This window comes from Mya arenaria, chromosome 1 (genome assembly GCF_026914265.1).
Source record: "Mya arenaria isolate MELC-2E11 chromosome 1, ASM2691426v1".
In the NCBI taxonomy this organism is placed as follows: Eukaryota; Metazoa; Mollusca; class Bivalvia; order Myida; family Myidae; genus Mya; species Mya arenaria.
In genome coordinates this window covers 34,278,781-34,342,890 of record NC_069122.1, presented here as the reverse complement: position 1 = coordinate 34,342,890, position 64,110 = coordinate 34,278,781, and the positions used below count along the sequence as shown (strand labels likewise).

General features: G+C 35.0%; 4 protein-coding genes and 1 pseudogene across 4 annotated transcripts; all 5 read left to right on the top strand.

Moving 5' to 3' along the window:
* Window positions 1-652: 652 nt before the first annotated feature.
* Window positions 653-4,793, top strand: LOC128226696 (uncharacterized). Its single transcript, XM_052936679.1, has 5 exons — window positions 653-687; window positions 1,542-2,450; window positions 3,548-3,628; window positions 3,982-4,229; window positions 4,461-4,793. The coding sequence occupies exons 2-5, from the start codon at window positions 1,553-1,555 to the stop codon at window positions 4,791-4,793; spliced, it is 1,560 nt and encodes a 519-aa protein (XP_052792639.1). The 5' UTR covers window positions 653-687; window positions 1,542-1,552.
* Window positions 4,794-14,239: 9,446 nt separating this feature from the next.
* LOC128238862 (uncharacterized) lies at window positions 14,240-17,699 on the top strand. Its single transcript, XM_052955158.1, has 3 exons — window positions 14,240-15,137; window positions 16,047-16,127; window positions 16,459-17,699. The coding sequence occupies exons 1-3, from the start codon at window positions 14,240-14,242 to the stop codon at window positions 16,956-16,958; spliced, it is 1,479 nt and encodes a 492-aa protein (XP_052811118.1). The 3' UTR covers window positions 16,959-17,699.
* A 7,188-nt stretch (window positions 17,700-24,887) lies between these two features.
* LOC128240142 (uncharacterized) lies at window positions 24,888-30,357 on the top strand. The gene is made up of 2 exons (XM_052956689.1): window positions 24,888-25,013; window positions 29,060-30,357. Exons 1-2 carry the CDS (start codon window positions 24,980-24,982, stop codon window positions 29,692-29,694), a joined length of 669 nt encoding a protein of 222 aa, XP_052812649.1. The 5' UTR covers window positions 24,888-24,979; the 3' UTR covers window positions 29,695-30,357.
* A 10,968-nt stretch (window positions 30,358-41,325) lies between these two features.
* LOC128234672 (phospholipid scramblase 2-like) lies at window positions 41,326-50,536 on the top strand (annotated as a pseudogene).
* Window positions 50,537-53,480: 2,944 nt separating this feature from the next.
* On the top strand, window positions 53,481-62,453 carry LOC128240840 (uncharacterized). The gene is made up of 7 exons (XM_052957772.1): window positions 53,481-53,770; window positions 56,312-56,399; window positions 58,243-58,373; window positions 59,585-59,669; window positions 60,314-60,438; window positions 60,796-60,922; window positions 62,168-62,453. Exons 1-7 carry the CDS (start codon window positions 53,601-53,603, stop codon window positions 62,231-62,233), a joined length of 792 nt encoding a protein of 263 aa, XP_052813732.1. The 5' UTR covers window positions 53,481-53,600; the 3' UTR covers window positions 62,234-62,453.
* Window positions 62,454-64,110: the final 1,657 nt, after the last annotated feature.

The window sequence follows — 64,110 nt, the reverse complement described above, 5'->3', positions numbered from 1 at the left end:
CTTATGTATTGTATGGGAAGTTGTTAAGTTCATTGTGTAATGAAACGTCCAGATCATTCCATGACTTTTATCTTGTTTTTTTTTATATTTTGACGTCGATGTGATAGCATTACACCTGACACGAGGATATTGCTCACGAGCAACGTATATAGATCCTACGTACTCTTTATGCGGAGTTAGGCTAACGCGATCTTACGGAGCCCAAGTTCTCATTATAATTATTTATTGTTTTATCTATCGATAATTTGTTTGCTTCTATAAGTTATAAAATCTCACTGAAGAAAACTATATAAACACTCCCGTAAATTGCAAATCAGGCATTTAGCAAGCATTCACGTGAACAAATATACGTAAAGATATGTGGCTGCTTGTTTCGGAGGGTTACAAACACAAACTCAAGAAATATACCTCTTTAAAACCAAACATGGAATGTGTCCAAGTGATAACAATAAATTGTTTATTTCCAAATGTTTCTGAGCATATTTCACTATTTGCATTAGCATCAATGAACGAGGTTGATAAAATGGTGTTTTTTTTGTATTAAAAAGTGTTCTACATTACCTTTTAACGCAGGTACTATCCGTATGGGTAAATATATCAGTCAAGTGTAACCTTACCAAGACTGATAATATTAATCACCCTTTGTGATATTTATTATTTACTTCCTCCTCACATCTTGGAGTAAAGGTTCGAATTTATGTTTAAACATAACTTCATTTTTATATTCGTCACATTAATTCAAAGTATAATAATGCTTTCTGAGGGTTGTTGTAGCATGTACATCTCAGTTTTTAAAAGCAGAGATATTATTTATATACTTATATAGGTTTTAAAGAATGATTTCATCTAGTTTCGATTTTGAATTCATTCGGTAATGCATCTGAAAACACTTATTGTATTGAGTGACATTAAAAAAAACGTATATATCCTTAAACAAAATGTTAGTTTATTTAACTGATTGAACTAAAATAGTCGTGCAATCAAAAACTCGAAGATTATAATCTTTAAAACGATAACTACATGGTTCAATAACTTGCATGATAATTACTAAGTAAGGCTGTAGTTTATACCAACGATACCTAAAGCACAGTCAATATTTAAATGAAACAACTACAGATGCAAACTCAGTAGCCGAAAATTAAAACAAGCCTCCGCCTTCATGTTTATATTGTTATTTAGGAGGTAAAGTGCATGTGTATACGAAAACAAAAACAAACACACATAATTGCAATGGTTTTAATGTTGGCAACGCACTGCTATATGTTAGGAAATATTGTGTATCTGGCGCGCAATCCTAACGTATCCTAATATAAACTTGAAATATACCATACTGATAAGGGCTTTAAATCCATCTTTTTTTAGCCATGAGTTAATTTTCGTGCGATTTGGAATTAGCGGAAATTGTAACATGACATCAATAATATTCGCGCTCAATTAACGCCAACAATGTAATGTTACATCCATTTAATTGTTAAATTTGATATTGTACAGGAGTTTCACGTTTGAAAATGCATTCACTATATTCTATGACTATACGATAGATAACCGGACAATGGAGGTTCCGGGGAAGAAACTGCGAGCAGGGCCAAATGACGAGAACGCAACCTACTGCCAGCCTTGTGAACAAGATGACGAAATCCTCCCTGCTGAGGCATACTGTACCGTCTGCAAAGAGTTCTTCTGTTCTAATTGCGCAAGTGTCCATAGGAAACAGAAAATGTCTAGATCTCATACTCTTCTTGACAAATCCAATATGCCTACATCTATCAGTAGCCAAGAAGTAACGTATGAATGTACAGTGTCTTGTGAAATCCATCCTGAAGAGTCTATCAAATACTTTTGCAGCACCCATCAGACCCTGATTTGTGGACACTGTTCAGTACAAAACCATCGATCGTGTCATGCTGATGTCATATCAGATATATACAAGGCCTTCAAAGATGACCAAGAGTATGGGGATATCATAGAAACAATTGCCAGATTATTTGAAGACATTGATTTATGTGCGTCGGATGTGAAGAAAAACGTTGACGTTGTAGCAAAGTTAGCTGAAAATGAAGTTGAAAAGTTGAGAAGATATCGAGAGGAAGTTTACAAGTATTTTGAAGAAAGAGAACAGGTACTTTTGAAGTTTATAGAGAAGACGAAAATCTTGGATGAAGAATTGCTTGGGTCTCTGAAACTGAAATATAAAAGCCTTAGGTCCAAGCTGGAAGAAATAAATGTCACACTCGAAGCACAAGGAAACAACATGATACAGTTGTTCATTAAGACCAAGAGAGCCAAGAAGCAATTAGAGGGTCTGCAGATTGAACTTGCTCACATTAACAAAGAAAATGTAATTCACCACTACGAATTCCGAAAGTACCCAGCCACTGAGCGTCTAATTGCATCTGACACTGGCATTGGGACATTAGCAAACACTATGATTGAAAAACCAACCGCACTAGGTATATATGAATATTTATGTATTAACGATATTGTAAACACCTTTTGTGAAACAAAACATAAAAGTCAGTTCATAAAGATTTGTCCAACAATACATCGTCTAAATACTTTTAATTGATTATATGCATTCATAGCGCGTGTCTAAACATATCAAATAATTGTGAAGTGATTTATATAGAATAAAAAGCATGTCCTTATACTATTAACTATAGATGTGTTATAGTATTTTATAAGCAAAATCAACATAACTTCACATAAAACTACGCTGATTTTTATAATTAGATAACATTATTAATTAATTAAAGTTATTTTTAAAACATTAATAATATTCATAATCTCGTTTCTATCCGATGACAGCGGTTTACCTAACCTATCAACAGATTGCAATAACGTTTAATACACATTTTTCTTAGTTGAATATAATGTCGACAACTTCATATGAAATAGTTTTCTTATTCTATTACCCTGTCCTTACAACATAAACAATAACGTTCATTACGAGATGTTCAAAAGCCCTTATCTTAAGAAACATAACACTAACAAGTGCATGCATTATGTTAGCACAGTCATATGTATAGCAATATCTGTTAAGGTAGCCAATGTACAATAGCATGGAATTCTAATGATCAGTGACCCTATATTTTGGTATCAATTACTTAATTGCTTAATGAGAGGAGAAAGAATATGTCAGTTGTTTAAGTCACACATTAATTACAAATAAATTCTTTGACTTTGAAAATTGCCACATAGGTCAATTCAAGCTTGATTTTAATTAAGAAAATTAACACAACTACAATCTGCAAAATCTTCATTGAAATTCGCTGATTCATTTCATATATAAGTAATACACTAGCAATGCCCGTTCAAACTGTACCAAAATTGCATGGGGCAGCAGGCAAAACAAAAATAACTTTAGTAACAATGACTTGTGAAAGTTTTTTTTGTACATCGGCTATTTAAACAACTTTATTCATTCGTCAATGCTTTTTTCGCTGAACTTATAAACTTAATTTATGGAAAACAAGAAGTACAATTCCTACAAACTGTAAACAACGCCCCTAATACCAAAAAGGTATGACAGCTATGTTTTTAATTACAGCAGACAGTAACCATGGCATATTAGGACTAACAGTTCAAGGAGATGTCCCAAGGAATACCATGGCAACTGTCGAGCCTACAGGTACTTATAGTCATAAACCATCTGACTAAATGAACATCCTTGTATTATAATTTACGTATTCCTATTATGTGTAATATATATTGTGTCTTATGAGATATGTTTACTTTAAATTTTTGCATTACTTAGCGCTGTATTTTTTCAATAAGCATATATTAAAACAAAATTTAGTTGAAATATTTTTAAAATTGTAACGAAATATGCAAATTGTATGACATGATGTTTATTAGTATATGGCATAGTGAGTAAAAGCCATAATGCTATATGCTTACGTTGAAATGTATACTTTGATACGTTGCCCTATATTAAGTTATTGTATCACAGACATTCAATTTACTTTAACCAATTATTTTCAGTGGGTAACGCCACTGTGGACTTGACTATTTTACGGTTTACACCAGCATTGGACATGACAATGAAATCTCCAACTGATAATAGGGACTGCTACCTGTCTAGCATGCTCCACCTAGCCGGGTCCAGATTGATAATGGCTGACTGGCACAACTGCACAGTTAAGTTGGTGGACCTGCAGACCAACAACCTGCTTTCCCAGATCAGTGTACCAGGTCACCCGTGGGACATGTGTCATCTTCCCGGGGACAGAGTAGCTGTTTCTATAGCCAATAAGGGCATTCATCTTCTTGAGACTCGAGGACAACTCGCTATAAGTGACCATATTAAAGTGGATGGTAACAGCCGAGGTATTGCTTACCATGAAGATAGGTTGATAGTGTCCGATTTCTATGGAAAGGTAGCGGTACTGAATATGTACGGGTATGTTATAAGAGAAATAGAAAGGGGTTACAACTGTTTGAAGGTCCTTTATACTTAACAGTGGTATGTGAAGGTTGGACTGCTTTCATCAGACATGAGCAGGAACACTATCACAAAACTTGACATGAACCTAAACATCATCAAGACGTTCCAGGACCCTGCATTAAAACGCCCAACAAGCATCACTGCATTTGGGGACCATCTGTTAATCTGTTGTAATGGAAGCAACACCAATATGATACTTGACTTGTCCACTGGTCAGATGACACAACTAATGGGGAAGAAGGAAGGGATACGAAATCCACTATGTGCCTTCTACTGTCCACAACAGAACAAACTTCTTGTCACGGAGGAAGGGAACAATGTTTTGAAGGTGTACAATACAATCGAATAATGCCAGCAAATGGGATGAAATGGTTCGAAACATCAACATAACGTTCATTTACCGTTCGCCATTCAGTTGTTTCATTCTAATGAGAATGTTACGTGAACCATTTCATGAAACCATTTTGATTTAATGATGTTATTTTTGTATTGAATACCGGACCGTAATAATTCTTAGCAAAGAAGACGCACTATGATTTGATGAGTTTTTATATTTGCATTTGAAGTGCGTACAAATCCAAATTTTATTTGAAATGTCATCGAAAATAAATCATAAACATTTTACCGAAAATGAATGCATTATTATTTCTTTAAGCTGCAATTAACTATCTGAAATTGTAATTATCTATATATTTGTTTTTATTATTAATTGGTTTGTAAGTCATTGCGTTGTGTTTTAGCAATGATCGCAAAATGAACAATTCACATTCAATATATGATATTGTATCATGTTTTCGCTGTCTTTTTTGTATGTTCTTGGTTTTAACTGTAAATATCTTAAAACAGTGTAAACTCTGATACTTACTTGATTTATTTTTTTGAGTTAAAATGAACATTATATTATAAATAAAACTTAAAAGAACAAGGGCACAGGACCGGGTATTGTTTTATTATTTATGGATGTATGGCATCTACCTGCCTTAAAATAGAACTGCGATAGTTTGGCACGCTATTGCTTGTTCTAAATCTAGTGTATGTATCATTAGAGAAACTAGGTCGTGACATAGATATTCAAGAGTAAGTTTAAAAACAATTTTAGTGTTTCTTTTGTATTTCCTAGGCTGTTTTGTTTAAATACTGGCTACAGTTGAACGCAAACAGATATGTTGCAAAATAAATATAAGACCATTTCGGTTTACGACTCAGATAAACTAAGATCTACTGAACCGTTGTTACATTTGTCTGATGCCATACAACTCAGGTGAGCGTTCTGTGACCGTCATGACCCGTTTTGTTTAATAGGTTTTAACGGCATGACGGAGTTAAATAATTATGTTGTCAATTTGTTTGACCACGTCTCCGCCTAACTGAGTTGACTGTATTCATGTTTTAATTATTTGCAATACGCTACGTTTCCAAGTTACTAGCTGAAATCGAAGTTCAGTTGTAATAGAAAATAGCATGGTAATGACTAAAATAATGACTAAGTAAGCACCTTCATCTGCTGCAATGCAATTGTTCGCCGGAGGAATTATTAATTACCAGTGTACATTATGGTTAATTTAAATAGTTTAATACACATTAAGTAATAATAGAGAAATGGCGCCAAAAATAAATTTATTAGTTATGGATTTCAAAATACATGTTGAGTCATAAATTTAACGGCGAATGTTATTGGCGGGCGGGCGGGTATTGGCGTCCAATACCATGTCCCATCAATAACTTCCGAAGCCATTGTCCAAGCATTACCGAATTTGGTCAAAATTGGCATAATATCTCGGACAAGTTGGATTACCAGCCATATCGTTTAAGTCACTCAACAGTTATATATTGCCTTTAAATTAATGAAATCGCCTTAAAGCGGCCTTTACTTATCAATAACTTTCAAAGTCTTTGTCTAATCATTACCATTTTTATTCAGAAAGTGCATGGGGACGACAACATGGACAATAGCGATACACAGCCATATTGCTTGGGACACTCAAGAGTTATCGCCCCTTTATTAAAGATATTACCTAAAGTCTGTATTGCCCGACCAATGTCATCATTATTCTTAGTCCAATCATAACCACATTTGGTCAAAATATGTATTGGCATTATACCTTTGGACAAATTTGATAATCAGTAATATCGCTTTGTCACTTGAGTGTTATCACCCTTTAATTAACAAAGTAACCTGAACTTTTTATTGTCCGGTCAATAACTTTAGATGCCTTTGTCTAATCATCACCAAATTTGGTCATAGAATGTATTGACAAATTTTCTCGATGAGGTTCGATAACAAGCTGTCTTGCCTCTGTTACTGTTGAGAAATGTCCATTGAATTATCAAAACCTGTATAAGCAGTTAACATATATATGGCTTAACATACAACCACTTATCAACAAACTATGTGTCTTAAAAAGATGAAGGCTGTCTTTTCGCGATAGTTGGCTCTCTCAATTATTATGGCAATAGTTTTTAATGTCAGTTGAAATGTATTTTTGCCGGTTCTGTTCCCGGCTTTAAAAGCGCATGTGTCTTTGAATGCACGTATAAGGTAGTGGTTTATTCGTTCCCACACACAGCGCCAGCGCAACATCGTGCAAACGAGAGTGACCTTGCATAACAAAGTACGCAATTGCTGTAAAATAAATGATGGACTTAAATATTGTTGTTAAAAGCGAACAGTTCACGGCGTGGTAATCGTCGGCTAAAATTCTACAATTGCGGTTTTATATTTTTTTTCATTATCATCTAATATGCTTGAATGAGAACTCAATCGTAGGAAATTTACGCAAATTTACTATGACCTTTATGCCACTATATGAACGAAGGGCACTGAAATAAATGTTATATTTGTGATTGAATCATCGACCAATACAGGCCGACAAAGCAGATCATAGAAACTCCATTTTAAAAACACAACTCGCACTTTCACCACAAATAACTGTGTTACCATGTTATCCTTATATTATTTCAAAGAGGTATGCCGAAAATGAGTATGGAGTTGTTTCTGACGCTTTTGTCACGAGCAATAACACTATGACCTTATGACTAGGGATGCAAACGAATGGCAAAAGTGATATTCGAATATTATATAAGTTATAACATATCTTGTAAAAGTTGACGACCTGAGTGGTAGTGCTGAGGAAAAATATGACCAGACAATTTAACGTCTGAATATTAAGTACTCGGCATGTATCATACAGACTGAGTGTATAAAGGCCATGGTAAACATGGCTAAATTCTAAATAGTAATAATAAAACTGAAGGGGTTAACACGATTATTTGACGGGAAGAAATAAAACAATTAAACCAGATTAGTTGTTTTATCTCACCTCAGGCCCAATAATTACATTATATGTAATCAAATGTGCACACGTTGCCAACTTGTTATCCAAAACATAAGTATGATGCTCATGTAGGCAAATAATTAAGGTTTTTTTAGAATGCTAAAAGTAAATTTATCTATATACATAAGTAGAAAGGTTTAAGTGATCGTTAAATCTGCATAATGAGGTAAGACAAGACAAATATCTGTTAACATCATATTGTTCGTTTTTGCAGTATGATACACAGACACCAAAGTAATTTAATGTAAACATTAAAATAGGCAATTGTACAACACATTTGGCATTTTACATAATAATAGTCAAAACATTAACATAGCAAGACTGTTTCCCCCATTTTTAAATAGTACCTTTATTTCATGAAACTTTTGATGTAAAATTGTGTTCAAATATTTTATATGGAGTCATTTGAACTTTATCCAACTAATAAATAGATCTTGGTTTCCATTGTATTTTTCATTTATATGTCTAACGTTCTATCGACCTATAAGAAAACAATAAAACGTTTCTATTAAAATGTGTTCTACTTTCGTTTTAGGTCGCTTAATTCTATACCAATTTCCTTTATATTCTATTGACCACTTTACATGCAAAATAGCACTCCTTTACGACATCACCATAATTTTTGAGAAAGTTCCCATGTGTACTAAACAATTAACTAAGTTAGAAAAAAGTAACATTTCTTATCAGAAAAAAAAGAAAAATGGTTGAACGTAGCCATTATGTATTTGATAAAGCGACCAAATCCTCTGTAGGAGTACAAACAATGCGATGCTAATGTAAACAAAACAGTAGATCGAGTAAATCCTGTTGTTTTTAAAGAAAGAACCATTCAGCTTAAAAACCTATTTCTATTGAAGGTAGCCACTGGTGTGAAAATTTAAAACCATGCCTTGAATCATTGGCTTGTGTTCATTAAAAGAAATAAGGCATATAACAATGAAAAGGCTCTTACAGATCGGTGTAGTTTGCCCTTTTTACACAGGTTATATCATAACAGTTATATATCTGGTCTATATAAGTTTAGAATAACCTTAACTACCTGCGATAATTTCTGATAATGTTTATCTCCCTGCGTGATATTGTTCGTTCACTTCCTCTTAACCCTTAAACTTGGAGGAAAGGTAAGAATTCATTTTTAATCAAACGTTCAATTCTATATTTTTTTATTCATATTGTTCTAAAGTATGTTCGTGTTGTATCTTGTACATATCCGTGTTTAAAGGTGAACTGAACCATACTTTCTAGTTCTTAATTTTATTTCTTGTTTCTACTTATAGTGGGTCATTATCTATCTCGCTATATATATTTTCCTGAAAATGAGTTGATATACTTTCGATTTTGAATTCATTTACTAAATATTGATTGAACTAGCATATAAGTGCTTTACTAGATTTAAATATCAAAATTGTGTTCATGAATGATAAATTATTTCAACATAAACTAAATATTGTAATGACTGAAAGAAACCACAACTGTATTTTTTTGTTCAATGTTGTCAAGAACAATATTCAAAAACTAGCGTGCGTATAAGTTAAGCATCTAACTTCTTCTTACCGTGTATATATATATGAGCTAATTTATAGATAAAAACAAAGAAAACACTTTCCGATATGATACATATCTTGTTAATCAACGGCTTGTGATAATAAATGTAACGTTTTAAATTTTGGGGAAGGTCGTTGGATATCTTAGTTGTTACCGAGTTTCTGGTGCACATTTTTTAACGTATCCTTATATTAATTCATCAACAACGGTACACTGAAGGCATATCGTACGTTACAGCGGCGGGGTAAGGATTCAAGGTTAGAGGGGACGTAACTTAGAAACGTAACCCTTTGACTTGCGCCCCTCTCAGAACCAAATTTTATTTGGTTTAAACTGTTAACAGTGTTTTGGGGTTTTCCCCAAAGAAACTTTTAACAATTTCTATTTCAAAATGGTGCATTTCAGGCGTTCTAATTACTTTTCCTCTCTTACATTGAAATTAAAAGTAAACTTTGACGATTTAGGAGGGCGCCGGATCCGCTAGTGCTTTACACAATACTATATTAGGCATTCAATCCACAATTTACGTGTTATTCTCTTAAAATGCAATAAGGATATGCACCAAATTTACGCCATTGATGCAAGGTTTCATCATTGCATCCGGTTTTTACATGAGTGAAATGTTAAGAAATAAATACAAGACATTATAATATAAGACCTTTGTTCTCATTAGATACCCGGATTATGGAGGTTCGTGGGAAGAAACTGCAAGCAGGGCCAAATGCAGAGGACACAACCTACTGCCAGCATTGTAAACAAGATGATGAATTCCTCTCTGTTGAGTTCTACTGTACAGTTTGCTCTCACTGCGCAAGTTTTCATAGGAAACAGAAGATGTCTAGATCTCATTCCTTTCTTGACAAATCAAATATGCCTACATCAATCGGTGGCCATAAAGGTGAATATGAATGCACAGTACCTTGTGATATCAATCCGAAAAGTCTATTTAATACTTTTGCAGCACCCACCAGACCCTGATTTGTGGACACTGTGCTGTGTAGAACCATAGATCGTGCCATGCAGAGGTAATATCAGATAAATCCAAGGCCTTCAAAGATGACCGAGAGAGATGTCATTAAAACAATTGCCAAGTTATTTGAAAACATTGATTTATGCGCGTTATCTGAAAATGAAATTGACAATAGGTAGAATAGCCCTAAAATATAACACTGTAACTGCTCTTCGCCAGGTTAATTTCAGGTAGAATAGCCCTTAAATATAACACTGTAATTGCTCTTCGCCAGGTTAATTTCAGGTAGAATAGCCCTAAAATATAACACTGTAACTGCTCTTCGCCAGGTTAATTTCAGGTAGAATAGCCCTAAAATATAACACTGTAATTGCTCTTCGCCAGGTTAATTTCAGGTAGAATAGCCCTAAAATATAACACTGTAATTGCTCTTCGCCGAAAACGTATTAAGTCTGTCAATCATTTTGCACATTTAAAGGGTCCAATATTGAAATACTTCTATTTGAAGGACTGACATAAGATAAAGGTACCCTATCACGTTTTAGTGGATCATACATCGATCAAATTATTGTGACAATAAACACAATAATCATCACAAGTTCAAACAAGAGCTCTGTTAGTAAAAAACATGCGCCTCAAATGATCAGCTTTGCCGAAAGCGTTTATAACGCTTTCAAAAATAAAATGGTTTTAATCTAAAAAAAACAACAGCATTCTGTTATAAGGAGTATATACAAGTAGCTTTTTGATATATATTCAAACAATAAAGTAGAGTACTTGCCTTCTCTAATACTTATTTAAGAACGTATCTATAAAATTAATGTGTGAGTCAACTTATGAAAGTGACAAATATTAAGATGTTCAGTAAGAAGTGTTGTACATAATCATAAAACTACTTACATATATTACTGTTTTATTATTTTGAAAAAAAGGTGAATGTAACCTTCGCAAATAAAACAACACTGAATTTGAGTGACTATATTAAGTTTAGTACAAATCATTTGCTAAATAAAACAAAAAAGCAATAATGAGTAAAGCATATGCAAATAATGTTGTTGTTGTTGTTATTATTATTATTGTTGTTGTTGATAATGATGATGATGATAATGATAACAACGTCATCGACGACGGTGATGATGATAATAATGATGATCCCACACAATAATTGTATCGTTTGAAAGGGGTTGGTTTCCTGAATAAGTTTGGGATAAGTACCTTTCAACTAGGTAATGCATATAGGATAATTATTTGTTTCAATATAAGATTAAAATATATTTCACCGAGTGAGCACCAAAATTTGTATTTCACGAGTGGTAAAGCTACGAGTGAAATATTCACTTTTGGTGTTCACGAGGTCAAACATATTGCTATCTTACACAGAAACAAATATTGATTTGATTTTATTATATGCCTTAGATTGAAATTATTAACACTTTTTTTAGAAAAACGCTCAAATTAACATGCGCACGTAACGTCATTTCGAATATGACGTTGTTTGATTGGAACAAGCGATACAGCAATGAAAAATATCAAATTGATTTTTTTAATGTTTGAAACAGTGAAATATTTTATTCCACTGCTTAATCTCTATAAACCACAGAAAAGAATATAATACGGCTAATATCATCATTAAGTGTGGATTTAATAGTTTTTAATACATTTTCTTCGCATATACGTTACCTTGTCACAAGCATAATGCTCACGGGTAAAGCATATAGCTCACGCGTAAGCTTCGTGCGGAATAGGCGTTATGCGGTCTAACAGAGATCATGTTCTCAGTGGTGTTTATAACGTACACATTTTTTCTCTATCGAAAGTTAGTTCGTATCTATCACTAACATTATCTAACTCTGCCATTTGCAGATATCTTATAAACACCACCGAAACATTGCGACCGCGCTTTTATTTAGCAAGCATACACTTCTACAGTCACACATCAAGTCATATGGCTGCCTTTTTTGTGTCCAAGGATGATATAAACAAAGTAAAGAAATATTCCTTTATGGACCAAACATCAAGCGTGTGTGAAAAAACATAATTTGGTTTCCAAAACTTGCTTTCGATATTTCAGCATGTGTCTAATTGATGGATCAGATATGATATGTATAAATGTTTTAAACTGTATTATGTTTAAAATATATGCCAGATTCATCAAAATGACTGTATATATAAACTTATAACATGTCATCGTTCGGTTTCTATTGAACAATGATCTACTTCCAATTTTAACACAGGTGATATCCGATATATAGATAAATATATCAGTTTAGTGTAACCTTACTGAGCCGGACCTAATTTCTGGCAATGTTTATCTCCCTTTGTGATATTTATTGTTTACCTCCTGTAGTAAATCTTGGAGTGAAGGCCAGAAATTATTTTTATCATTACATTCAAATTTGACATGATATACATTATACATTACATTAAAGTATAATAATTCTTCTTTAGTTTGGTTGTATAATTTACGTAAGTATTTCAAAGGCCTGGATATTATCGATGTAAATAAACTTACTTTTCTCAAAATGTTTTGATCTAGTTTCGATTTTAAATTTCAACGTTTCAAAACAGGTATATGTTTAGTATAAATAAATGATAGAACTAACAAATGAGTACAATTCACACTGTAAGATTATAACTTTGAAAACAATAAAACTATCATGTAATAGTTATATTATGTAATAGTATGTGAATGTTTCTTTACAAATGTTGTCTTGTACAGAATTTAATAACTAGCGTATGAATAAATGAATATTTCAACCACCACAATAGGAATAGCACGGTAAAGCTAAGCCTTCTGGTCACCGTACAATCACTACCGCATCTTTGCAATCACGAATAGCTTTAGAAAGGATACACATAAACATTTAGATGTAAAGTCATGTGGTTGCTATTATGTTTTCATAGATAATAAAAACAAAATAAAGAAAGATTCCCCTTTTTAGCAAACATCTTTCAAGTGTGTACCAGTGGTTAGAATGAATAGAATTTGGTATTCCAACCTGTCTTTGGATATTTAAATGAATGCCTAAACATCCATCAACCAAACTTATAAAATATTATCGGTTCTATTGAAAAGTGTCCTACATTCAATTTGAGCAAATGCAATATCCGTACAGTTATGTGTAACCTTTCAAAGCTTGACCTAATTTCTAATGATATTTATCTCCTTTTATGACATGTATTATCTACTTTCTGTTCACCCTTTAACTTGGATTAAAGGTTGAATTTATTTTGAATCATAACAATCATTTTTATATTTATTTTATTTTGTTGAAGTATGATTATGATTGTTTGTATCATTTACATTCTACAGTTCAAAAGCTTGGATATTTAACTATCTTTGATTACTCTAGAAAGACTTTTTTGAAAATGCGTTGATCTAGTTTCGATTTTGAATTTAGTCTTTGACATTTAAAAACAACATATATCCTGAAGTAAAATGTGAAGTTTTCTTATATGAAAGCATGTAAGTACAATCTTAAACTATAAATTTATAAATTTAAAGTTCTGAAACTATTTTACTAATAATGTCGTAATAGTTTTTACTCTCACAACCGGAGTTATGAAACAATATCTAGGGATTTAGGAGGAGTAATTGCTTTATTCCATGTTGTGTGGGACAGAATTCAAAAACAATAGCGTGAACATTTTTAAATCCTGCCATGGTTATGGCACGGGTAAGCTCAGCCTTCTTGATTCGTTCCTTTATAGTGTTTATACTGAAAAACATGATTCTACTCATATTGATAAAAAATGAATTTCGTTTAAATGTTAGTGAAGGCCGAGAGATAAGGCAGTTGTGACAGTGTTACTAGCGCACAATATTACATGTATCCTTAAATGTATTCATCAAAAAACAGAATACAACATGTATATCGTTCCTTTTATAATATGTTAAGCGTTTACAAATGCATATATTTTGATGTTTGTTCTTGTACCAGGACAATGGAGGTTCCGGGGAAGAAATTACAACCAGGACCATCTACAGCGGACACAACCTTCTGCCAGCCCTGTAAACAAGATGACGAAATCCTCCCTGCCGAGGTTTACTGTACCGCCTGCAAAGAGTTTTTCTGCTCTAACTGTGCAAGAGTCCATAGAAAACAAAAGGTTTCAAGATCTCATACCCTTCTTGACAAGTCCAATATGCCGACAGCTATCAGTGGTCCAGAAAGTAAACACGAATTCACAGAGTCTTGTTGGATCCATCCCGAGGAGTTTGTCAAGTACTTCTGCACCACCCACCAAACCCTGATATGTGGACACTGTGCTGTGCAGAACCATAGATCGTGTCATGTTAATGTCATATCAGATATATCAAAGGCCTTTAAAGATGGCAAAGAGTATGGAGATATCATGAAAGCAATTGCCAGGTTATTTGAAGATATTGATTTATGCTCGTCCAATGTGGGGAAAAACGTTGACGTTGTAGCAAAGCTAGGTAAAAATGAGGTTTCCAAGCTGAGAAAATATCAAGAGGAAGTAAACAAGTATTTTGAAGAAAGAGAACAAGCACTGTTGAAGCTTATAGAGAAGATGAAACACATGGATGAAGAACTACTTGGGTCTCTAAAACCGAAATATAAAAACCTCAAGTCCAAGCTAGAAGAAATAAATGTCACACTTGAAGCACAAGGAAACAACATGATACAGTTGTTCATTGAGACCAAAAGAGCCAAGAAGGAATTAGAGGGTCTGCAGATTGAACTTGCTGGCATTAACAAGGACAATGTAATTCACAACTACGAATTCAGAAAGGACCCAGCCACTGAGCGTCTTATTGCATCTGACACTGGCCTTGGGACATTAGAAAACATTTTGACTGAACAAACAACCGCACTAGGTATATATGAATATGTATTTAATAACGATATTGTAAACACCTTTTGTGAAACAGAACATAACAGACAGTTTATTAAGACTTGTCTAAGAGTACATCGTCTTAATACATTTAATTGTATATATACATTCATAGCGCGTGTCTAAACAGATCAAATAATTGTGAAGTGATTTATATAGAAAAAAGGCGTGACATAATACTATTTACTATAGATACGTTATATGATTATTATAAGTTTGTTAACAAAGGCGATGAGCAAAATCAACAATCCTTCACATAAAATTACGCTGAATGTTTTATAATTAAATTGCATTATAAAAATGTTTGTTTTCATAATAATCACAATTCCGATTCTATCTGAAAAACTACAAGTGCATAAATTTACAAAGTATTAAGTTTCCGTAGACATATTAAAACCTATAGCTTTCAAGGTAGCCAATGTACAATTATTATGTTGATGTTTAATGACCAGTTATCCCATATTATTTTGGTATAAATTGAAAGGCTCAATGAGAGGAGCAAGAATATGTATATTATAAATGAATCAATTATAACAAACAAGTTATTTGACCTTGTAAGATTGTCAAATAGGTCAACTCAAGCCGGACTTTTTTAAAAGATGAGAATATTCATCTTAATTTCATTTCAAGTGATTTATTTTATATATACGTATCAACTAGCAATGCCCATTCAAATTGTACCAACATTGCAGGGTCAGGAGGCAGAAAAAACTCTTTTAGTCCTAATTTCTTGGTGAAAGCTTATTTGTACAGCGGATATCTTAAACACTTTCGTCAGTGCATATTTGCTGAATTTTTAAACATTTTTTATGAAAAGTAAGAAGAACAATTCCTACAAACTGCAAACAACGCATACCACCAAAACGTTATGACAGTTTTGTTTTTATCACAGCAAAGACCGACCATCGCATAATAGGACTTACAGTTCAGGGAGATGGCAATAGGAAAACCATGGCAACTGCCGAATGTACAGGTACTGACAGTTATACACCATATGTGTAAATGAACATCCTTATTTAATGACCTACATATTCATATAATAATGGTATGTCTTATGAGATATGTTTACAACAAATTGCTGTGATACTTGATTTCTTTCAACAGGTTATAAGTATAAATTAAAACAAATATTTGTTTAAATATTTTCAATATCAAAGAGAATTATAGATAATGTATTGCATGACGTTTATTAATATTACGTTGTGATAAAAAACGTATTGCGTTATGCTTAAGATTAGACTTAAACTTTGATAGGGTGCAAGTGTAACACAAGTACTACATTTACTGCAAATAATTCAATACAGTGAGGCAGGCCAATGCAGATTTGACAAGACTACGCTTTACACCAGCTGTCGATATCCCAGTCAATTCTCCAACTGACGAGAGGAAGTGTAACCTGTCAAGCATGCTTCACATTGCCGGGTCCAGATTGCTGCTAGCTGACTTAAACAACCAAACAGTTAAGTTGGTGGACATGCAGACAAGGTATCTGGTCTCCAATATCAGTGTACAAGGTCCGCCATGGGACATGTGCCATCTTCCAGGGGAAAGGGTGGCTGTTACTATGGCCAGAAATGGTATTCAGTTCCTGGAGACTGGAGGACAACTCGCTCTTGGTGACCGTATCGAATTGGATGGTGACTGTCGCGGTATTGCTTACCATGAAGATAGGTTGATTGTGTCCTATTTCAGTGGAAAGGTAACGGTACTGAATATCAACGGGCATGTTTTAAGACAAATGCAAAAGGATGGCAATGGAAAAAAAACTGTTCGAACGTCCTTTCTCCTTAACAGTCGTGGGTGAAGGTTCGACTGCTTCCATCTACGTATCAGACATGCGCAGGAACAAAATAACAAAACTTGACATGAACCTGCACATCATCAAGACGTTCCAGGACCCTGCATTGAAAGAACCAAGAAGTATCACGGCACTCGGTGACCAACTGTTAATCTGTGGTTATGGAAGTAACACCATTATGACACTGAATTTGTCCACTGGTCAGATGACACAACTGATGGGGGAAAAAGAGGGGATACGAGATCCAATGTTTGCCTTATACTGTCCGCAACAGTGCAAACTTCTTGTCACGGAACACTTGCCAAATAAAATAAAGGTTTTCAATACAATCGAATAATGCAGCCAATGGGGTAAAATGGTCCGAAACATCAACTTACCGTTTACTAACCCTTCGTCATTCAGTTGTTACATTCTAATGAGAATGATACGTGAACTAAGTTCAGGAACTGATTTGAATAATGTTATTTGTAAAGAATATTGGATCGTAATAGTTCTTAGCAAAGAACACGCACTCCATTCAATTTGATGATTTTGCTTTTTTACATTCAAAGAGCGTACAAATCCAAAATGTTTGAATTTAAAATGTCATCGAAAATATTGCATACATATTCTGCCATAAAGAAATGTTACTTGATGTGCAATGTATGTTTATTTCTTTTAGATGTCGTTACGTATCTTAAATAATAGTTATCAGTATTTTTTTATTATTCTTAATTGGGTTGGAAGCCATTGCGTTGAATCTGTTATCAATTATCCAAAACTGAACCATTCACATTCAATATACGTTAACGTATATTGAATGTGAATGGTTCAATTTTGGACATCATTTCTTTGCTTTTTTGTATTTTCATTGTCTTATTATTATCAAGCGCCATCATATTTTTTTTATATTCGTCGTAACTTTAAATAGTTAGTAGTGACATAAATATTCTTAAGTCAGTATAAATGTGGTGATAAGTTTAGTTTTTTTTCTCGGTTATTCTCATTAAATACTGGCATTTCAACGCACACTGATATGTTGCAAACTAAAGATACGATCATTCTAGTTAACGACTAAGATCGACTTGGATCTTTACTGAATCGATGTAACATGTGTATGATGTCATGCAACTCGATCTGTGACCGCCCTGACTCGCTTATTATGGCAAAAGCTTTTGATATCAGTTGAGATGTATTTTGGCCATTGTTTTTTCCCTATTTCATCAGTTTATTTAATATCAGAACGTGTTTAATACAAACATAAGCATGTAAATCTGTGAAATTTCAGGAAGAATAGCGCAATATATTACACTGTAACTTTGTTCTTTGCCAGATACGTTTTAAGTTTTTATATCATTTTGCACATTTAAAACGTTCAAGACTGAAATACTTCAGTTTGAAGGACTGGCCTGTGATAAAGGTGACCCAATCACGTTTTCGAGGGTCATTCATGCATCAAATGCTAACAATAAACACAATCATCACCATAAGCTAAAACAAGAGCTATGTGGCACTGGGTAACATATATTAAAACATGCGCCCTAAATACTCTAATTTGTCAAAACAGCATTAATAACCCTTTCAAAAATTGAATGAGTTTAGGCTAAAATACTAACTAGAAAAGTTCTTGAGATGTTTAGTAAGTAGTGTTGTACATAATCATAAAACTGTTTAAAAAATATAGCTGTTCTATTCTTTTGGAAGAAAGGTCACTGTGACCATCGTAAATAAAACAACACTAATGTTGAGTGATATTATTCAAATTAATTCAAGTCATTTGCAACGAAAAACAAAACGGCAACAATGGGTTGAAAATAATGCAATTACCGTTTGATTATTTTATAGATAAAAAGGATTATAACAATACATACCATGACGACGAAGAGATGTTTAGAAATGAAAATGAGGACTATCATGGCCATGATGCTGTTGCTGTTGTTTTGAGCACCGAGGAGCTTGGAAAACAATAATTTCAGCGATGAATCAATGACAGAAACGAAGATGCCGACGACATTGATGATTATGTTATCGGCGATGCCGATAACCACCACACTGCGCAGTCTCATACCCAGTGATCTCCCTTTACAAGTACCGCACTGTATGGAAAAAAGTAATCATAGTCACGCTGCATGGAGTATTGACAATGGCAACTTTAACTACAGTTATAGCTACAACAACGACAAGGATGAATACGCATATGTATAGTTATAAATAGGGGATTTGTCCATCCCCCACTTAAAAGTGTTCAAGCATTTTTTAAATGTCAATATCCGAGATAAACAAATACTCCAAAATACACCATTTAAGACTTGAAATAGGCAGACATTTATTGGCAGGACTTCCAAACCCACCATATTATACTTTAACCAAAAACAGTTCGGGAGGGCGCAGTTCGTCTTCTAACACTCAGGACGGGTTCTAGCGCACATGTCGGCTTCCAATACACATGACGGTTTCTTACACTCAGGGCGGCTTCTAGCAAACAGGTCGGCTTCTAGCTCTCAGGACGGCTTCTATCACTCAGGTCCGCTTCAAGACCACAGGTCGGTTTCTCCAACACAGGTCGGCTTCTAGCACACATGACGGCTTCAAACACACTCGGCGGTTTCTAACACTAAGGACGGCTTCGAGCACACAAGTCGACGTCGAGCACACAGGTCGGCTTCTAGCACACAGGTCGGCTACAAGCACTCAAGATAGCTTCTAGCACTCAGAATGGCTTCTAGCACACAGGTCGGCTCCTAGCACACGGGACGGCTGCTAGTTCACATGACGGCTTCAAACACACATTACGGTTTCTACACTCAGGGCGGCTTCAAGCACTCAGGACGGCTTCTCGCACACTTCTAGAGGTTATTATGGGCAAAGTGACAATTTGTTATACATGTACAACAAATGTGAATAGAGTATGGGCAACAATAGTATTGTAAAGTAAGGACAAATGCATCATACATAAGTGTCAAATTCCTAGTTTTCTTGTGTTGTTATCTTAAACTTTAATGCGTTAGATGCTTGCTTACAATTTGCATCTCAGTCACAAATCCGCTTCTTGTGTTGTTATCTGAAACTTTATTGTGTTAGATGCTTGCTTACAATGTGCATCTCAGTCACAAATCCGCTTCTTGTGTTGTTATCTTAAACATTAATGCGTTAGATGCTGCTTACAGTCACAAATCCGCACAATTTTGACATAATCATAACGATTTTGAAATTGGTCGAGACATTCGAAATATGACACTTACTGTTGGAACACATTGAAAACTTATAACAAAAGCCAGCTATGGTGTGCACTTATCAAAAAGGATTGAATTATTCCATTAAATCAAATAATTATCCTTCTGCAACGTGCTTTTAGATTTTACCGAGAACGCACATTTACATGCTACCCTCTTAATGGCAGAATTAACATTTGAATATAGACTTCGCGGAGTAACACTCACTGTTTGCATGCTAGGAAAACAATATAATTATAGTATAATGTAACTAAAATGACAAACTTGTGAGTCCTTATACTTAATAAAACAATCCTTTGCTCATTATGAATTGCTGCAGAAAAGTATTATGCTGTTGTAAAGCGCGAAATACAAGTCGGGTCATAATTGACAACAAAGAATATTCAAAGCAAGAAATATTCTATATTGATACTTTGCAAAAATATCGTGATTAAAGCACCATGTATCAAGGTCACACAAACACCAAACAAGAGACACAACACTTCAAGACAACAGTTCGTTAAACGCCTCCATCACACGTTTCTGTTTCAAAAATCATATTCTCGACAGTATGCGTATTGGTATTTGAAAAGGGATAATTTTATTATTTCCCGGAAAACACTAATTCTTTAGGATTGTGGTACCTACAACCTTCCATAGTGTTGCTAGCCCGATATCCTTTCGATACTCAATGACCGTTTGCGTTGTTCTTAATAAAGCAAACTTCTTCTGAATGAAGTTATTTAGTTTTTATGAATTTACTTATGAAACACAAGGTATAACAATACACACGTTTATTCCTGGAACTTGCAAGACGTGCAAACCATCCAAATGGGAAAATTATTATAGCAGTATTTAAGAAAAGAAAATGGAAGTATTGATTTGTGTCCTTCATTCATGTCGTCTTTTAATGCAGATATATATGTATGCATATATGCCAAAGTATATTTTTCATCATCCAAAAGTATTTAAATTCCCAATTTGTGATTTTTTTATTAGTCGTTGAAAAAAGTTTAACATAAATGAATATAATTATAATATGTCCGAGGTATAATCCAGAATTTATTTTGTGGAGTTTAAAAATTCGTGACTATCCTATCAAAACTGTTCAGCATAGACGGTATAAGTATAAGGTCTTTAATTGAAAGTACGTTCGGCGCACTGTCTAAAATGTACGTTTACAAACTGTTTGTGTATCTTTCACAACGTGCTTTTCTTCCAATTTTATCTAAGAAATCGGCTAAATTATGTAACATATTATTTTCGTTACCGTCATATCAATAAACTGTTAATAATTAAAAGGACATCATTATTTTCTGACTTGATTACCAGCGCAGCCTTGGATATAAGATGGCGTCATCGGACGTTGAAGAGCGCGCGAGAGATTTTGGGAAAACACCAAAATAAATTATGAAAATGATGTCCGAGGCGAAAATGAAGCAACTTGTGCGCCGTACATTCTAATTCAACTTGTCTCAACATTTTAGAAAAAAATGCGATATTCAAAAGCAGACGCTAAGGTAAGAGGACGTAATACGACGAGAGGCACGACGTTGGGGGATCACCGTTTAACCATCCATGATGTTGACAGCGTCGTTGAGACGGGATAAAAAAGTGTGCGAAGGATTTAAAACGTCGTTATAAGCATGCAAAAAAATGCAAGATCTATCTCTCGATTACCAAGCGAGGAAAAGCGTGTACTTGTTTCAAAAACATTATTATTATTATTATTATTATTATTATTATTATTATTATTATTATTATTATTATTATTATTATGTAGTAGTAGTAGTAGTAGTAGTAGTAGTAGTAGTAGTAGTAGTAGTAGTAGTAGAAGCAGCAGCAGCAGCAGCAGCAGTAGCAGTAGCAGTAGCTGTAGTAGTAGTAGTAGTAGCAGTAGCAGTAGCAGTAGCAGTAGCAGTAGCAGTAGTAGTAGTAGTAGTAGTAGTAGTAGTAGCCATTATTATTATTACAACGCCCCCAACAGACACTGCTGCATCGACCTGGCTTGTTAGACACGAAAAACGGTCACATACTCGCCAGATCTCGCGCTTATAAATTTGCGGTTTTCCAAGAAAGCGAAAGGCAGTTAAGTTAAAATCCTTTTCATTCCCTTCCTTGAACTGCAAGTTAATGTGTACCATGCGATATCCACGTTGGGAGTGGTATTCGGACGTTTATACGCAGTGGATTTAGCGCCATAAAAGGTATGTTAGTGTTGATGATAACTACTTTGTGCGCAACGTCTGGTTCAACCATATGTGTATAATAAAATGCAATTTTTTTATTTGTTATTGTTTAAGTTGATGTGATGACATTAGCTATATGCAGTTATGAGCATGCCTTTTCGCCGTATTTAACTCACCTGGTTCGTGGATATTGCTCACGAGCAACACATATAGCTCACATGTAAGCTTTTTGCGGAATTAGATGTATGCTGTCTTACAGAGCACAAGTTCTCAGTGGTGTTTTTAACGTCTAACTTCTTCATTGTTTTCTCTATCGATAGTTTCTTTGTTTCTATGGCTAATATGGCCTTTGAAGAAAAAAGATAAACACTCCCATAAATTTACAATTATGCATTTAGCAAGCTTTCACTTGAACGAAAAGTTAAGACATGTAATTGCTTCTTTGTTTCCGAGGATAACAAACACAAACTAAAGCAATATATATCTTTAATCCCAAACATGAAATGTGTCCCAGTGAAGAAAAAACATTATGATTTGTTTCCACATTATTCTGATATATTCAGTAATGTGCATGCCAAAATATTTATTTACGTTGTCATTTAGTATAAGTATCATTCCCTAATTATTTGTTAAACATGTGAAATTTGGGTTGTAACGATGACATATATATGCACGAATAAATATATCTATCAAAATCTTCCTTTCCATCTTTCTTCATATGCATAAACATCAATCAACGAGGCTTATTAAATAGTTTAGTTTGTATTGAAAAGTGTTCTACTTTACCTTAACACAGGTAATATCAGTATGGGTAAATATATCAGTTAAGTGTAACTTTACCAGAACTGGTTATGTTTATCTCCCTTTGTGGTATTGATTATTTACTTTCTCCTCACATCTTGGATTAAAGGTTATAATTTATGTCATTCTTATATTCGTAACATTATTTCAAAGTATTATAATGTTTTCTGAGGGTTGTTGTAGCATGTACATTTCATTTTTTTAAAACCTGGGATATTATTTGTTTTATTATATATACTTTTTTAAAAATGATTTTATCTAGTTTCGATTTAGTGACATTTAAAAAACCGCATGTATTCTAAAGTAGACTATTAGTTTATTTAACTGATTTAACTTACATATCCGCGCAATAATAAACTTTAAGATTATAATCTTGAAAACTATAGGCTTTCATTTGTTATAAGGTCTGCACTTGTGTTATTCAAACAATTACGAGAGTATTAGACGAATTGATTGGTCATTTTTCATGTTATAAAGGACTGATTCAATAACTAGCCTGATTATATTTAAGTTATGCTGTAATTTATCGCCTCGATACTTATAGCACGGTTAAGCCTTCGCCTTCTTCTTTATGTTCTGATATAGGAGATTATGTATATGTATAAAGGAACACAAAAACAAACTCTCACACATAATTGCAATGCTTTCAGTGTTGGCAAAGAACTGCTATATGCTAGTAGTTACTGTGTATCTGGCACGAAATCCTAACGTATCCTAATATATACTTATATCGTACAATATACCATACTGATAAGGGCTTTAGATCCATTATATTTTAGTGATGAGGTTCTTTTCGTGTGATTTTGAATGAACGGAAGTTATAACATTTTAACACTGACATTCGCACTTAATTAACGCCAATAATGCAATGTAACATCCATTCAAATGAAAGAAATGAAATTATTATAGAGGAATTATGTTCGGAAATGCATACACTATATTCTATAACTATACGTTTGATCGCGTTAGATACCCGGGCAATGGAGGTTCAAGGAATGAAACTGCAGGCACGGCCATATGTAGAGGACACAACATACTGCCAGCCTTGTGAACAAGGTGACGAATTCCTCCCTGCTGAGGCTTACTGTACCGTCTGCAAAGAGTTCTTCTGCTATAACTGCGCAAGTCTCCATAGAAAACAGAAAATGTCCAGATCTCATACCTTCTTAACAAGTCCAATTTGCCTACATCTATCAGTGGAAGTTTAATATGAATGCACAGAGCCGTGTGAGGTCGATCCGAGTGAGTTTATCAAATAATTTTGCTTCAGCCACCAAGCCCTGAATTGGGAAACTGTTTAGTGAAGAATCATCGCTCGTGTCATGTTCATATTATATCAGATATATCGAAGGCCTTCAAAGAAGGCCAAGAGTATGAACATATGATAAAAACAATAGTCAGTTTATTTGAAGACATTGATTCAGGCAAGATTTATGCGGAGAAAAACGTTAAAGTTGTAGCAGAACTAGTTCAAAATGAGATACACAAGCTGAGAACATATCGAGAGGGAGTTAACAAGTATTTTGAAGAAAGAGAACAAGCACTGGTAAAGCTAATAGAAAAGATGAGAGACATCGATGAAAAACTTCTAGGGTCACTGAAACCGAAATATACAAACATTAGGGCCAAGCTAAAAGAAATAAATGTTACACTTAAAGCACAAGAAAACAACATGATACAGTTGTTCATTGAGACCAAAAAAGCTAAGAAGCTATTAGAGGGTCTCCAGAATGACCTTGCTGACATGCAAAAGGCAAACGTTATTCATCACTACGAATTCAGAAAGGATCCAGCCACAGAGCGGCGTATTGCATCTGACACTGGCCCTGGGACTTTAGAACACATAATGACTGAACCACACAAGATCGCATCCGCATCAGGTATATATTTATATCTGATTTTTTATTAAATTAAAATTATATTTATATATATATATATTACATTGATTGCGCATTGAACATTTAAACATTATGAATGGATAACAAGAAGTACGATTCCTACAAACTGCAAACAACGGCCCTACCAAAAGGTTATGACAGCTATGTTTAATCACTGCAGAGAGTCACCATGGCACAGTAGGACTTACAGTTCAGGGAGATGGCCCAAGGCAAACCCCGGCGTCTTCCAAACCTACATGTACTGACAATTCAATTCAATTCAATTCAAATATTATTTGTAACGAAAGGCCTCCGGCCCATAATACAACACATACAATACAAAGCCTAAAATCTTTAGAGTTGTGATTCTTAATGACATTCATTTTTCCTTATCTTTTTGTTTCATTATTACATTTACAAAGAATGCTATATTTATTATTCGGTCCTCGTTTAGAATTTGCATAAGATTTATGAAGTTTTAAAAGTCTTGCCTACCCGTGTAGCATTTATAGATATAAAATTGCCTTTCTTGTCTGAATTTGTTAAATTGAAAGAATACATGAAATTCATCTTCTACACATCTGATATCAAAATTAATTAAGCAATATCTACACAGTCTTTTTTCCCTTTCGATACCCAAATGTCGACCAGTCTCAATAAACAATTTAGGGCTAGAACATCGGAATCTCGCTAACGATTTCCTCACATAAAATGGTAGATTAATACATAAATATTTTTTCTGGATTTAACAAAGTTTTAAAATGCTTCACATAGTGTTGAGTCTCCCACATTTTCGAACCAGTTTTGTCGTTTACAATCAACTAACCTTTGCTTAAATGATATTAAAAAATCGCCAACATTTCCAACTTCCTGACTTAGCCAAACAAAACCAAAACCATATTTGAATAATAAATTCTTTACAGATATAACCCAATGTCGTTTATATAGCAGTTTCTTGGATAACGTTCATTAGACCTGTATAGCAGTTTGCACCAGTACTTTTACATTTTACATGATGATCAATACATAGAGGAAACCTCCCGCATTCCCCCAATGCAACACAATCGTTAACATAATTATTTACCCAAGGAATTCCTTACAATATTGCATTTGTACCTGTTCAAGAATATCAGATATTTCCGTACCATATATTTCAACACCGTAAATGATTATAGGCTTAACCATTGAATCAAATATTTTAAAATATTCAGTGTGAGAAAAGTTTCCAAAAGCCCTCTGGTAGGCCTTTATAGCTTAAATTGACTTCCGGGCTTGCGCAGCTAATTTTGATTTTGCCTTTGTCCAGGATAATTTTGGCGTGAATATTTGTTCCATGTACTTGTATACCGATGTAACATTTACCGGGGTGCCATTTAAATACCAATGCTCGTATGACCGCAGATGCCCGCCATTTCTAAACACGATTATTTCTGTTTTCCTCTGATTAATAGTCATACCAGTATTTTCGCAGAATTCCGAAATAAAATTTAGTTGTAATTGTAATTCAATAGCAGTGTCAGCGCAGTTCGCAACGTCATCTGCAAAAAGTATGCATATTATATCCGCGATTTGCTCAGTTATGAAAAATACCCGTATGTCCCTTTCATTGTAGGAAGGAAGATAACTCATTAATATATAGATTAAAAATTATTGTACTGGTTACGTCCCCTTGTCGCGTGCCAACGTTACAAATAAAGGGTGCGTAACTGTGCCGCCGCCAACTCGGACACACCCGCTCAGATTTGAATACATAGACGTTAATATACGGAGGAGCTTTCCCTGAACTCCTATTTTATGCAAACTGGTGAACAAGTTACGGTGTATCAATCCATCAAACGCCTTTTTACAATCGACGTTTAATACATACAATCTCCCCCCGGGCTTACTGGTATATTTCTGAACCATACTTTGCAAAGTAAATATATTATCTGTTGTCGAATAACCAGTCCGAAATCCAGCTTGTGCCTCATCAATTTTTGTTAAACTGTTCCGACCATGCACATAAACTGTCATGTATTATATTTGAAAATATTTTATACATAAAGTTTATAAGAATAATACCCCTGTAATTTGACGGGTCTTCTTTAGAGCCCGACTTGTGCACTGGGACAATAATACTATCTCTCCAAATATCCGGAAATACACCCGTATTTAAAACCCTATTAAATAATTGACGCAACACTGGAGTTATGGTTTGTTTTGTACTTTGGTAAAATTCAGCCCCAAATCCATCAGGTCCCTGAGATGTTTTCTTTTTCAATTTTGAAATGCTTGCAATAACCTCCCCGTCAGTGATATCACAATTAAATGGAATCATATTCTTCATTAAATCTATTCGTGTCAAAAGCTATATCGTTCAGGTTTGGTTGATCTTCATGAAACAATAATCCTCGAAAATAGTTCCGCCATGTAGCAGGGCCTACGCGCAGAAGCTCTTGTTTTCTATTACGTTGGGACATTTTTAACAATTTCCAAAAGGATTTTGGATTACAACTAGATAATACTAGCTCATTCCTTTTAGCTGGTACAATTGCCTCTTAGTGAAACACGTAATTTTGAAATGTCTACTTTAATTGTTTAGCTAAAGCACAATCTCTATCCCACCAGGGTTGATTGTTTAAAATTACATCGCGATTTGTTGGATCACGGTTATTTACGCGCATCATATAAGCAGAATCCCGATAAAGTCCAAGTATTTTCTCAACCGCGTCATTTATATATTTTTTAATTTCAAGTGCGATTTGAGCGACGAGCGTATTACATTTATTTGCAAATAACGTTAAAAATTCATCTTAACATGCGAATTCCATTTAAACTTTTCTACACGTACAAAACCATCGTCGTTTGGTGGTCCCGCTAAGTTTTCATCAGTATGCTCTATTCTATCTAGGAAGAATGACAATTTAGAACAAACTGGTAAATGATCCGACTCATCGCGCATTGTGACACTGAAAGAACTTATAGGAGAAAAAAGCTCAGTAGACATATATGATAATCAACAACACTTGCACCATTATATGTTATACATGTAAAATTGCCAACAATGTCGTCATAAATACGTCAATTTAAAATATGTATGTTATGAGTACAACATAGCTCAATAAGAGATTTCCCAAAGTTATTATATCCTATTTTATCTTTGTTATTGCGAGGTAACTCAAAATTGTCTGAATTATATCCAACATCAGTATTAAAAATGTTTTGCAGATTATCATCTGGAATGTAACATTTCTTTCGTAAGGGCATTAAAATCCCCAGCTAGATAAAAATATGAACCGGGATACTTATTTCGTAAAATTGAAATATTATTATCAATAGATTTAATTCCATTTTTGTCATCTCTATTGTTATAAATGTTCGAGCCCTCGAGTGAGACATAAGCAACATATAATATTATATCGTGCATAGAACAATATATAGTACTGTTGATATAGAATACTACGCAATCTGTATATTCATGGCATATTCTAGTAATAAAATCATTTTTCAACAAATTATTCTTAATGTAAACAGCTATTCCACTACTATTACGCAAGGCATTTAAGGATTTTGATCTAACACAATCAAAATATGTAAAATTAGCAAGCAAATTCTCAAATTCATTACTAAAATCACTCCACGTTTCAAAGAGACCAATAATGTCAAACGATTGCAAATAGCTTGTAAAATGTTTATTATCAGTTAATTTTCTTAAACCGCACACATTCCACGTGATAGTGTTTATGTTAACGGGTCCTTGACCTGCATCCTAGTCAGTCCCGCCTACTGCCTCGCGTTCATATCCGCCCTCCGATCCGGATTGTTTAATGACCTTTATATTCCTATTATGTGCTTTGTATAATTTGTCTTATGATATATGTTAATTTCAAATTGCTATAATACGTAGCGTTGTGTTGATAAGCCTAAATTAAAACATGTATTGCATGACGTTTCCTAATATGGCAATGGGATAAAGAAACGTACTGCTTTATGCTGAAGTTTAAACTTATACTTTGATAGGGTGCAATTATAACACAAATATTTCATTCACTACAAATCAATCAATACAGTGAGGCAGGGCATTGCTGATTTGACCAAAAGACGCTTTACACCAGCTATTGACATCACGATGACGACGTCAACTGACAACCGGGACTCCTACCTGTCTCGCATGCTCCACCTTGCTGGGTCAAGACTACTGATAGCTGACTTTACCAACAACAATGTCAAAGTGATGGACATGCAGACTAACAGCCTGGTCTCCCAGATCAGTGTACCGGGTCGGCCATGGGACATATGTCATTTACCTGTGGACCAGGTGGCTGTTACTATGGCCAATAAAGGTATTCAGTTCCTAAAGACTCGAGGACAACTCGCTATTGGTGACCCTATCAAAGTAGATGGTGACTGTCGAGGTATTGCTTATCATGAAGATACGCTGATAGTGTCCTTCTATAATGGAAAGTTAGCGGTACTGAATATGAACGGGCATGTTATAAGGCAAATAGAAAGGGATGGCAGTGGAAAGGAACTGTTCAATTGGCCTGCCTATTTAGTAGTGGTGGGTGAAGGTTCGACTGCTTTCATCTACGTATCAGACAGGAGGAGGTACACAATCTCAAAACTTGACATCGCCCTGAACATCATTAAGACGTTCCAGGACCCTGCATCGAAAGTATTATGGCACTTGGGGACCATCTTTTAACCTGTAGTTATGAAAGTAACACCATTATGATTCTTGATTCGTCCACTGGTCAGATGACACAACTGATGGGGGAGAAGGAGGGGATACAACATCCAATGTATGCCTACTACTGTCCGCAACAGAGAAAGATTCTTGTCACGGAATATGCGAAGAGTTCAGTCAAAGTGTTCAATACAATCGGATAATGCCAGCCATTGGGATGAAATGGTTCAAAACATCAACTTTACGATCACTTACCAATCGCCATTCAGTTGTAGCATTCTTATGAGAATGTTACGTGGACCACTTCAGGAAAAGTGCGTGCAAGCCAAAATAACTATTAAAATGTTATCGAGAAAATAGCATAAATTTTCTGCCAGAAAGATGTTACTTTGTGGACAGTGTATGTTTTTTTATTTTATCTGCAATTACCTATCTGAAATAATAATTATAAGTATAATTGTTTTATTCTTAATTAAGTTGGAATGCATTGTGTTTTGAACCATGTTTTCGCTGTCGTTTTTGTATTTTCCTTGTCTTATTATTACCAATTGGCATTATCATCCCTTTTGATATTGGTCGTAATTTTAAATATCTTTAATCTGTAGCAAAAAATCTGATACTTACATATTGATTGTCTTTTTGGAGTTTAAATGTACATTATTTTAAAATTAAGAGTTAAAATAAAATGGGCACAGGGCCGGGTATTGTGTTTTATTTCTGGATACATGGCATTTACCTGCCCTAAAATAGAACTACGATAGTTTGGCACGATATTGCTTGTTCTAAATCTAGTGTATGTTTCAATATCGTAGCGAAATATAAAACATGTATTGCATGATGTTTATTAATATGACAATGGGATAAAGAAACGTATTGCTTTATGCTGAAGTTTAAACTTATACTTTGATAGGGTACAATTATAATATTGACAATATGTCCGAAAGACAACGTTCTTTGAACAATGTGTCACTTTAACATCAAAACATCCGAAATAAATGCTATCCGAAACAGTTTCTTTTTGTGATGACCTCATCGTGTGATCTATGGCAGTAAACACATTTGTGTCGTCGCGGCAGAATTGAGATTTCGTTCTCCTGTGACACTTGGAGGCTATCTCGGGCAAGTCCTGAAAAGAGTACACTACTATGAATGGTTTCTTAGTTTAATTGTGTAATATAAACCTTTTCTCAAAAATGACATTACGTTGGCATACAAGTTGACGCACTTGACTGAAATGAAACTATTAACTATCATTCTATATCGTATTTAGGCATATGATACAAGAAGAACAAATGTTTAGTTCAGTGTAAGATCGCAATGTGCCACTCGTGAAAATTGACTTTGGTGCTCACTTGGTTAAAATATATTACAATCTTACATTGAAACAAACAGTTATCTCCTGTGTATAAATTAACGTATAAGTGTTAAGGATTGTTTTTAACTGTTTTTTTTCCACTCAATCCAACTTTTTGTATTCCGGCAGTCATATTTTTTATTGTAAATATTTTTTTCTTTTGTTACAGCTTTCGATAGTTTTTGCATGGTAAGCCTAAACAAAATGGCGACGGTTTTAGTGTTAACATGATATTTAAACACAACTTCACTAAAAGAAGAAAATAAGAAAAGAAATACGACCCGTTTTTCTCAATATAATTACGCTGATAAACAGGTTTATGTTAAACTTACAATGTATCATCGCAAGATATTAATGAGGTATTAGATGCTAATATTGAGTGGCACGTACAGACAGACGCTGATGATGTATTAGATGGTGATGTTGTGTGGCACGTACATACATACGCTGATGATGCATAAGATGATTATGTTGTGTGGAACGTACAGACAGACGCTGATGATGTATCAAGTGATTATGTTGAGTGGCACGTACAGACAGACGCTGATGATGTATTAGGTGATAATGGTGTGTGGCACGTATAGACATATGCTGATGATGTATAAGATGATTATGTTGTGTGGCACGTGCAAACAGACGCTGATGATGTATAAGGTGATAACGTTGTGTGGCAAGTACAGACTGTCGCTGATGATGTATAAGGTGATAACGTTGTGTGGCACTTACAAACAGACGCTGATGATGTAATAGATGATAATGTTGTTTGGCACGTACAAACAGACGCTGATGATGTATAAGGTGATAACGTTGTGTGGCACGTACAGACAGACGCTGATGATGTAATAGGTGATAATGTTGTGTGGCATGTACAGACAGACGCTGATGATGTAATAGGTGATAATGTTGTGTGGCATGTACAGACAGACGCTGATGATGTATAAGGTGATAACGTTGTGTGGCAAGTACAGACTGTCGCTGATGATGTATAAGGTGATAACGTTGTGTGGCACTTACAGACAGACGCTGACGATGTAATAGATGATAATGTTGTTTGGCACGTACAAACAGACGCTGATGATGTATAAGGTGATAACGTTGTGTGGCAAGTACAGACTGTCGCTGATGATGTATAAGGTGATAACGTTGTGTGGCACTTACAGACAGACGCTGATGATGTAATAGGTGATAATGTTGTGTGGCATGTACAGACAGACGCTGATGATGTATACGATGATTATGTTTTGTTGCACGTACAGACACACGCTGATGATGTATTAGATGATAATGTTGTTTGACACGTACAGACAGACGCTGATGATGTATTAGATGATCATTGTGTCTGGCACGTACAGACATACTCTGATGATGTATTAGATGATGATGTTGTTTGGCACGTACAGACAGACGCTGATGGTGATAAAGTGATAGTGGCGGTGTTGCTCGTACAGACATACGCTGAATATGTATTAGATGATAACGTTGTGTGGCACGTACAGACAGACGCTGATCATGAATAAAGTGATGATGTTGTGTAGCACGTACAGACAGACGCTGATGATGTATTAGGTGATAATGGTGTGTGGCACGTACAGACATACGCTGATGATGTATAAGATGATTATGTTGTGTGGCACGTACATACATACGCTGATGATGTATTAGATGATAATGTTGTTTGGCACGTCAAGACACACGCTGGAGATGTATTAGATGATAATGTTGTGTGGCACGTACATACATACGCTGATGATGTATTAGATGATAATGTTGTTTGGCACGTCAAGACACACGCTGGAGATGTATTAGATGATAATGTTGTTTGGCACGTACAAACAGACGCTGATGATGTATTAGATGCTAATGTTGTGTGGCATGTACAGACAGACACTGATGATGTATTAGGTGATAATGTTGTGTGGCACTTACAGACAGATGCTGATGATGTATTAGGTGATAATGTTGTGTGGCACTTACAGACTGTCGCTGATGATGTATTAGGTGATAATGTTGTGTGGCACTTACAGACAGATGCTGATGATGTATTAGGTGATAATGTTGTGTGGCACTTACAGACAGACACTGATGATGTATTAGGTGATAATGTTGTGTGGCACTTACAGACAGATGCTGATGATGTATAAGGTGATAATGTTGTGTGGCACTTACAGACAGATGCTGATGATGTATTAGGTGATAATGTTGTGTGGCACTTACAGACAGATGCTGATGATGTATTAGGTGATAATGTTGTGTGGCACTTACAGACAGATGCTGATGATGTATAAGGTGATAATGTTGTGTGGCATTTACAGACAGATGCTGATGATGTATAAGGTGATAATGTTGTGTGGCACTTACAGACAGATGCTGATGATGTATTAGGTGATAATGTTGTGTGGCACTTACAGACAGACACTGATGATGTATTAGGTGATAATGTTGTGTGGCACTTACAGACAGATGCTGATGATGTATTAGGTGATAATGTTGAGTGGCACGTACAGACAGATGCTGATGTGTATTAGGTGATAATGTTGTGTGGCACGTACAGACACACGCTGATGATGTATTAGATGATAATTAAGGATTGATTCATATTTTTTGTGCGTTCATGCAGTATGAACGCTCGGCCGCGATTTTGCATATGCATAAACCGCGTTAGCGGTTTTTTCAAAATATGCAAAATCGCGGCCGAGCGTTCATACTGCATGAACGCACAAAAATATGGATCAATCCTTATATTTACATTTTTTCCTTCTTATTTGTTTTTTTTTTCGACCATATAGTGATTGAGAATAAGCCTTTAATTACAACAAAGGGGAACAAAACGTGAAGAGCGAATGTAAATGGTAAGAGCACTTGTTGCCCTTGGTGTTTAAGCTATGCGTATTTTTTATCCTCCGCATAATAAATAGTCCATAAGTTATTTGCAGAAATAAATAAATAATCAAAGACTATTTTAATCATTTGGTAGTTTTTGTAAAATGTGTGGAGGTAATAATGATTTTTGTTGTAATATATTCATTTTAATCAAGAGAACTTTCGATACATTTTAACTCATGTTTTACATATGCATGACCCATGTGAGAGGGCATAAAAAATGAAGTCATGGTGATTTCATGAATAACTTACAGTTCAAGGTAATTATAGCGTCATAATTTCATTAGTTTGTTGTCTTTTAACATTCGCAAAGGTATTGAAGTGTTGTGATGTGCTAGTCTTCTCGAATTGTCAATATTAAGACGTTTGTTCGAACAAAAACATCTGTCCTAGAAAGAAATCGCCGAACTTAGAATCATCAGCCATGTTTGTTTTTACAGTTGTTACAGAAAAACCGTAGTAAAAACCGTGTCAATTTTAATTTGCCTTTATTATTTGTTCAATGACTGTTCTTTGGTTATCAAATGCAAAATGAAGCATTTTCCAAATGATATTTCTAGAAAATAATGTCTTTCATTTAAATTCTTCGTAAAACCTCAAAAGAAACATGTAAACAAGCCGGCATTCAACAGAACATGTGCCATGCTATATTTAGCAATAAAGTAGATCGTAGTAAGATCACTACGCCCAATCAGAGCGTTGCTTTGTTGCCAAACTCCGCCTACAAAGGTCACGAAAGGTCGACCGGTTCATGCAAAATGAATTTTTAGCGTACAGAAAATCAAGTACGGATGTAAATATTGATGTTTGACACGTACAGACAGACGCTGATGATGTATTAGATGATCATTGTGTCTGGCACGTACAGACATACGCTGATGATGAATTAGATGATAATGTTTTTTGGCACGTACAGACAGACGCTGATGGTGATAAAGCGATAGTGGCGGTGTTGCTCGTTCAGACATACGCTGAATATGTATTAGATGATAACGTTTTGTGGCACGTACAGACAGACGCTGATGATGTATTAGATGATCATGGTGTCTGGCACGTACAGACATACGCTGATGATGTATTAGATGATAATGTTATGTGGCACGTACATACATACGCTGATGGTGATAAGGTTATAGTGGCAGTGTTGCTCGTACAGACAGACACTGAATATGTATTAGATGATAACGTTGTGTGGCACGTACAGACCGATGCTGATGATATTTAGGTGGTGATAGCGGTGTTTCTCTAACAGACAGACGCTGATAATGTATAAGGAAGTGGCGGTGTGTGGCTCGTACAGACAGGCGCTGATGATGTTTTAGGTGGTAGTGGTGGCGGTGTAAGACTTACAGACATACGCGGATGATGTATAAGGCGGATGCGATGTGTGGCTCATTCAGACAGACACTGATTAGGTGGTGGCCGTGTGTGGCTCGTACAGACAGAAGTTGATGATGTATAATGTAGTGGCGGTGTGTGGCTCGCACAGACAGGCGCTGAATATGTTTTAGGTTTGTGGGGGTGTAACTCTTACAGACAGACGCTGATGATGTATAAGGCGGGTGCGATGTGTGGCTCATTAAGACAGACGCTGATGATGTTTACTGTGGTCGGCAATGTATGGCTCATACAGACAGAGACGATGATTATGTATTAGGTGGTGACTTTGTGTGGCTCGTACATACATCCGCTGATGATGTTTAGTAAGAAATAGTAAATTATGAGTCGGGAAATAACATCACAGCACAACCAATATGTATTTTGTTTGTTCAATGATGGCTCGTATCTGCAAATGATGCAGTCATATTGGATAGCTGTGATTTGAAGGTAAAACACTTCATATTTTGTCATTCAAATAAAACTTTCTGTTTAACATCGTAGGTGTCTTAGAGCTTTGTACAGCACCGATGAAATGATGATTATATCCTTTTGAAAGCGAAAGATACGTGAACCACTAGATGTTAAAAGCAGTCAAATGGATAACACTTTTTCTCATAAATGAGTCTTCAAAAGCATGTTCCTTGTAACAATAACAACAAGGTATTTCCGGCTGATAGCTATACTCCATGTTTAAGTTGATAATATTCATATGATAAAGAGAAAGATACCATTATCAGTTGGACTGAAAAGAACCACTTTTTTGCTGGATCTTACCAAATATCTAAAGTTGATATTGATTCAGTTTTATCCCGGCTTTAGGGTACAGACCATGCTAGGGGGACCATACATATGCAAAAGGCAGCTTAAACATATTAATGAAATTTGTCTGAGTACCTATAACTCATAGAAAGACGCCGCAAGTCCATGTGCACTTGAGTAAAGTAAAGAAAAAGACTTATAATATACAAACATATAATTTAATCTAGAACTGTAATTAATTTATGATAATTGCATTGCTGTACAATACCATTATGCGAGAGTATTCTTTACTTTTTCGTTACTCGAACACACCGATCCAAATTTTTGTTATTTTTAGGAACAAAAATACATTACATTAACAAAACTGTTGTGAAATAAAGCATAGTTCTAGTCGCATCAAATAAGTCTATCAGAACGGCTGTATTGCCTCTTCCTCCGCATTAGATAAAACGGCTGTATTTTCGTCATTACACATTTAATGTTTATAAATATAATAACATATGATGCTACTTTGCACAAAAAATGCTTGTTGTTTTTACAAATGGTCCTTACTGGACATTGTGTTTTTGTTGTTATTCTTAACATTGATTTCCATTATCAGCTCACAGTGATACTATATGACCCTTAAAATCCTCTTGTTTAATCATATAAATGTTTGACAATAATTTTAAAAATAAAACAATTATTGTTCATTTATTTAAGTTTGTTCAAAGATTGCAATGGTCATATATTTAATGAAAATAAAGCAGAGACACCTTAAATAGTTTTTAACTCAACTAAGATACAACAGTCACTGTTATTTTATAAACATGCGCATTTTGCATATACATTTATTGAGAAGCTTTTAAAAATTAATGAATGATAATGGAACAATTTAGAATGGTATTCAGTTTCAGTTTCATAGTTTATTGCATAAAACAATGCAATGTTTATGGAATAAACAAAATGATTCAATCAAATGGGAAGAGTAGAACAGTATCAAGACATTTTCAAGAGCATACAGTGTCAACGGTGTTATACAAAAGTGGTTTCAAGGTTTAATCATTTGAAAGAAGTTTTTATTATAATTATTCTAATTTTATTTGCAAAATATCAGAATTTTGAAATATTGTAAATAGTTTTCTTTGATTTTGAGCTCATAAGAATGTTAAATTCGTTTATTGTTGGCCAATGGCAAAAGTAATTTATTCATTAGTTCTTTGTATTTTGGGCACACGAGAAGAAAGTGGTATTCCAATTAGATTAACATCATTTTGCAGGATTTACAAAATCTTTCATTGGAGGGGGGCGGGGTGTATATCTCCCAGTTTCAATAGCCAATTGGTGTGATGATGTTCAAAACTTCGCTAAAGTATATTTTTAATGTTTTCCAGTTATGGTGTCAAGATAATTTATTTTTCGAATGTATGTTTGTATAGAGCATAACTGGTTATTTTAAGGTGTTGTTAACTTCAGAGTACCATTTTTGGTAGTAACTATCAAACATTCATTTTCGGGTCAACTCAATACGATAGTTATAAATTTCGTCCTCTAGCCATACGTAACTTAAACCATGTTCATTTAGGATAAGTTTTACTTGAGGGATCAACTTTTAATTGTTGATATCATCGTTTTTAAAGCGTATTGTACACCTCTTTTACTATCGAAGATTCTTTTAAAGATAAAAAAAATCCAGTAGTTTATCATGTTATACGATAAAAATGGGCTCTCCCCAGTTGTCCGTAAAGGGCTATTGGATTAGTAGATTATTTTATACCGAGCATACTTCGTAGAAATCTAGTGTGTATTAATTCGCAATCCGTAGCTGGACGATATCCCCATATCTCAGAACAATTTTTTTGTTAATTTTTATTTAATAAATGTATACCAAGATACTTAAATGAATGAACAACTTCAATTGGTGCATTACAAATTGATAGATTAATGTGCGTTGATTTTTTTTCGTTTTCAAATATCATTGCGTTAGTTTTGCCTACATTTATTTTTAACCCACATGTATTACAATATGTTTCAACATTTTCCAACATTACTTTTAAACTTTCATATGGTTTTGCGAATAGTACCATGTCGATACCAATATGAGAAACAGTTTAATGTCTTCCAGGGAGGTTATGCAAAGCAGGTCAGATTTTATATTTTCTATAAGATCTTTAATAAAAAATATTGCTAATAATCGGCCTGTTTGACGTCAGAGAAATAATTGAAAAAGGGAGAAAACTCGGACTTGAACTTAACGCACGATTTCACAGAGTTAAACATTGCTTTCAACAACAAAAGTTACGGAAAACTGTCTGCGAAAGTTAAATGTAAATGAAACACTTATCTTTAAGTTTATCAACAAAACAATTCAGAAATTTTCATCTTTTTCACTCTTGTTCTGATCAGTTCAATATTCGTAACAAAATAGTAACATCACTAAAGACATAGACTGTCACCTCGACTCCATCTTATCTAAGATCAATACACTGAAAAATTAAGTTCAAGTATTAGATCGATCGAAAAATTAAAGTTTACGATAAATACAACCAATGTTTACAAATATTGAAACATTAAAAACAAACCTGAAAGATAACATTCCATACGCCTCATTTGTTCCCATTTAAAGTGCGTCCCTTGCTAGTTACTTCAGACACAAACGAATTGTTATTATCGAGAGGAAGACTTCAGTCCTGACCAAGTTTCTACGGAATTCCGTTAGAACCATCGCCTGTGGATGTTTTGATCTAAAAGCAGATAATCGAAAGTACGATATTGAAAACGCGAAATCACGAAACTTCAATTACGAAAACGTGACAGCAGCATCATGCTAACGCGACACAACGATAACAAAAACGCGATAATATGACAGTACGATGAAAAAACTACATCATACTATAATGTTTTCACCGTCGAACTGTCGCGTTTCCTCTATCATGATATCCAGATATCGCGTTTTCCATATCGTAGTATCGCACTCTAGCGTTAACTTTATCGATTTAATATCATCATCGTACTGTCGCGCTATCGTTATCGTCCTGTTGCATTACTATTCCCGTATTATATAACTAATACAAAGTTATACGGATAAATGCATCCGAATTAATGTTTATTTTCAGACTCTAAATGCGACTTTTTGTCACATGGAGGGTAATTATTCTATGCGCATGCCCGCCGGAAGGCGATAGTTCGGCGATGATTACACGATAGTACGATGGTGATAATGCGGCCGGACGATGATGATATTAGACAGGAGGATAATGATGACGCGTCTGTACGATAACAGTAGGACAGTATGATACTACGATAACAAAAAAGCGATATTACGACATAACGATGGTGAGATCGCGACAAATTTATCGCATTATTATCATCGTACTGTCATATATTTGCGTTTTGGTTATCGAATTGTAGCGTAATCTTTATCGTATAACAGCGCCTTCGTTTTCGTAGTTTCGTGTTTTGTGTTTTCATCATTGTTTTATCGAGTATCGGGCTTCAGATCAATACATTTACAGGCCTATGGCCCGAACGGAATTCCGTCAGTTTTTGCTTATGTTTATCTCCCTATGTGATATTTATTGATTACTTCTTCTTTATAATTAATCTTGGAGTAAAGGTAAGAACTTAGTTTTAATAACAACATTTAATTATATTTCATTTATTCTATATACAATTAAAATCATGTTTTCTGAGTATGTGTTGTATCATTTACATGTCACGTAATCAGTGTTTAAAAGCTGGGATATTACCTATATACTGTTTTTAGACATTTTTTTCTAGTTTCGATTTTGGATTACGTCAATGACATGACATCTGAAGTAAAATTGTTTATGTTTTTAACTGTTTGAGCTAACATATTATACTAAGTACAAATTAAAACTATAAGATTATAATCTTGAAATCTATAACACAACATTATGAAATAGTTACTGCCCCCACAACAGGAACGGTCAAGAGAGCAGTGGGACAGGTAAATGTTTTGTACCGTGTTGTCAAGGGCGACCTTAAATAACAAGCGTGCATATAAAATAATTGCGTTCTAACTCGCACAATATTTATAACAAGGTAAATCTACATCTGCATGTGTCTGTTCCTTCCACCAAAGACGGTGCACGATATATGTATCGCACAGTATACGATAATGTATGGGACTACAAGTGAACGCGTGTTTTATTTTAATCTTGAAAATGAGCCAATTCGCGTGTTTTTGATTTTTTCCCGCTATATTCATGCACTATTTCATCCTTTCAATTGTTAAATATTTTATATTATTTTACCTCACGTGACCTGCCCATGTTAATTTCTCATATACCCATCATGGGCAATTTCTTACTGCCACACTGACAGTACCGTTTTGACCGGTTGACATTATTACTGTCACATAGCACGCGTGTCTTAAAATAGCATTTTTTTGGTTTCCAAAGTCTGAAGTGGTAAGCGCTTATTAAAATGTGTTGTAAATATGGGTACAACCGGTGTTTGCATTATTTCTAAGCGACATTTGCAACAAAATGACAGCTAATGTAAACAAACAATAATTACAGAATAAATTGATTACACTTGAAGGTTGTGTAATGGTAAACAATCTTTAAATATGTATATAAAAGTAACTGTGTTCGGTATAATAAAATAAATATTGCATGGCTTCCAGTGTGACAGTACATATTGTCAACATTCGGGTTAATACTTATATAATACAATATTTATATATTATCAGGATCATACTCTTTCTGGATACATACAATGTATTGTATGCTTGTATTGTTTGACAAACGGACTTCAGATTGTCAAAGACAAGCGATAAGAAAGTATATTACATTTTCCTAACTTTAGATTACCGGACTATGGAGGTTCCGGGGAAAAAACTACAATCACGGCCAAATGCAGAGAAAACAGAGAAAACAGCCTACTGCCAGCCCTGTGAAGGCGAAACCCTCCCTGCTGAGGCATATTGTACCGTCTGCAATGAGTTTTTCTGCTCTAAATGCGCAAGTGTCCATAGAAAACAGAAGATTTCTAAATCCCATATCCTTCTTGACAAGTCCACAATGCCTACATCTATCATAGACCAAGAAGATGAAGTTGAATGCACAGAGCCTTGTGTTATACATCCCAAAGAGATTATCAAATACTTCTGCCCCAACCACCAGACCCTGATTTGTGGACACTGTGCAGTGCAGGATCATCGGTCGTGTCATGCTGATGTCATATCAGATATATCTCAGGCATTCAAAGATGGCAAAGAGTATGGAAATATTACAAAAGCAATTGCCAGGTTATTTGAAGAAATTAATTTACGCGCGTCTGATGTGGAGAAGGACGTTGACGTTGTAGCAAAGCTTGGTGAGAATGAAGTGTACAAGCTGAGAAAATATCGAGATGAAGTTAACAAGTATTTTGATGAGAGAGAACAAGCACTGTTAACGTTAATAGAAAAGATGAAAAATGTAGATGAAAAACAACTAGGGGCTCTAAAACTGAAATATACACACCTTAAGTCCAAGCTTGAAGAAATAAATGACACACTTGAAGCACAGAATATCAACACGATCCAGTCGTTCATAGCGACCAAAAAAGCCAAGAAGAAATTAGAGTGTCTGCAGAATGACTTTGCTAACATAAACAAGAACAATGTCATTCACCACTACGAATTCATAACGGATCCAGTCACAGAACGTCTGATTGCATCTGGGACTGGCATTGGGACATTAAAGACGATACATACTGAAGATAGAACAGCATTAGGTATGTATGATGTATTAAAAGTAAAAGTTAAAACTTTGAACACACCTTAAATACGTCAATGCATACATGTGGAGTGTTTCAAAATTCAACACTATCAATTAAAGAAAAATACTGAAATTAAAAAAAAACGATTTGCAAAGAATGCAACCAACACATTTTATAATTGATTTGATAAAAAAATTCTAAAACGTGTAAATTGTGTTCTGTATTTAAAACAGAAAGCTACCTTGACAAACCTGCACTAACAGCACAAAGGGGTTCCCTGAGGAAAACGATGTCAACTACCGACTCAACAGGTATGCGTTGTACCAGCTATGGAATACATCTTATTGATTGGCCTATATACGAGGCTCGTTAACTTAAGTATACTACTATTTCTAGCAAATACGAATGAAAGACCTACAAACCTATTTATAAATGTCCCTTAACCTGCTCTCACTACAATAAAATACACACTAGGTAATTCTTCGAACTTTTGTTTGCACATTCATCTCAAGAAATTAATAGTTTACTGTACTTGGAGACGGTAGAACGAAAAATACTTCTGCCTAGTAGTTGCTTGTAGCAAAGAGTATTTGATTGGTATTGCTCTTTCTGTTAATGTATTTGTTAGATTGGTACTCAAGGTTGTCGGGGTAGTCATTGTAAATATTTAATCGCTTAGTTTAAGCCTTCTATAAGTGCCCCAATCCGTGTATAATACACAACTTCTGTGTTTTGATCTTAATCTTTAATACCCTGTGCTGTCTATCAGATTGCAGGTCTGAGTGCCCTGCTGTACAATACTGAAGGTTTTATTAAAGAAATGAATAACACATCTCATCTTAGAGTTTTTTTGTTCACTTTTTCAAATAATCTTAAAATTATAATTGCAATAACTTCCTCAAAGCAGGTTAATTGGTCGACACGTTTCGAGGCAAACATACATTTTGTCATTGATCTTACAGTTTTCTATTCTTTTCATTTTCACAAACAAATGTTTGATAAATGTGTTCCGAATGACAACTATCTGAAACCAATATGTATGTGCGTTTTAGCATTCCACGTACCGGTAACACTTACAACATACTCGATAATATGTACGATTCGTGATATAGAAAATTAGCGACAAGGGACATATCTGTCAAGGACTGACATAAACATAAACCATCGATGATACTAACACATATTTTACACTTGGATTGGTATTTACTATTGCAATACATAGTACCAAGTATTCTTTTGTTCAACTCTAAAACGACATAAATCAATGAAAATAAATGTCGTATTTATTGTGCTTAAAGCTTTAGAACATCAATAAATATACAAAACGTAAAAACAACAATTAACCTCACAAGGAGCAGAAATTAATTATCATGTTCATCTTACTGATGGTCTTGGTATTAATTTACTGCATAGAATATACGTCGAATTGATAATGTATTTCGTATAGCATAAACAATGTGTATTTTCAGGGATTCCGGGCGGGAATCAGGCACCGGTAGTATGGATGCCCAAACCCTCAGTGCCTGGGTGTCCCCCAGGGCTTGAGTACTTGACGGAGATTGACCAAATACTGGTCAAACAACAGATTGACATGCTGGGATGTGAGTAGCACAAATCACCACAAAGGAACGGAAGGCGCAATACAAAATAAGTTTGTCGTTTTACGGCTATTAACCTGCCGTACTTCGCATAAAACACTGACATACTTTAGGCATTGACTCCAGTTAGCAGTGGTTTAAACACTGACATACTTTAGGCATTGACTCCAGTTAGCAGTGGTTTAAACACTGACATACTTTAGGCATTGACTCCAGTTAGCAGTGGTTTATTTTATATTTGTTAAAAATTGTGCATATACTTTTAGCAGTAGTTAACTGTTTCTTATAAAATATATTTCAGTGTTTACTCCTTGGGAAGATCAGAACAAGTACCACCTGATGAACAGCATGGGGCAAAAGGTGTACTTTGCTAAGGAAGGTCTGTACCCAAAACATGGTCAAACAATAAAGCTAACTAGTATTTGACCCCGGTGGCTCGGTTACGTCTAGGTTTATCGTTGAAGCTTGTCCAAGATAGTGTCTATAAATCGGAAACAACTGCAACTACTGGTCCACACCCTTTCGGAACACAACGGCCATTTTCTATCGAAAACAACCTCGGATGGATATGTACGGTTCACAATGTCAGAAATCTTTACTACGTTGCAAGAAGACTGCGTAGTAATTTCACTTTAGCAGTTAAACTTATTAATGGCTTCACTCTTGGGAAACTCAATTATGTATACAATAATATACTTCATTCGCAACCAATTTAAACTTATTGATACAAAATACACGCCAAAACACTACAATTAATCAATGCTATCATTTTAAATCTTACGGACTACTTTTCTGATGTACCGGCATAAATGGCCGAGGTGTTCCGAATGGTACATACAAAGTAGTAATGTATTTGTCTAGGTCTGAAAGCCAACGTGCTTCACAGCTAATATTATTCAATATGGCCATAAGAATGGTACAACACAACATTTTCTCAAGCCTGATTGCCATCTTGCATTATAGGCCTGCAAGAATATATTACCACACCAGTACGCAGTCATGAATTGTAATGGAATGACTCGTCTATCATGGTTTATGGCTGATGACATTCTACTTTATCTATTTTGGGAGGCATGAATTTATAATTCAGAAATTTACATTCGGAGCTCCTCGGCCATTTTTATCGAAAACAAAGGTTGTTTTCGATAAAATGGCCGAGGAGTTCCGAATGAGAAAGTTATACACGTGTAACGGTTACACACCACTATTACCTAAGCGGAGAGCAACCCAGATTGGCCGTATTAACACGCTAATTCCAAATAAGTCTGTACTTCTTTGTAGCATATTTTTAGTCTCACAATGTGCGATTAATTGGACATCGTCGGCAACCACGGTATTTTCTTCCGTTACACTCCTTTATAAATACCGTGTGGACATTTACCGACCAAATCTCGTGAATATGCATGAGGCAGGGCAAAACTCTTCTTCCAATGAACTCGCATGCTAAATTGAATACTCTTTAATAAGCCTGCATTGTTATTTGCCTTCATAGACGAGTACACAACGAAGCATAGCGCAGTACTTCATCGCAGATATCCGACGATGTAATTTATTTGGAATACATGTTTGAACTTTTGATCACAAACATGTTCATTCATTGTAGAGTCCGGGGCGTGTGAGCGACAGTATTGCCAGGCAAACCGATCATTCACGATGCACATTACGGACAATTCGGGAATGGTATGGCATTCTTGTTGAGTTATAGATTCCTAGCTCTATTTATTATCTAAATGATACAAGGTTAACACATATATGCATGCTAATTGTGTCGTCTAACAACTTTCGTTACAACTTGTACATAGATCAATTTGCAAGGATGCAATGCCTAAAATTGTGAATAAAGACCAAGATGAAACCCTTCATGTAGACTTGTGTTACCCATTATGACCATGTGGCGATGTACGTACAACAGTAACATTGTTAAGTGCGCCAGTTGGGTCACGTTCTAGGATTGACGGAGCGTCAAAAACTGATATATGTCATGGAGTATTTTCTGTCAAGTCATCTTTGGATAAATTATAATACGAACACGTTAAATGCTGTATGGCAATTGATGTTATTCAGTTTAACACATTTATTTACATATTTTAATTCTCTTTTAACAGGAAGTTGTCCGCCTGCAGCGCGAGTTCCGTTGTATGCGTGATAGCTGCTGGTTCGCATGCATGGACTGCTGCGCTCACGTGATCGCCATAGAGGCACATGTGGGGGTCACCGTGGGATATGTCAAGCAGAAGTATGATAAGGGTTTGCTATGAATGGTTTGAAAACATTATCACTTTTACGTGTTATTATCAGGTGGCGAATATATGCCGCATTATTATAACGTATTTTCGCCACGCGTAAACACGCAATGACATCAATCAGCCAGCATACCTCATCACACACAGATAATCACATATATTTGCGTTCAGCCTGTATAATCACAGTCCCATTGGTGTCCCCAGATGTAGCCCCTGTCCTCCCCGGTTTGGGATCCTGGACGCCGACCAGAACGAGGTTCTCTCTATAGAAGGACCCTCTGCATGATCCCGTGCACGGACATCGAATTCAAAGTGAGTGTTTGCCTCCACTGTATATATACTCTTTGCCGCGTTGACAAACATACATGTAACAGCGCTACCGACTTTGTGGCAAACATTTGTAATTAAACCAGCTTTTTCAAATTCTAAACTGTTATATTTATCTTTCCTGCTTCTAAACTTTTTGGACTTTGTTAACGATATTTCAGTATGTGTAACGCTTTTTCTATTACGCACACAAATTACTGTCTTTTACAATTCTTTCGTATCATCAGTTTTCTGTTTTTAGTTTCATCCGCCGAGTAATGATCGGGTTATCGTCCTCGACAACATATATTATTCATCATTACAACGTTAAAAGTGACTCACTCATGGTTTGTAAAACGCATTTTTTAATTACAAAATAAAGTGTGGCAAATCATAAGGAGTGTTAAAACACAAATACCAAAAGCTGGAACCCTTCAGCAAATGTTGATGTTTGCTCAAATATCGTCGTTGAAGACCACAATTTTCATTGGCGTTTATATCGCGATTGAAAATTAATTACGGCTGTGGTGTTGCGTGCTTGGTTGATTGACATTATCACGTGATGTTATCAATGTAACCTTAACAGGTAAACATATCCAACTGATAAAATCCCTGTGGCCGTATGGACTAGCCGGCTATTTTCTAAAAAAATATATTGACTTTACCGGCGTGGGAACACCACTTTAACCAAAATACTTTTTTATGCTATAACTGTAATTTTTCTGCACTTTCTATATCAAAAGGTGAAATAATGATAAAGTAAGTGTTTTCAGATGCATAACCGGAAAAAACTGATTTTAGGTCCAAACAAAAATGAGCGAGTCACTTTAAAGAGATTTTATCATAGTCTGATTGAGGGGGTTAAAACGTATCAGCTGTCATTGACATCGTGGTTTCAAATAATCTCCATTAAAACAGGTCACGCCCGTTGGAACGAGTTACCACCCTTGACGACGTTTAATATTAATGTTCTCCCCCGTTGAAGGTAATATCCGTCAACAATTAATCATTCATTGATATTCGCTTGTGATGGATCAGAGATTAGTGGAGTTGCTATCCTTGACATTGCATTTATAAATGGTATTATAATGAAACCATCCCTCCTCGACCAGGCACGAATCTGAGATACGTCCCTATTATCAAATTATCTCCCATTTTGCAGGTGATATACGTCAACAATATTTCATTGATATCCGCCTGAGTTGGATCGAATATGAGTGGAGTTGCTGACCTTGACATTGCATAAATGGTATTGAAACCATCTCTCCTCGACCAGAGACGTGTCTGAGTTACTTCCCTTTATCGAATTGTCTCCCATTTTGCAGGTGATCTCCGCCAAAGACGGGTCGGAGGTGGGAAAGGTCACCAAGCAGTGGGCCGGAATGATGAAGGAAATGTTCACGCAGGCGGATAACTTTGGCATCTCATGTATGTTTTGATAATCTCCATTTTCTCATTTTTTGTCATTTATTAGCTAATCTGGGGCTTTACAATTTGAAAAGTAGAGGTATTTGCCAAATATTTCTTTAAAGCTGAAGGAAATGCACACATGTTTAGCAATTCCCATATATCAGATTGTAATACATATTGTATATTGAATTATATTGTATTATGCACTGACTGAAACAATAAAACACAAGCGTTACCGTTTCTTTCGTAGCGATCTTGTATACAATCTTAGAAGGTGACCCGATATGGGATATATGGGGCAAAGCAAATCATATCGGATGAGAGCGAAGCCTGTTCAAATGTTTAACTGGTGCGTTATTCATCGGAATATTCATCGGAATCGGAAAATAGACGCCATTTTGTACGATATAATTGGTGACCCAATACGGAAAAAATTGGGGTCACCGCGTGACAAGTCCTGGACCAATGGGGTTGCGTCATTCATGATGGAGGCGTGATATTTAATATTTTTATACCTCGCGTGAACTTCCCATGTTGAATTCTCATTAACCCATCATGGGCAATTTCCTACTGCCACAACACACACTGCCAGTACGGTTTTGACCAGTTGACATGATACCGTCGCATAGCACGTGTGTCTAAAAATAGACAATTTCGGTTTCCCAAGTTTTGAGTTGTAAAGCGTTGTAAATCTGTAACTTACATATATGCTCATCCTCGCCTCGTATAACAGTATTTCCCTCATGTTGTCAATATGTAATGTCACACTGGGAGCCATGTGATTTATATAATACTGAACCAGTAAATTGTAACCAAGACCAATACCGGGGAAAAGCGGGGACTTTGACTTTCGGTCCAGCCAAGCCCGGATAAATACCCGCCCTGCGGGGACGAACCGCTGGTAAAATCACCGCCAAATGCCCCTGCACCCCAAAACCACCGCATTCACATGGCACTGCGAGGCCACCTTGAAGGTAAAAACACTGCCCAATTCCCCGGCTATCCCGGTATACCCCCGGACCTGGGGGTCGGGGGCCGTGGTTACAATTGACTGGTGCATAATGATCTGGGAAGAATTCCGTCATTAAAATTGTTTAGACAGCCTATTGTTGCTTTTCTTCAGTTTGCTTTTAGTCAATGATATTTTATTTTGACAAAATCATGAAGTTTTTTTCATCATGGTAGATTTTACAAACGTTCGATCAATTTCTCGAAACTTCTTAAGCTTTACAGGCTTAAGTCGCATATTTCAATTAGCCAAAATACATACTTAAAATGGGTTTTGATAAATGAAAAATGGTTTATTTGGATAATCATACAGATTATTCCTCCATAGTTTCTAAAAGTTCTTGAAGAAGTAAATAAAACACAATTTATAGAACAACAAAAATATTGATATTAGCTTAATCCTGTTTTAAGGGACTTCAGAAGTTCGAGAAATTGGGGCCAGATGACTTAGTATGACTTTTATATAGACCTGTATAATACATGTTTGGGTTGTATACTTTGCGTTCCGGTTGCATGAATCTGAATTACAAAAATATTTGAATATATGTTTTAGTTCCCATGGATCTTGACGTCAAGATGAAGGCGACGATGCTTGGAACATGTTTCCTCATTGTAAGTAAAATCAAAGCTTAAAAAAAGAACTTCTGGGACGGTATTCATCAAACTTATTAAGTCATTTCCTTACTTAAGTCACTTTCCTAATTTTAGTATCTCTCTTCAGTCATATGAAATATTTTTTTTATAGAATTTCCAAAAGACATCATTTTCATTGACATTACTGAAAAAAACATACTTAATTGTTAACAGCACTTATCCATCTCTTAATTTGACAATGAACATTTTAAGAAATTGACTTAGGTTAAGAAATGACTTAAAGGGACTGTGTCACAGATTGGCACCAAAAAAAAGTTTTTTTCTGTAACGAATCTCAGGACAATTATCTAATAGAATCGCTTTGATATCGTAATTGTAAAAAAAGTACCAAAATGTAAAAAAAAATTGTGTCGGAGACCGGGTTCGAACCCGCGTCGCCAAATTGAAGTCCGGCGTCTTACTCACTGAGCTACAAAGGCTTATACTAATCGGGTGACATAATTAAGCTATACACCTACCTCGGTAATATCACGTGATAACACCGACTAGCCAATCACGCATAAGGAATGAATTCTACCTGGTAGACATACTCAGTAATCTTTTTTAATTGTAAAATACGAAATAACTGCTAAACTTAAATAAATTGTTAACTATGTGGTACTTCAGTTAGTAAGTTTCAATGCATTGTACACATCGATGACAAGTTTATGTCAGTTTTCGACAATGTTTTTTTTTGCTAATTAATCATACGTGAGACAGCCCCTTTAAGATTCTTTATGAATACGACCCCTGGTATTCTAAGAAAAACCGATAGCGTAGCCACTCAGCCACTAAGACTGATATCTAGAAATATAAAAAAAATATTTTAAAAGTGAGATGTTGTTTCTCTTCGGATCAAGTTAAAAGTAAGATTCGAGTCCCTCAAAATAATACATGGTGTACTTCTTCTGAAATAGATGCTGAAATGAGAATCAGTTTTTTGAAAAACACTCAAAACACTTAAATGTTCTTGTAAACCTATTGTGTCAGAAATTATGAATATTTTTGTACTTAGTATAAAAAGATCCAGTAGTATATATCATAAAACTTAATATGCACACATTTTATTACGAGTTTATGACTATATATATATCCCCCCCCTCTCTCTCTCTCTCTCTCTCTCTCTCTCTCTCTCTCTCTCTCTCTCTCCCGCTCTCTCCATCTCTCTCTCTCTCTCTCTCTCACTCTCTCCATCTCTCTCCATCTACATCTCTCTCTCTCTCTCTCTCTCTCTCTCTCTCACCAAACCTGTCCCTCTCGCCAAAACAACCCCAACTCGCCATAACCAAGCACTTTCATTAAACATTTTTTTATATAACAGGACTTTATGTACTTCGAACAACCGGCCAACAACAACCGCCACTATTGAACCTGATGACGTCATACGTGAGCTAGTACGGACATAAGTGCGGACGACTAGAATGAAGCGTCTGTGATGTCGATCAATATCATTTGGACGCTCTTTACAAGCATTGCTGTGATTCGTGTTAACACACACATAAAAAACAATTATATTTTAATAATTATGTTTATAGTAATTTTGTTTAACATTTCTTAAGGTAAAAAAAAGAAATAGTAAATATATCTGGTTATTCTTTTCTCGCTCGGAAGTACATTGTCTTACAGAAAAGGAAGTATCACGCGGCGGAGAAATCCATTTTAAAACTTTAAACTGTCCACAAATGATTTAAAACCATTTAGATCTTGAAAGTCTTTATATGTGTAAAATTTCGGCCAGTGTGTTTTTTGCAACCTCCGCTATCAGTGTGTGTATACCACGTGATAAATTTAGTCATATATGCTACATCAGAAGGCAACACTTTGCTTTTAATAAAGACGTAAATCAAAGATAACATTCCTTTTACTACACCAATTCAAATGAAACAAGGGACAGTCTAAGCCGCTTAAAAAGCCACGCCTTCGTTTTATTACCGGAGTTTGATAAGGTGGTTAGTTTCATCAAACACTTGGACAAACCTGTTTCCAAAATAATGTTTTGACAGTGCTCCGTCAGACGGCCGTCTTGTGAAAAGGTTTGTCGAAGTGTTTTAAGAAACTAAACTCTCAATCAAACTCTGGTAAAAGACCGAAGCTGGGGCTCCGAAATAGGCGTAGACTGCGCTATGTTTCATCTAAAATGGTGAAGAAATAGGAAAGTTATCTTTGTTTAAAGTCTTCATAATGTTGCCTTCCGACTAGCATTTATGACGTAATTTATCACTTAAAACAATGATAACTTTTCATTTTTTACCATTTTAAATGAAACATAGAGCAGTCTATGCAGCTTACGGAGCTCCGCCTTCGGTCTTTTACCAAATTTTGATTGAGAGTTTAGTTTCTTATAAAAAAAATGCTCTTTTCAAGACAAAAATAAAAACAGTTGTAAAAACGGTATATCTGTGAGAGTGCAGCTTTAATAACTCGGTGTGTCACGGATCATAAATATCCATTTCAATTAAAATTACTAGAAACATTATCAATTAACATTGGTCCCGTCGTCGGCGTTGTTGACAAACATATTTTACCTTGACACTGACTCAATAACGAATGCACATGCATATGAAGTCCCATAACTCTGGCGAAAGAATTTGTTTAAATTAGGCCAAACCATTTTCTATGTTTACACATCTTCAAAAAATATAGGCAATACTTCTTTTTTCCCTTTTTGGGACCGAGGGATTGTGTACCAAACCGACCTATATCTGGATATCATTACTTTTGTAGAGAAATTTCATTATGAAATGGTAAAAATTTAACATGTTCACTTAAATAATTGCCCACTTTTTTAAAGAAAATACCAAATGAATGAAGATCCACACACAACGACAAAAAGGCGTAGAGTCGGGTGAATAAATAGGATCGATCGGGCTAGTGGAAACAAACAATTTTTTTTCGCCTTACACCTTGATTTGCTTAGAAAAAATATTTTAATATATTAGGGAAATGCTTTCTGTTAAAGCTGCACTCTCAGAGATTGACATCTATTTTTTGTCTTAGAATAAGCCTTTTTGCGTAAAGGTGTGTGAATCAGTGATATAAGACTGTTGATTCAAGATCAGATCGTATACATATTTACGTTCGAAAAATGATGTTTGATTGCTTACATGACTGAATTGAAGGCATAGCCAAAATAAGCTGACTCGGAGACATTGTTGTTTAAATTGTCAGTAATGTCAATCTGTGAAAGTGCAGCCTTAAATGGGTTTGTCAAATGTTATGCACCAGTCAATTGAAACCACGCCATTCCCCGCTGTACTTGGCGCAAAGACAAAACCACCGCATTCACCCGGCACTGCGGGGCCACCTGGAATGTAAAAAACACGGCCCATTTCCCCGGCAATCCCTGGTATACCCCCGGACCTGGGGGGTGGGGGGGGGGGTGGACGTGGTAAAAATTGACTGGTGCATTATTTTGAAACTTATCGATGTAGAAATGAATGAAATTTTAATTTGTTGATATTATTCAATATTAATCATTGAAATTTAAAAATGCACTATTACTGCCAAATACGATTGACTAAAATTAATACATTTGTTTAAATATACCAAAAAGGATGAATAAATGTAGAAAACAATGGTTCTTATGAAGGATTCCTAGTTTAATTTGAAAGTAATGTGCAGAAAACACGGTATTTCTACCTTATGGGACGATAATAGATCACGGTAAATCTTTTAGCATTTATCAATCATTTAATAGTTTTGGTTTTCAGCTATTAATTACACGGTTATAATACCAGTACATGATATCAGTACATGAATTAATAATTTTCATAAATGCGTTACTTAGAATGTAGTTAAAGTTTTATCACTTAAAATTTATATTTGTTATCTATGTACATGTATATGTTTTTGTATTCATTTTGAGTGTCACTTAAAGTGTTTAAGGCCCCTGATACCGAGAAAAACCGTCAATACCGTCTAATTATTCTGTCGTACTGCTTGTTAGCGATAGCTGTGAATTTAATGTTTTTTTTTATTTTCGTTCTAAATAAAAAAAACACCCTAAATTATATATAGGTGACTTTAAAATGTACATAATCATGCGGTTTTATAACATTATGCAGAGCTATGTACAAGCGTAGTTGAGTTGATCAAATTCATTGTCCTCTTTCGGTAAAAATTGACATCAATTACAAATTAGACGTGACCAACTGAACTCTGCAGGCCACTAACCATCCCCACCCAACCCCCTTCGATAAACAAGCGAGATTCGATTGGTGTCGTCCGACCGCTTTCGTTTCAGGTTTGCTATGGTGCCTGATTTCTGCCATCGGGGCGAAAAAGCGCCAAGTGGCAAAGCGAAAATACGCCGGATTAGTATTTCGTATTTTCGATACGCAACTTGGTATAGTGTGCAGACACATTTAAAGAAAGAACGTAACAGTCTCAATTGCTGTAGTGCACGAACACAGCATTATCCTAAATATGTTCCTAAACTATATTCCGCTCGATAACAATTTCATTACTGTTATCAACATGGGTGAAATCAAAGTTTTGATTAAACTGATAGGGGTGGGTAGTATGATACTAACATTTGTCACATGAATTTGTACATTGTTAAAGAAACTGTGTAACTAATTTGGTTTTATTCACGTTTAAGCGATGGTATAAGATCGCCAACGTTAAAACCTAATAGAAAGCAACATGAAAGGTTTAAGGTGGATAATTCTGGCAATTTTTGTTTTTCTTCTTCTGACAAACCGTGTTTCTTGTCAGACTAAACGTTGTGACACTGTAGATCAATGTTCGTGTAAATTTGAAGATGGAACGGTCGTGGATTTAACCAGTCTTGGAAATACAGATAATACACCAAGGTAAAGCTATTTTTTCTTTATTTTTTACTTGTCTTAAATGACGTTATATCTATGTACGGAACAGTTGATTATGTGGTATGTTTATACATGCATAGAAAGGTCCCAAAACAGGGGACGAACTTGTGAAGCAGATTTCAAGAAAAAAAATCCTCATTTCACCAATCGCAGCTACTCGGCTATCTCCGGCAAGCACGGCAATTGGATAATAGCCGATATTATTCCGATTGTTATTTCGCTTGTTTTGGAACTCAAACTCAAAATTGTTTACGTTTTGACACTGGAATTCTGCTTCCAACTTTTATTTGTTTTTACTTAAAATTGTACCATATATTTAGAAATTGATTCAATTTTAAAACTGAATCAATAGTTTACTACTGTTGTCAAATAAACTGAGTGAAAACTGGTCGCCAAGCAGCGAATTAAAGTACGATCGCAATGCCTTTGGCGGTCAATTTGTACTGCCTCTATGGCGGCTTTGAACAGTGAGTCTGCCATTGAAACCGTTCTTGCAAGCGTTATCCAAGTATGGATACATTGAGCTGATATGAGACCGCCGCTTCGGTAGATAGACAGATAGATAGATAGATAGATTTATTCGTGCATATATATGTCATAGTAACAAACCAAATATCTCATAAAGTTATAACACAGACTGCTTAACAAAGTATTAGTGATGATATCTATACTAAAGCACAACATCATTAGAATGCTTTGGATACATACGTGCGTTCACAAAGATTTAATTCAATGTGACAAATATATAACACAGGATAACCCATTAAAGTTATTCAATTTATTTCCAATGGGGTCCTTATGACAAATATAATTATTTGCCAAGATCTCAGTTGTAAGCTGTTTAAATTAGGGTTACTTATACAAAAATAACATGCATGTACTCTTGACCAGTTAAAGAATGATTAAATGTTTGATATCGAACTTTTACAGTTTTAATGCAACCGACTGTTAAAACCATATGACACTTTAGCATAATATGACAAAAATCTTTGGACTGATATGCAAGATTAAATAAATAACAGTTAATAAAATAGGAACTCTTCCATTTCTGCACATTTCATACCAACAATGAGATGTGATTTCACTTCTTTTTTAAAAGTATTCTTATTTTTCAATTCTTTTAACTTTATTGGAAGACTGTTCCAGTCCTGGATTGCTTGATAAAAGAAAGTATTTAATATAAAACTGTCAGCCTATGGCACTTTAAAATTTCCAGCACTATGTCTAATGTTGTAAGAATGTGTGGATGAGACTAAAGTAAAATGTTCATGTAAGTATGATGGGCATTTGCTATTAAAGATTTTATGTACATGGTTTAGTCGTAGTTGCTTTATCATATTTTCTATATTAAGCCATCCAATATCACTGAAAGCCGAGGCTTTCAGGGAAGTTCTACAATCATAGCCATAAATAAATCTGACAACTTTGTTCCGAGTGACCTGTAATCTGTTCTTGAATTGTTTAGATATACCACTGTACCAAGATGTCGATGCATAGTCAAAATGACATTGTATTAAGGAGTTACATAACAATCTTCTTAGATTCATATCTAAAAAACGATTTTGTCTATATAAATTTTTTAGCCTAGAATTAACTTTACTGACAATATTGTTATCAATAGATGCAGCACTGAGATCATTGTCCAGTATATTTCCAAGATATTTAACAGATTGTTTTATGAAATGGCCATTGCAGTTTACATTAAAGCTATCAACTTTTGTTAGTTTTCTTTTAGACCCAAATATTTAGACATTCTGTTTTTCCAAGATGCAAAGACAGTTTGTTGTCAACTAACCACTTACTTCAGTTTTCAAGTTCCTTGCCGAGTACATTACTAATAACAGACGGATCTTTGTGTGAGAAAAGGATAGCACTATCATCTGCATATAATATTAATATACATTTTTCACTTATGCTTATACTCATATCATTGACATAGCATAAAAACAGCAACGGTCCAAGTATGCTTCCTTGAGGAACGCCACAAGAGATGTTCATGAATTCAGACGTTGTTAGTTTTCGGTAGTTAGTTCCACATGATACGTCACCATATACGCCTACTCATCGCTGTTTGTAATGCACCAGTCAATTGTAACCACGCCCCCTCCCCAAGGTCCGAGGGTATACCGTGGATAGCCGGAAAAAAATGGTCCGTGTTTTTACCTTTCAGGTGGCCCCGCAGTGCCGGGTGAATATGGTGGTTTTCGCTTTAAATATAGCGGGTAATAAGCCTTACCTAGGGTCCCTGGGGTGCTCGTTCCCGCAGGGCAGGAATTTTAGCCGGGGTTGACTGGACCGAAAGTCAAAGTCCCTGCTATTCCCCGGACCTGGGGGGGGGGGGTACAATTAATTGGTGCATAACAGGCGGTTTCTTTAATGTGTGACGTTGCCAGAATTCGCTTTGTGGATGGTGCGAGTTAAAACAAACATCATTTAATGCTTCAAAACCTTGGAATGCTAAGTTCATTTGCAGACACTTATAATAGACATATCGTTGTGTAAAGCCAGATTTTTTTCCTGTTTAAGGTTTAAAGACCTTTCAAGTGAGGAAGGCAACTATTACTCATACAACCCCTGCAAAGGCTTCACAGAGAAATCATGCAGCGCGGCTGCGGTAAGTTTTAAAGGGAACTTGTTCATTGTTTTCATGGCGGCAACAATTGTTTTATAGTATATAGATTTTTTTGTTTACTAACTTTTATAAACAAATAGCAAATGGCAGATTTTTAATTAAACATAGTAATAGATATAACGTATGTATGTGAGTATGTTAATTGTTTAATAAATAAAGTTTCAATAACATCAAAACACAAACAACAAAAAACAACATCACGTCTAAAATCATTTTATTTCAAATGGCGTAACTAACGCTTTTCGGTAAAACGAAGCATGCTCTATCAAATTTGTTTTCTTTCATTATTTACAATAGAGCTATATCGGAACGCTTGATGATCTTTAATAATTGAAACAAGTATGATATTCAAACTTCAGGTGATTTGTTTCCATGTTAAGCCTTATAAATCGTGAACAAGCCCCTTAAGTTTGTTAATGCTAAATATATCACAAATTATTAGTATATGCCTGCATAACTTCAAATAATGTTATATGCCAAGTATGTTTCTTAGGGCATTCATGACCTTAATATGCATTTCCTGTAAAGTTTGCAAATTGCCAATGCAAGTCAAGTCAAATCAAGTCAAGCCAACACAATTATTCACTCAAATTCATTGGTGTCTACATGTTTGTACATACGATCGAAAGTCGTCCATAAATGCCTTCTCACAGTGGCATTGTTTGACTCTATCAACGGCCTTATACCATGGTTTGGCGCCGATTTATTGTATCCACCCATGAGTGTAGTAAACGTTAAAGTGACACTCTTATTCAAAATCAATACATCCACATGTATAACAAGCATAAATTTTGACTGATAAAACTACTTTCTAAATAATGCAATTATGGAAAATATTAACTACTGACAAGATTGTAACCGTGAATTTAATAGAAGAAAGCGCAAAAAAATTAAATGGTTGGTGAATGCTAAAAGATTTACTGTGGTCTACTATAGTCTCTTAAGGTAGAAATGCCATGTTTTATGCACATTTCCTTCAATTTAAGCACATTATTCTTCATAAGAACAATTGTTTTCGACATTTATTCATCCTTTTTGGAATATTAAAACAATATTATTAATTGTGGTAAATCTTATTTGGGAGTAAGAGTGTATATTTAATTGTCGCACACATTAGCTCACTGTCTTGTTGTGTATCCCTGTTGCATAAATGCAATCGTACATGCATGCCGCAAACATCAAAAGTCAGGGTATTGGTCGATAAAGATGCACTCTTACTCCCACATAAGATTTACCACCTTTATAGCTATTGTTTTAATATTCGGAAAAGGATGAGTAAATGTCGAAAACAATGGTTCTCATGAAGGATACCAAATTTAATTTAAAAGAAATGTGCATAAAACACGGTATTTCTACACTATGGAACTATAACAGATCACAGTTAATATTTTAGCATTCATCAATCATTTAATATTTTTGCATTTTCAGATGTTAAATACATGGTTACAATCTTGTTATCAGTAATAAATATTTTCCATAAATGATTCAGCAAGTAGTTAAAGGTTTATCAGTCGAAATGTATGGTGGATATACATGTGAATGTTTCGATTTTGAATAAGAGCGTCACTCTAACTTACAGCGATAAAGTTGTATTATCATGATGCAATACACGTACTTTATGCTATTTATGTTATACACAATGTTTTCTGATTCATACGGAGGTATATATAATTATATTTCCTCTACAGTACTTGATATTAAATGGACTCTTTATTCTTGCAGTCAGTACATATGGCCAAAGAAAATAGTAGGACACTGAGTTTGTCTATTAAGTGCCCATTGTGTGCTTATCATGTGCATATTTTTAACATTCGACTTAATTCAGACATGTATCCTCAACTCCGACAAGTCAGAGTCCATTCAGATCGGAGACGCTAACAATGCCGCCTTCGCATATAACACTGAGGAGGACGCTGTAGTCGTCGCCTACACTTCCGGAACTATACGAGACCTTAGGTAAACATTATATAAATACCCATGGGTTCCAGTGTGACAGTTCATATTGTCATCAAAAGGGAAATTCTGTTACCCGAGGTAGTTGACATGCACTATTTATTGAACTATAAAAACACAGTAACATATCACGGTTCAATGGTTTATAGTTCCGTGATTACAAGTAGTCCTTTCACACTTACACAACTTTCAAATTTAATCAATTCATTTTGTAATTATTTCTCTAACAAATGATACAAGTCTAAAATGTAATAAATACATTATTGATACACAAAAAATGCTATTGGAACAGTTTGGAAAAGTTGCAAACACCGGAAGTTTCAGTTTTACATCACATTTTAATAAGCGCTTTCCACCTTAGACTTGGGGAAACAAAAAAGGTTTATTATTAGACGTGCATGCTATGTGGGAGTATCATGTCAACTGGACAAAACTGTACTGTCAAGAGTGTGGTAGTATATAAATATCGCATTACTTCCAGTGTTACAGTACATATTGTCAATAGTTGGGAAATATTGTTACCCGAGGCGAAGCATTTCTGGCAGACATGCACAATTATTTGATTATAACGAGCACAATAAAAGATATAGTCCTTTCATCATCACACAACTGTCAAGTGTACATTTGTAATCACTTTATTCTGTAACAATTGATAAAAGTCTAAAAATGTAGCAAAGACAGCATTGATAAACAAATTAACAAATTGTATTGAAAAAGTTTGGAAAAGTTGATAACAAGTAACAACGAAAATTACAGATTCACAACATATTTTATCAAGCGCTTTTCACCTCAGAATTTGAAAACAAAAAATTGTCGCGCGTGTTATGTGACAGTATCATGTCAACAGGTCACGTGAGGTATTATCATAATATGAAATTGCACATGATGGTTACATGAGAAGTTAGCATGGGCAGGTCTAGTGAGGTATAATACTTACGTATACCATTTTGAATTAGAGCAGTAGAACTATGTGTTAAAGCACTAAATATTGAGGTTCATGCAAATATTGAACTAATAAAATAGTTTTATGTCTTAATTTTGCCTTAAAACGCTCTCAAAATCGAAATCCTGATCGATTTTTTTTCAGGTTGAATATGCCCAGATACCCAGGACTAACATATATTTAGTCTAGCTATGCCACTGGAGTATGTTTTGTATATATATGCACGAAGTTTCATCATATTAAATTTGGCATTTTTTTAAAATCCCTGCAGGTTGTCCGAGGTTATCCTGAAGTGCGACCAGAGCGCATGTTCTCCTACTGTTGTAGCCAACGGCGCCCAGGATGCTGGCGAGTTTGTATGCATCCCTTTTATACTAAAATAATATAATGTTTGCTTATATCTGAATCTGCAAAGGCGACTTTTGAAATAAAATGACTTGTTAATATAATATGTTATTTCTACATAAACTAAGTGTATGTATTCTTTTTAAGAACATTTGGAATTTGGTTTTCACAGCCACACATTTAACTATATTGCTTCTTTGGCTTGAAGGATTACATGTACTTATCAAGGTCGAAGTACAAATTACTGTCTTTGAAGGGATAAGTTAAAAAAAGTGTTCACGTTAGAAACCTGTGAATTTACTCACAGTGTCAATGCGGCGTATAAATAAAATGCAGTCGTAACTAACCGGCCATCTCCAGCAAGCTCGGATATTAGCCTTGAGTGTTAGGATTGTCGCAATAGTTTTTGTTTTTTTATTTGATTATGTTGATTTGTAACGAGAATAAGGTATCCTATATAATATGCCTTCTTTAGCTCACAAATATTTTGATAATTGATGAAATCCGTGATTCCTTGTGAAGGCTTGTTTGCACGCTGCAATGAGAATAGTTAAGTCGCTCAAGATCTTGACTGACTTACGGTGTGACTGCTACAGTTGGTAGCCCTATATGATTTGAAATTGCCTTACCTATCAACATGTAACACGTGTTTCAGAAATACACACTAACATCTGTTTGCGCATGCCCAGATGGATGTACTTCAAAAGGTCCCAAAAATTGCGGTGGTGGTAGTGGTGGTGGTGCGTCAGGGTTGTCTATCGGATCTGCCATTTGCATAACGTAAGTATTCCACTTTCTATATGACTCTTGCCATAAACAGTTCTATTTCCATTTACACTGCTTAAAAGGGCTAGACACGGACTGATACTATTGCAAGAAAGAAATTTGTCAAAAACTTACATAAAATCGACATCGTTGTTTACAACGCATCGAATCTTACCTACTGATGTATCACATAGATTACAGCATTTTTTCGAAATTGAGATTTACCAGGGTTGTCTACCACCTAAACCCCAGAAGATTAGCACTTGGTCCTTGTCGTAGACGCTGTTCAATTACCTGACGGCGTTTTTCAAGATTCATCATTCAATTTCTCAGAAGTAATCAAAGCTATCGCTTACATTTTTTTTTCTTCAGGCTCTTCTCGTTCCTGATACTCTACTTAGTTGTTGGTGCCATCTTTATGAAGTTTGTGAAGAAAAAGGAAGGTGCTGAGGTCATTCCCAATCTGACGTTCTGGAGATCAGTACCGGTTTTAGTAAAGGTAAACAAATCTTTGTGACACAGGGTCTGGAAATGTGCAGCCAGACCGAGTCTTGAACCGGAGACCTTCCGCTGACATAACGAGAGCTCAATCTGTTTTAACGGTACCGTGACGTGCTTCCCTGCCATGCAGAAACTCGCTCCCCAATTTCCAGGATAGAGAACAAGATGATTGTTCAGAATTTTATCGACAAAACCAAATCTAGGATATTGAGTACTCATACTTTGGGCACCAAATGTCACAGGATGAGAAAAAGTGCTAGACTCGAACCGCCCGCTGACAGGGCGAGTGTTCAATCGACTGGACTGGTATTCAATATTGGTCTTAATGGGAAATAAGAACTATGTAGCTAATCGGATTTTTGGTTTTTAATAACTGACCAATGGAGTGAATGAAGTTAATGATGTATGACCATAAGATGAACTTAAGATGAATATTAAACATCATCCCTGAGCTACATGGCCGCTAACTCATCTTCTTATGACCTGTATTAGTAATAGTACAGTGACGCACGCATTACTATCTATAGACACTGTATTGCACTGTGTTTTTGCTTATTGTACGTGTGTTGTATTAAACGACGAGCATGTGCTTTTCTAATGTAAATAGGATCAAATTAAACATATTTTAAAAGAAGCAAAAGCAGAAATGTACATCTTAGTTTTCAACATACATGTGTATTACAATTAATTTTCTTGGGTCGTCCTGTCGTTGTGTATTTCCTTTGGGTAGCCATATGTGGTCCAAGTAGGGGAGTATGACAAGCGTAGTTATCGTACAGACATTCGCCTCATTTTTGGAGCTACATATCAAACGCCATCATGTGCTTGAAACATTTATGTAGGTACAAACACTATCAAAAAGACAGGGATTATTTTCAATTAAAAACCAAAGGTTGATTTACATTTTACTTCTGCTCGGAACTTCAAGGGCAGAGCACATGCGCAGAAACAAACTTCAAATATATAGTTTCTCTGGGTTTGAGAGAAAGAATAAACCATTGGCTGCCATTGAAAAAAAGATGGACAATTGGTATTACATTCTGGCCCATAGAAGAAATTTACAAAGGGAGGGTGATTTTAAACAAGGTTGAACATTCTACCGTGCATATACAGGCAAACAGTGCATACTATAATCCATCTTTGTGTATGCATTGATGCGCACCTAGAAAATATATTTAAATGCAGTTGTTAGTTTTTGCTAAATGGTTGATATTTACAAACTATTTTTTTCCTTCTTTTTCAGAACGGTGGAAAGTTTGCTACAAACACAGTCCTTCGAAGGAAAGACGCTACCTACGATAGTATTTAGTAAAAATAATTTAAGGAATCGACATGATACATTATTGAAGTTAAAGGATAAATAAAAAACATTTAGATAAATTTGTCTTTTTCAGGTAAAATTGTTTTAAACATGCTTTCAGACACGTTCAGTGTTTAAAAAAACTTTGCAAATGTTAAGAAAGTTTTTTTATCGACTTTGGACTCGAAAAGTTTCATTACCTATTTTGTGAATAAAATGTTACTTTGAATTCTAATAGTTTTCATTTTTGTTGTCATTGACCGATTCATTTTTGTTTCAACAAGCCCGATCCGTTCGTACTACAAAAGGCACACATCTTTTGTAAAACAATAGCCATATTATCACTGACCTGTAAACCAGTTATACAAATGTATAGACCTTTTAAAACATTTAAGAACTCAGTTTTCTGAGCCTTCGGGTCGATTCATTAAAGTGACACTTTTATTCCAAATCAACACATACACATGTATAACAAACATAAACTTTGAGTGCTAAACCTTAAACTACTTACTTAATAATGCATTTATGGAAAATTTTAATTACTGATAACGAAATTGTAACCGTGTATTTAATAGCTGAAAACGCAAAATGATTGGTGAGTGCTAACAAGTTTAGTGCGATCTACTATCGTCTCATAAGGTAGAAATACCGTGTTTTCTGCACATTTCAAATTAAGCACGTTTCCTTCACATGCAAGAACCATTGTTTTCTACATTTATTCATCCCTTTTGGTATATTAAAACAAAGTAATTAAATGTGATAAATCTTATTTTAGAGTAAGAGTGCATCTTTAAAGGTCTTAGTCGCTTATAGTCGTACATTGAAATTATCTTAGTGTCATATTTTCTTTATTTGTATTGCTTTCTATTTTATTCTTGTGAATTGAACATTTACCAGTATTTAAAATGAACACATAGATGAGTAAATAATAAGAATCAATATATTGTCATATGTGATGTTTACACGGATTGAAGATTATTGAAGTTATATTGAATATTTAGTGAAGCTTTTTGAAACGACCCCTGAGTCTGAAATTCAGAAGTTATTGAATACGGACCCTATTGTGACCTCATGCATACTTTATCCCATGATATGAATACAAGCTCAAAAAGCATTAACATTTTAACATAAAAGCGTTTCAATATTAGGATTTTTATAGTTTCAAGTTATTTGACACTGTCAATTCAACAATGTATTGTAACTTTGTGGTGATTTATTCAACTTGAAGAAGGATATTTGCATTTTATTATCCAAGAAGTGAATTGTTTTTTAAAGTCAATATTTTATTAAGAAACTTTCTTATTTGAAAACGTTTTTATCATGGGACCACAAAAGATTGTTGAATAGATAGTCTGGAAAAGTTATAATTTTGACAAAAAGTATTCCGGAAGATTGCAAACAGATTTTCAACAACGATGTGAAACAAATCTTGTCTCCTTAATTTTCTTAATTCCCTTGTATTAACACCAATGTTGCAAAGGATGCATTTTTTAGTCTTGAAAATATATATAACCTCAAAAATAAGGAAAATTTAAAAACGTCTTCTTTTTTGGCCTTTCCCCACCCACGTTGGAATTGTGGAAGACGCTTATATTATTTTTCCAACAATGCGTGGACGAATGATGATTTGTATTTGTTTTCATGCATAAATTCATATTTTTCTTGCCTAAACATAGCCTCCTTTTTGTGTTGTGTCATATATACATAGAGTAAATTATATATAATTTGTTTATAAGTCCTGATGAGCTACAAGCGAAACCGGTCGGCTTATTAAAAAAAATAATACCGATGTGGTGTTACTTTTTATTTAATATATATGAGATTATTTTATGACACAACGCAACGCAACAATGAGCTATCAACGTCAACGCACTGACGGATCATCG

What these genes read in the sequence shown, in the direction of transcription:
- LOC128226696 (XM_052936679.1), top strand. Translation starts at nt 1,553, where the DNA reads ATGGAGGTTCCGGGGAAGAAACTGCGAGCAGGGCCAAATGACGAGAAC. An exon ending in TGAAAAACCAACCGCACTAG is followed by an intron (nt 2,451 to 3,547) that starts GTATATATGAAT and finishes TTTTAATTACAG; the next exon opens with CAGACAGTAACCATGGCATA. An exon ending in GTCATCTTCCCGGGGACAGA is followed by an intron (nt 4,230 to 4,460) that starts GTAGCTGTTTCT and finishes TATACTTAACAG; the next exon opens with TGGTATGTGAAGGTTGGACT.
- LOC128238862 (XM_052955158.1), top strand. Translation starts at nt 14,240, where the DNA reads ATGGAGGTTCCGGGGAAGAAATTACAACCAGGACCATCTACAGCGGAC. An exon ending in TGAACAAACAACCGCACTAG is followed by an intron (nt 15,138 to 16,046) that starts GTATATATGAAT and finishes TTTTTATCACAG; the next exon opens with CAAAGACCGACCATCGCATA. An exon ending in GGCAACTGCCGAATGTACAG is followed by an intron (nt 16,128 to 16,458) that starts GTACTGACAGTT and finishes AATTCAATACAG; the next exon opens with TGAGGCAGGCCAATGCAGAT.
- LOC128240142 (XM_052956689.1), top strand. Translation starts at nt 24,980, where the DNA reads ATGACTGAACCACACAAGATCGCATCCGCATCAG. An exon ending in CAAGATCGCATCCGCATCAG is followed by an intron (nt 25,014 to 29,059) that starts GTATATATTTAT and finishes CAATCAATACAG; the next exon opens with TGAGGCAGGGCATTGCTGAT.
- LOC128240840 (XM_052957772.1), top strand. Translation starts at nt 53,601, where the DNA reads ATGAAAGGTTTAAGGTGGATAATTCTGGCAATTTTTGTTTTTCTTCTT. An exon ending in AATCATGCAGCGCGGCTGCG is followed by an intron (nt 56,400 to 58,242) that starts GTAAGTTTTAAA and finishes GACTTAATTCAG; the next exon opens with ACATGTATCCTCAACTCCGA. An exon ending in GGATCTGCCATTTGCATAAC is followed by an intron (nt 60,439 to 60,795) that starts GTAAGTATTCCA and finishes TTTTTTCTTCAG; the next exon opens with GCTCTTCTCGTTCCTGATAC.